This window comes from Saccostrea cucullata, unplaced genomic scaffold (genome assembly GCF_032062105.1).
Source record: "Saccostrea cucullata isolate Sc308-1 unplaced genomic scaffold, CSIRO_AGI_Scuc_v1 ctg4318, whole genome shotgun sequence".
Taxonomy (NCBI): Eukaryota; Metazoa; Mollusca; class Bivalvia; order Ostreida; family Ostreidae; genus Saccostrea; species Saccostrea cuccullata.
Window position 1 is genome coordinate 29,314 of NW_026940138.1, and position 70,471 is coordinate 99,784.

The 70,471-nt window shown below is 31.8% G+C and overlaps 1 protein-coding gene, 1 long non-coding RNA gene and 1 pseudogene across 2 annotated transcripts; 1 reads left to right on the forward strand and 2 right to left on the reverse strand.

The window, feature by feature from the left end:
• Positions 1–3,303: 3,303 nt before the first annotated feature.
• LOC134254863 (leucine-rich repeat-containing protein 4C-like) lies at positions 3,304–49,618 on the forward strand. The gene is made up of 4 exons (XM_062737401.1): positions 3,304–3,601; positions 29,145–29,216; positions 38,491–38,562; positions 49,543–49,618. The coding sequence occupies exons 1-4, from the start codon at positions 3,423–3,425 to the stop codon at positions 49,616–49,618; spliced, it is 399 nt and encodes a 132-aa protein (XP_062593385.1). The 5' UTR covers positions 3,304–3,422.
• LOC134254862 (uncharacterized) lies at positions 14,930–16,305 on the reverse strand. Its single transcript, XR_009989393.1, has 3 exons — positions 16,237–16,305; positions 15,723–15,779; positions 14,930–15,115 (listed from the first exon to the last, which is right to left on the reverse strand). It is a non-coding gene; the product is annotated as an uncharacterized LOC134254862 (long non-coding RNA).
• On the reverse strand, positions 45,379–47,792 carry LOC134254864 (uncharacterized; annotated as a pseudogene).
• Positions 49,619–70,471: the final 20,853 nt, after the last annotated feature.

Consider the following 70,471-nt stretch of genomic DNA (forward strand, 5'->3'; position numbering starts at 1 on the left):
ATGCTGTTTTGTATATTTTTATTTTATAGACGCAGACTCGGGTAATGTTGATTCAAATGGATCAAACCATAATCCTTTGGGGGAGTGTCACAGTGGACGATTTAAGCTTGACATCAGAATAGAATTCTTTTTAATGTTCTTCTGAATAAAAGACAACTCATGTTTAGTCTTATTTTTTTGGAAGTTTCTTCCAGTTGAGTGGATTCAACTTTCTTCAAATCATGACCTCCAAGGGACAGGTAGATTCCATTGGGCAATGAGCCTTTTACATTGAAATTAATAAGGAAAACATTTTTCTTTTTCTTGATTTGCTATATTGATATTGATAAATCATTACGTACTGGTTGTGTAAATTGCAATTTGTTCAAATTATCTTTACCGCAGAGTATGAAGGTTTAACCATCAATACTAAACTGAATGATTTCTGCTGCACAACTGCTTTGGTACATATAAAAGCCATGGGCGTTTTTTGTTCTATCTTTGTTAAATAAATTTCTGAAGATACCAGAGAAATTGTAAGATTTCTATATAAGTGCCATTTAAGATTCTACTTTTGTTTTGATTTCAAGACTATGAAAATGATTATAATGTTTTGGGGTACGTCGGTGATATTTTGCAGGAATATTTAAAATCTACATGTACGAGGGTTGTCCAAAAAGTTCGTGGACAATGACGTTTTCGTGAAAATAAAGCATTCTATATAAATCTGTTGTATATCAAAAGATTTCTTATGAAAAAACAAATCAGAATGATGAATTTTTATTGATGGAAGGCAATATTTCTGAAAAATCGGGGTCTTTAAAGGTCGCAAAAAGTGCGCACGGACCAAGGTTTAAATGATATAAACTCTTATATAAAGTGTTCGAAATAAAATGATTCTCTTCTATATGAAACTTGTAAAAAATCAATAAATAAATTATGTTACACAAATAAAGAGGCAATAATCAGTTTTTGATATCTTAATAAGTATCGCTTACTATAAAGACAACGAAAATATTAAAAGAAAACACTAACAAATTTGTGTCAAAACTTAACAGAAAAAGCGACGTCTGCCGTCCGCACGGGGCAGCGTCCGATCAAAAAAATTAAGTTTTATAACGGTTGAAACGACGTAAGAGACAAAATATTTGTTAAAACAACTCAAACTTATTGACATATATTTAGTGTATCGATTTGGGATTGGTATATGCGATATTTCAACGGTGTGTACAACTTCAAAGACTCTGCAAGAATTTAAAAGCACATGTAATTTACTGAAAATGGAGATTTTTATTCATGCCATTGTTATAAATCTAGCGCAGCGTCGGTCTGGACTGTGCAGTTTAAGTATACAAACTGTTTATTTAGATGACGCTTGTAAATGTTAGTAGATTGTTTTGAATTTTAAAAATGAAATAAATTAAGATTATTGCTGTCACTTCGAAGTGCGTTACACCTTAAGAAAGAAATATAGTGTGTGTCCATGAACAAATGTTAAGTCAAAATCCAAATGTTTGACGTTATAATGAAATTAGCCTAACGCCAGACTGGTCCGTGCGCACAAAATGCGCTCTTTAAAGATCCCGATTTTTACAAACATATTAAGTTTCACTAATAAAAATTAAATCATTCTGACTTAGTTTTTCATGATAAATATTTTGATATACATATACAATAGATGAATATAGAACCATTTATTTTAACAAAAACGTCATTGTCCACGAACTTTTTGGACAACCCTCGTAAATGGTTAAAGGAATTTTTATTTTGCTAAAATAAAATGATTTTTTATCTTATTTTTTTAAAGAAATTATGTTTAAAATTACATGCCGTCATTCTTTATACTAACAAATCACACAAACAAAGAATACACGGTGAGTATATTCATTTTCAGCGACACATAACACCATTCTTTAAATATTTCTTGTCATTTCCTTGAATTTTCTGGAAAAAAAGAAAGGAAACTATGTAAGTTTTAATAAGAATGTTCACAACATTTACAGTTTGATTCAGAATTATATAATTGAGTGTTTAAAATTTAATGCAATGCTTATTTATATTGTAAACAGTTATCAAATTTAATTGAATTCATTTTTTCCAATTCGTTGGAATTCCAAATTTCTGGTGTTTTTTTTTTCTTTATTTCAAAGAAAATCAATTTTTTTTTTAAATGAATTTTCCAAAATGCAAGTATTTGAATTAAAAGATTGCAGTTATTTAACAAAACAATCTTTTCGCTTTGTCATAAAACTTTTTCGCATTTTGAAACAATTCTATCAGGTTTTGCGTTTATCCTATTGTGTAGCCACATGTCCATGAATAATTTATCCTATCTCGCTGTAGTCTCGCTAATTCTCGCCAGAGCCACTGCTAGAGCTACTCTAAACTCATCAGGTTTTATAATTTGCAGAATACCAAAAAATAAAAAGTTCCGAACACATTAGTAGGGGTAATCTATAGCCTAGCCCCCTGTCTCATCCTTGCCAAGGCAGGAGAGCCAAGTGGATTACATTCCATGTTTTTCTCTGATTGGTCAGAACAATGCGCGGTTAATCATTGGTTTTTGAACCGCTGCCGTTAAATTTCGACGTAAAATGACACATTAAATCGACGGCGTAGAAAAATACGACGTCACAATGAACGTCTTCAACGGAAGCGTAGCTAAATTCGACGTCACAATGGGCTTAGATTCAGGGCAGTTTCGTCCTTAATTCATTGTACTCTACCTGGTCCAAGTGACCCTGAGTATACGAAGCATAACAGGGACAGTGAATCAGGCTAGGGTGATCTAGATTGTACATAAGATTTAGCTGATGTTACTGTTAGTTTCGCATTGCTTTAATTCCAAATAATAAAACAGTCGTCAATTTATTTTTTCCAGTTGTTCTTTATATTTGTTAAGTCCGTTGTTGTTCACCAGTTTATCAAATATTTAGTTGTTTTCCATGCATCTTCTCCTCTAGATATAATATTGTAATGGTGTCATAAGTAGGGACCATCTTTGTACATAATGTCCGTCGTTGTCGTTTCTTTCGTGCAATATTCTTGTCATTAAAAGAATGTTTTATTTTCCAAAAAAAAAAAATCACTGGAAAATGTTATTTTTTATCAACAGCATTTAACGGTTTCCCCTAATATCCTGATAATATTCCAATAAAATCATGCCGTTTTATCTTTTGAAAAAATAAGATTTACAGTTTATTTTTTGCATTTGTTTCATTGAATGCTTTATACATGTTGTAACATGGCATTGTCTATATGCGTAGTGTTATCTAAAATGAAACTAACAAATGTTTAATGATAGCGTCACTGTATGGTAAACAAACACCATCATAGAAATATTTCCGCATTAAAGTAACACAGAGAAGTTTATTCTCCTTCTGAAGTAAACGTTTGCTAAGTGATAAAGGATTCATGGGGAAGAGATCGTCTTGATTCCAAAAATGAGTCTTATTGTGTGGACGTTATTTCTCTGTGATCTGATGTACGGACCTGTGACTGAGGCCTGTCCTAGTGTCTGTTTCTGTTGGAGGACTACCGACTGTAATGGGACATATGTAAGCTGTGGTGGTAAAGGGTTAACTGAAGTACCTACCAACATCCCAACAGATACATGTGAATTGTAAGTAACTGTTTCAAAGCATTCTTAAGTAGAACAAAAGATGTAGATGAATTCTTGCGCATAACTTTTCATTTATTTTTGATGTTCAAAGTTCAAAGTTATGTTTATCTATGATAGCCATCAGTTTAATTTAACATAATATTGATATTGTGATTTACAAAATTACGAAAATATGAGCTCCTAGTAAGTGAAAGTATAATAAACATCACATTAGTTTGTATTAATTTTGTTAAGGTCTATATTAAGCAATAAAACTAATTTCAAAATATTTTTATTGGATATTAAGAGAAATAAAAAAAAAGAGATTATAAAAAATGATTAATGATTAGAATTTGTCAACGGTATATATGGTCGCGTTCAATATTTTTCCTGATACACTGATACTGCTAGTCATTTCTGGCTATGAAATTTGAGAATATAATCTAAAAGCTTGTTTATAAAATTCTGTATTAATGTTACTGGGTACTGAATGGACTAACTCTTAGAAGGGTTATACGATTGGTAATGTTACAATGGAATAGAAAACATATAAAAATATCTCAGCTTGCTATTTTTGTAAATGCTTCTCGTTATTATGAAACTCGTGTCACATAGAAAGTAAATAAAATTTTATTTTATTTCATTTTTCATGGAGATTAGTTTAACAATTGTGGAGAATGGTACAATTTCCTGAAAGCCCATATAACTTTATTTTTAACAAAAAAATCCAAATTTGCAAAATCTCTTGATTGCATCAGATAATCCCCCAACAAAATCCGGTGCTGTTACTACTTCAATCAAGTATGTATCTATGAGAGTCGGCATTGTCACATTCAATACCGATTTACTTTTAAGAATGCTGACGTTATTTTCTATATTTAAAGTGTTATAGTGATTTTAACTGAATTGAATTAACTAGACTGGCATTGCCTGTCTTTACCGTACGCAGGAATATAGGTATATCGGATATCAGACAGGCAGGCCAGTCTATTGAATTAACTTAACTTAATTTAAATAACTTAAATATTTTTCAAAGTGATGATTCATGCAGATTTATAGTAAACACCTTAGCAACTTTTCAAAGCATTGTATTTTTAAAAGGCCGTTTTTAATTTTTTTTTTACTGTTTTTGGTACAATCCATAAAAAATTCGTTTATTTAGAATCTTTGTAACCATAATAATTTAGTAATAATTGAGTAAACAAACGTCTAGAGAACGAAACAAATTGTGTAAAAAAAAATCAACATAAAGCTGCACTCTGCAAATATTGCAGGTAGAATTACGTACCTAAGAGCAGTAAGCATCTCGTCTTCACTGCTCAGGACCGTTGTCAGTCATATTTATTGATCAGTAATGACTGGTGTGAGCATTACTTACTTTTCTGTATGATTAAGGTGATATTTGAAAAGAAAATGTTAAATATCGTTGATGGCAATTTTAATTCACTGAACATTTCCCTGGAATCTTAGAGGAAATAAAATCACCACGTTGGAAAATAATCTTTTAAACATTTTTATTTGTACTTTACAGATACTGAAAATTAATTTAGAGTAATAAATATGTCAGCAATAAGTATTCATTACCCAAGGATATATCTTTAATTTTATTCCACATAATGTATTAAATAAAACAACACATAACTACAACATAATTTTCTAATTGTTGTCCCAGTGAAGCAGTGTTAACAATGTCTGTTAAAAAGTAGCAATGTAAGGAGTCGATACTTTAGTCGCTGAGGAACATAAAGATTCGTTCTTCAGATGAAACCGTAAAAACCAAGGTTTCTTGTTGGAGAAGGTGCTAGCAGGTAAAAATCTCTGCCTGCTCAATGGTTGTAACTGCTGAGTATAGGTCAAAATCTGCAGCTCTCTATATAAGTGATGGCGTCTCTATATAAGTGAAAAATTCTCGCGTAGGATGTTAAACAACATAAAGACAATTACTTTTCTCATTAACTTTTTTATTTGTTTGAACGGTTTTATAAACACACAGAATTCACAAAACGATGACCTTAAACGAGAACGCCAAAACTCTCAACCCGTCAACCCATTTATCAACAATTCACCTCATTCCAGAATCTGCACACACGCAGAGCAAATCGAGACACAAACTCCGCATGCAGGCGACGAGTACACTTTGCTGCACAAGACTAATTCATCATTATGTTTTCTGAATACTTTCAAGTTATGAAAAAATAGTCAAATTACGACACATAACAATATTTTTTTCTTAAGTTTCTTCTCTGGTTTCTGAATAGATGAAAGAGGTAAAGCCACGAACCATCATACTTGGCCCTGTGTTTTTCACAAAAATCGAGTTTCTATTCACGGCCGGTATTATACGTTAATTATTATAGGACAACATACTTCTTATCCTTACGTAACTCATTTTATTGAATAATGCGCTGTTAGGCACGTGCGATGGTTTCAAGATGCGACGGTTTCATAAAAACGCTCAAAAAAGCCAATTTATCGACAGATTTTTCCGAAATTACTGTAAATGTATTATATTTGGCGTGTACGATATTTGGCGGAAATTGAATTTTCAAGAAGTTGGCGTAGATTTGATTTAGCGCTTTTCGAATGTGCTCTACATAAACCTTTATGCACAAAGCATTTAGCGATGTACTTGATTTAGCGGAGGCTGCTTTCCGCTTTACAGTAAGTGTGGCGAGAGTCAAGAACAACTTTCACACTTACCATATATATAAATATTGCTGATATGAACCTACACGCTTAATATTACCGTTGTTCATACCTATGGCCAATATGAAATATGCCTTTACATTTAAATTTTGATGTTGCAAAGATTCACCAGTTTTGTTAAACACTCGGTAATATCTGGTTTATATAACAATAGTTGTATAAAAAATTACGCACAATAAATTAAAAAAAATAGTCAGGAGTTTGTTTGAAACGAAATTTCAGAAGAGGCATGATCTTCGATTTATATTATCTGAATTCAAAGCTCAAAAAACATACAAAATACATTTCTCTTCGTCAGTCTTTGAACATGACGTTAAAAGTAATACATATACGTCAATTGTGACGTCATAAAGACTGTAATTATTTTAGATAGTAATTGATTTTTTTCAAGATCAATCACTTAAACTTTATTCGATATCATTAAATTTCATGCATTAACAGAGGTCTATATCTATTATCTCCAATTTCACCCCCTTTCAATCGCTTGTTTTCGTTTTAAAGCTGTACATTATCTTCGTTTTAATTAACAAACTGAAAGAATGGACCCCACCCTTCTTTTCGGGATCCACATCACTGTGAAAACATGGAATATCATAATCACGTCTGCCCTTCGTAATACAAGCAAAATAATTTTGTGCTAGCTTGCTGCTAAACTATTAATAATAAAAAAGAATAATGTACAAATTGAAGGATTTGTCAGTAATTCCACGAAACAAAATCTTGAACTTTGATGAGTATATGTCAATTTCAATTTCCTTGTAATAATATTACGAGAGGTAGAGTCAGCACTGTTATACATATTATAGCCGAAATTTACATACAGCCGTCGATCTAATTCCCTAAATAATATAAAGATATCTGAAATACAGAGGGCGGGCTTTTTCTGATAAATACGTTTTAAGGTCCACCCCGTCTCTTTCTCTTTTTTTACCTACAAAAATAAACCCTGTCCAAAAATTTCCCTAAATAACATAAAGATATCTGAAATACAGAGGGCGGACCTTTTCTGATAACTGCGGTCTAAGGTCCGCCCTGTCTCTTTCTCTAGTTTTTAAGCTACATGATAAGATGATTAAGATACATGAATGTTGTACAAAAAATTAAATACAACAGGGAGATTCCTTCGTATCAAACAGTATAAACTAACTCGCTTTAATTTCATATGTTAAAGTCAAGATTAAATCATTTTGCACCACCCGGACCTTAAAACGTGGGGGGGACCTTTTCTTATAAAAGGCGAACCTACTATGTTATCATATTAGGTCCGACCGAACCTTTAACGAGGCGGATCAAATATTATGCGACACCGGACAATGAGAATTGAGAACACTTTGTGGCATAATAGATGTTTTTCAACTATATTATTTGGTCTATGAATTTTTTTTTTAACTCCGGGGTCCTGTTATTCTAGAAGATAATTTTAATAAGGAGCATTTTGCTATCAATAAAAGTTACTTGATAACGTTGTGGTGGTGCACGTCTTTGCCTTACACACCTTTTTAATCTTCTTCCAATAGTTACGGTTTATCAGCGACTTTGGTTAATAAATAAACATTTTTTTTTTAATTCTGAATTTTTCGAAAAATAATTTGAATGCTTTATTAACTTACATAACATGCACAGACGCTCGACTGTCTCCAGTGGGCCCCTTTACATCAAGTGCAGTCATAGGTAGTCAAGATGCCTCGTGCGACTTTTACATGACAGGGAAGACTTGCATAGTTGCTTATAGAAACAGATGTAGTGTAAAAATGGGATTCACTCCTATACTACCTCGAGCAGCCCATACCCTTTGCCAAAATCCTTTCTATTATTAAATTTTTGTCCCCATAAAAATATTAATCAATAGTAGACAGTAAAATTTTTCAGTTTTTCTGAGATGTCGCGAATTTTTGCATTTTTAAAAAAATAATAAATACAATAGGCTTTATCTTTTTTCTTTCAAAATTTTTTCTTACACTGTCAAGAGACGTATTGTTGTGAAAAATTGCATAAACGTTTGACAAACAATTCTAATTCATAAAAGCAAGAAATATTTAATAAATTTCAAATTTCTTCTCCTCAATGGTATATAGATTTGTCAATGATAGGGATACCCGGCGCAGTCAGGAAATCGGATATTGAAAATATGGAACACCATCATTGAAGTCTCGGTGAACCAATAGTAAAAGCGAAACAAATTCACCGTACATGTGTTTGTGTATGATTTTTTTTTTCAATTTAATTTTGACTTCATGCTGTGCAAGTTTCTTAAAATTTTGATTAGAAGTACAGAGATCATTTAAAAAATTAGATAAGGTAAAAAATCTGATAACAGCGACAAAATTTCTACGTCAAGGCAGAGCAGCAAACATACCTTAAAGTTTGTCTAGCGCTATATAGAACCCTTTTCCAGAATAACCAACTTGCTAAACAATAACAACGAGAAAAAGTGTCTAAGGGTTAGTTATTTTATATTTTTCTAATCAATAAATCAACCACAGTGAATTCAAATGCTTTTGAGGACCATTAATTATACGGTATGAATGATGTTGACCTGCGTTGCGTCGTTAATTTAGTACAGCAAATCCCGATCTGAAACGATATCATTATGAAAAATAATCCCATAATTCCGTCAAAAATACATTAAGCTGAACGAAATTCAAACTGCATTTGTAACCATTCAAGGTACCAGTTTTGAATATATTTAATATCCAAAAGAATCAAAATTAATTTGAATTACTGTATTATAAACACATGTATATTGGATTTCGAAACGTCAATAGAATCCTTACAAATAAAGATACACTGTGGGTTCCAGTAAACGTTCAACCTAGCCTCTTTCTTACTTCATCACTAAGATGTTGACAGTTGTGAAGGAAAACCGTCAAGAGTACTGTTCACCAATATATACAAGAAGTAGTGTGAATCAGATGTTGATGCCCAAAAATTCCAAAAAACATTTTGAAAAATAAAAATCCCAGATTCACTAAAATCAACGGCTTCCAAATTCACGACTTTTCAAATTTGTACACAACCCTTCCCCACGATAAATTAAAATCTAGGCTTTTTGATTTTTGACAGCTGCTTTATCAATGTCAATAAAGAAATGGAACTATTAAATTTACTTACCTGATAATTTGATACAAGATATTTGCTTAATTGGTTTGTTAAAACCTATTCTAATTGCATACATAAGTACTCTGAAGTTGACATAAAAAGAATATACTTGAGTATCTGATTTACAATATCTGTGTGTTTTTTGGAGACCCATCTTCCCGAGTTCAATTCCAATCTGGTCTACCTTTTTAACCGTGTTCGCTTTTTAATTCGCTTACTTTGATTGGTAAAAAGCAGAGATCAGTAGAGTTCAAATGTGTAATCTTGCTAAATGACGCGATATTAAACCCCGTCAAATTTAGTCTATTCGGTCAGAGGTTTATGTGGAGCAGAGCGGATCAGAAACTCTGGGCTTAAGAAGATGTTGGTAACCATGTCTTCCACCAATCTATCGGAATTTCCATGAGTACCAATGACGCTTCGTTATAAGCAGTCTTATTTTTGTATTTATATCAAGCAGAATTTGTGCAAAATCTTATATGTGAAGAAGAAAACGCCTGATATGGCGTCTAACTCAACATGTAGATATATTGATGACGTATTGTCAATTAAAAATGTTAATTTCCATTCCTACATGTATGTAGAAACGATATATCCTGGTGTGTTTGATATAAAGGATACCACAAAGTCTGACACATCTGTTTCATACTTGGATATTTTCCTGGAAAAAAAACGTAAATGGTAATCTTACAACAAGGCTCTAAAGCGATAAACGTGATGACATTAACTTTTCTATAGTCAACTTCCATCAATTATTTAGCAATATACCTTTATCACCTGCATTCGGTGTTTATATATCTTATTTGATTCGATATCCAAGAGCACGTTCCACGTATGAACAATTTCTAATATAAGGTAACTTATCGACTAAAAATTGATGAAAGAAGAATATCAGCAGTCTCGTTTAAAGTCATCATTTCGTAAGTTCTATGGTCGATACAATGACCTTATCAGCAAATACAAATTATTAGACCATTATTCATACACTGAATTGACGACGGACTTTTCGTTATTTCTGATCATGACCGGTCAGCAGGAGATGCTCTCTCCTCCATATCACCTGATTCCACCTTTAAAATTTTGGAGGTCCGTGTTTGCTCTACTTCAATTTTGTATTATTCTATGGACTTAGACTTGGATTTGTGTTCTTTATCTCCATATCCTTCATACCCTCACATACGCGTGGCGTGAGAGAACCCTCATCTGCTGTTTGTTTAGAGTGTGTATTTCGTTTTTGACAGCAACATGCTTGCCGATAAGCATTGTAGGAGAGTAATTGGCCTCCATGGTATAGAAATTCCGTGATGCAGGGCTCCTTACCCTTCGAATTTTTAAATGGTAGGTTTAATCTGACAGTACAGAATCTAATGGGCTGTGACAGAAGTCTGAGAGTGATTTTGTAAATGGTAGAATTGAAATACATTTCACATTCAACCTTGTTTACCAGATAGTTATTTCTTGTGTTCCGTCCTTGTAAATTGTGGCATAATGAATACCTTGATTTAATTGACTAATTATAAGTCCCTCAGCAGGTAATTGGCGCGATCCTGAACTGCAACAGTAAAAGTTTTGACTTCCTTTTTAAATGATGTTAGGCTCATGGCGGAGGCTGATCAGGGCATTTCGTTCGGTCACAGTCAAATTGTCTCTAAATTATTGAAATAGATTTTACATAACCCCATTTTGATTGCATAGAGATAATTGTTTTAAGCAGTGTACAGTGTGTTGCCAGTGTTGTAATTGATATTGGTGATACATGTATAAGAGGGATGTGAAAAAAGTGATTGCCACCCGGTACCACGTGTGTCAACGAAAGAGGACCTGACACCTGAATCGGAGTTTTGGGCACATTTTGAGAATACATGTATTACAGAGTCTGCCACTCGTGAGAGGTCCAACCAAAATTAAGTTCTAATATTATAACTGTATAGAAATATGGACATGGCGTTGTATGTAATTTATGATAATGATTGACTAAGCTTGCCATTTGGTGGTAGTTGTGGTAGACATGCGTTATTTCTGTTCCACGAATAAAGTGCTTATTCGAAGTTGTATGTTTTTGCATATCAGTCAATAGTTACAAAAATGTATTTTGTCAAGTGTCTTCTGAACTTTAGGGGAATACGAACACAAGTTCGATGCATACGGAGTGTTAGAAAGTGTTTGTGCTCAAAAAGATCATATAAGGACTATTAATATACTATATAATAAACGAATTTAATTTCTCCATCTTGATTAAAAATAGATCAGGAATTTCCAAATTGACCCATTATGTTTAGAAATACTGTATACAGGGAAATGTTCGCCCTCTCCTGAGAGTCTGTACTAAGCGGATAACATAACATATTAATGAAAGTATTGGGAAAAAATGGAATGCTCTAACCAAAAAAATATACAATTTAAAAAAAATATATAAATATCTAAATTGATTTTCAGTAAAATTGAGAACATATATCTTTCTTCTATAATATCTTGAAATATCAGATAATAGAACATTCAACTTCAAATCCTTTGCACAATTTCATGTAAAATATACCTAAACCGAAAAACAATAGAACGCTTACACATTTACAGATATAATTTGTCTACATTTTACAGGATCATTACAGTTAAAAGTGACAAAAATATCAAAACAGTAGCGTATTTCTTACAACATTGAAAGAACAAATCTAGAAATACGTTTTATTTCGATTGGCCCTTAATTACAAGAAAAATCAAGGCAGATAAGTTATTCGAAGTTGAAGTAAAAAAACAAATATAGGCTAGCCACGGCATTTTGTGAACTGGAGGCTCAAGATCGCCACTTAGAACATAAGACGTAAAATCTAGTAGTGGCTGTTTATTCGTCAAGCGATCTGTATTAAAAATGAAAGTAAAAAGACATTTAGATGACATTTCAAAAACCAACCCCCCTACTAATCCTTTTCAGGATTTTGTTAAAAAATCTGTGTCCGAGTTTAACAGAAATGTTCTCCATTGGGAACTCGAACATCGTTTAAATATCAACTTCTCAGAGTTGAACATATGCTCTTTTACAAATCTAAAAATGCCCCTATAACCTTATTCATAACATCACAGCACTTACATTCCTGCATGCATGTTGGTTTTGTTTTAAGGCATTATTATATTCTATTGAAAGTCTTGACATTGTCAACATTAATACAAACTTAAGAGATGGAAGAAAATGTAGTTATATTTATATGATTTTCTTTCAAGGTCTACGAAGGTAAAGAGGACATTTCCCTCTGTTATAACCCCGAGATAATAAAATTTTTACATCTCTCACTATTTCCTAGATACTAGTAATTCGTTGCAACTTTACTTTGCTCCGAATTCTAATTTAGAATAAGACAGGACAAATATATGTGAGAATGAAAATGTCATTTATTCAATACAGTAAATAGAGAAAAAAACAAGTTTTACAAACAAGGGGGGGGGGTCAGCAAAAACAAAACAAACGTTTTGCACGCACAATAAGATATATACATTTTACATGATATGAACACAAACGTTCTGATCCCCCCCCCGCTTTAGATACAGTGCTGCTATCCTATAAGTTGACAATTCTATCCTATCCTATCGTGAATCCTGCATCCACAATCCTATCCTGTGATTTCAGTCTAATCCTATCCTATCCTATCCTGCAACTCTCAGTTTTTTAATATTTAGGAATTAATTTGACAAAACGAGAAAAAAAAGGAATTATCAGGAAAAAAAATCAGACATAGATATGGTATTCATTTAAATGTTATAAATTTTAATGGATAAAAAATAATCGAGATCGGCATTCCATAATTCCCGACTCGCCGCACAAATTAAATTTACGATTATCATTGCCATGTTAAAAATAAATGTTAACAAACAGGTCGTAATTACACGTGGACAAGTACAGATTTTGCGAACATATATAAAGAAACTGGCTACCAGAAGAATTAAAGAAAAAAAATTTACTTAGTGTTTTAATTTTCCTACTAACAATGATCGGGAGACCCGGGATCGCGATTTGCGTCCGGCGTATTATCATTAATTAATTTTAAAAATCATAGGCCTATACGGAAAAAATGTTTAAGTATATGTTTCATGTAAAATTTTATTTTTTTTCTAAACTGAGCACCATGAAAATAACATGCATGTACATGTATCTATAGTCTAACTGTTCCTGCATAACAGTTTTTTTCTGTATGCGATTCTCAAAAAGAAGATCTGACTAGACATTAAACCAAACAGACAAAGTCAAAATGTAGATCTAGAATATTTTGACTTTCACATATCAAACATTTTAAATGTGAAATTGTCTTATAATATCAAATATTAAATGTATGATTTTTTTTTATTTAAATTCATAATTTATTCTTTTTTAAAATTTCAGTTCATCATCTGTCGTATGTGATATTTTTCAAACATGCAAAATATATAGTTGCTAAATAAAATTCCAGATAATCGAAATGTTTTTTTTTTTCATTTAACTTCAGTTTCTTCTCAGTTTATGGTCAGCTTAGTGCCGTACAAATGTATTTCAATTTCCTATTTTGTTTTATGTGTGAAAATTTAATAATTTATGTTTAATAGAATATATTTTATAAATTTGATATTGGTTGACAGATTGACAGTTTATAAATATTGCATGTAGTTGAGTGTAACATTGTCAACCGAGGCGCAGCCGAGGTTGACAATGGTTTTCGAGGGGTGAACATTTTAAATGTTACACTCGACTACATGCAATATTTATTATATTATACTGAATGTTTTTTTACAAATACATATTACAGTGAACCGTGCGCGCATAAATTCCGCGCAGTCACTGTATTTTGTAATACCACCCGTCGTCAAGCAATGTTGACTGTTGCTACGCAGGAGGGCATGGCTTCATTATCAGCGGATAGAAGTGTTTTTTATCAAATGTTTCGACGAATCAGATTCAAGTAATTTACATGAAAGTATAATATTAATAAATATTGTAGTGAGGTCACACATGTTCCTAAGATCTTAGAAAACATGCTAGAGAAATTCAGAATTCACAGTATTTACAGTATTTATAACTCATTCTTGAGTAAAGCAAGTTTGTATTTGACCTTGGCATTGTATCTTGAATCTTAATCAGTGTCTGATTGAAAAATATTAAAATGCTCCACACATGTTCCTTAGGTCTTATAAACATGCATAAGAATTCACAGTATGTATAACACATTCTTGAGTTAACCTTAAGTTTTATTTGGCCTTTACATTTGATCTTAAAATTATCAGTGTTTAAATGAGAAAAAAAACTTTATCAAGTACACAATATTTTTATTCAAGGTGGTTCCTCAACAGTGTAAAACAATTGAATATTCCATTACCATGAGACAAAGTCATTAAAAGTATCCATGTACAGCATTTATGAATTTTAATTCAAAGATAACAGATACATGTACATGAACTTTGTTTAAATTTAAGTTTATCAATGTTTTTATTACCGTGGTATAATGTTTTACATGCATTTAATTTGACTTTCTTATTCGATTCTCAAAATTGAAATTCAAATGTCAGAGTTATTTTCAGAGAGATGGTCATAAACTGAACAGTTCCACAAATGTCAACAATGCACAGAAAACATACACTGATCTCCTTAATTAAAGCACCATGATTTCAGACTTAGGACTCTTTGACACTGGTTTGAACATCTTTCATCATTTACTCTAACAGCATATGGCATGAACTGCATTCTGCACAGCTGCAAATCTGCAGGGTTTCCTGAAAAAAAATCATATAATTTATTATTATAGGCATGTAGATTGTAAATTTTGTCATACACATTTCATACACATTTAAAATGTTTTTGATTGTGATTATCTTTCACATTTCATGTACAATTGGCTTTAATTTCACCTTTTTCTCTCAAAAAAAAATAATGCATTTAGAAATCATGAAAAATAAAATCTTATACTGCAACCTCAGTCATATAAAATTAAGAAAAAAATCTTATTTAAGATAATTTACTTGTACATCATAATTCATTTTATCTTGTCAACTTGCTAACAAGTATGAATACATTTGTTTTAGTGACTTTTCTCTATTTTCTCTTTGTATTTATCTATTTAATTTTTTTTTCTTGGTTTTCTTTTTTTTTTTTTTGGTCTTGAAATTTGAATATGTAAAAGAAGAAGAAAATATCTATGTAACAGCAAACATGATGACCAGAAAAATTCAACATTTCTTTCAGTTTAACTCTCAAGATTTTTGAAAGAAGAAAATCACTTGTTCCGAGAAACTGCAGACATGTCACCTCAAAGCAGATAATGATGTTTATATAGTTGAATGACCATATAAAAATACATGATAAAAATAAAATCATACATACTTTTTAGATTAAAATCCTTTATACTGTGATGACGCATGAGTGCAGGCCAATCCATCACTGTAATGATGAATATTAAAAGATTAACTTATGTTTCATAACTCACAATACATCATACATACATGTACAATATGTAAGTGCACTGCTGAGTGAGCTTATTTAACATTTCAGCAGTAGCATAAGAAATGGTCATGATGATTCTACATTAATTTATTATATGTTACACTGAAATGAAAGAATTAAGGAAATAATGAGATTAATAAACTGATTAAGGCATACTACATATATTTGTTTTAGTCTTAGAGCTCATTGATAACTAATTGAATCATATGACAGAGTAACGGGGGTATTTGTATATATTTTATCCCCCCTTCTGTCTACACTACTTCTTTTTTCCGCACCTAATTTTTGTTTATATTAAATAGAATAAAATGTTTATATCTTAAGACACGAGAACATTGTTTTGAGGGATAAATAAGTAAAAAATGCAAACATGTACAGTGTGTAGTATACTTACATGAACTCGCACATCATCTATTCAAGTCCGCTGTTGACGATTCCTGTGGAATTATCCAAACAAACAGAGCATATTTAACAGAAAACATGTTAGAACACTTTTACACAAGCAAGAATCGGTTAAATTATCCAAACATGCTGAAGAAATACGGTCTTTCGATGTCTGGACTCTTCGTTGTTTACATTCCAAAATCTTCCGGTGATCGTTCACGGTTAGATCGTACGCCGTGTTACTCGAAGTTTATAATGTAAATCTGTGTTTTGAGAAAAAAATGTTTTATTTTCTATTGAAAATTTATAAATATTTCTTTTGTAAACATTTTATATTGTATTTCATTTTTGTAATTTATTCTGAAATATGAATGAACCTTTGCTCGAATCTGATTGGCTGTAGGATACAGGATAGGATAGGATAGGATAGGATTGGATTAACTTCTATATGTTTCTATCGTGAATCCTCAATCCTGAATCCTATCCGATCCCATCCCATGTCAACTTGTGGGATAGCAGCACTGTAATAGCACAATAGCAAAGGTATAGTAAACATCTAATTTCCAAAAATACCATTTTGGTTATCCCTTTTATTTTTCGGTTAAAAATGAAAAATTTTTTGTAAATTTTTTGTAGTAATTGTAGGTTTGTAGGTTTGTGGAACGACTATTTCCATTATCTAAATATTTTTTCATTATTCTCCACATAGAAAGCACATAAAACTTTGTATTCTTGATTTACTTATATAAAAAGGTGTTTTTTTTTTATATTACAATGAAACATAAGGAGAAAACGATCGGTATTTAAGAACAAAAGTCCATAAAACAATAATAAATAAGAGCAGAGGAAAAAAATAGACCTAAAAATTCTTTCTGGACTCTCATGAATGATAGATTTAAACATATAATATGTAATTTTGCTGTTTTTTGAGTTTAACAGTGATTCATAAAGCTACTGGAGAAGCATTTTCAAAAATTCCCCAAACTTAATAACGCTTAGAGCTTTGTGGTCCCATCCATCAATATCATTTTGATGGAATAAATTAAATGTCTGTAGAAATGATACTTGTATGAATTATGTTAAGTGAAATAGATGCACTTTGTTTATTTTAAAAATCTGTTTAAGGTGGTTATATAAGAACAAGATAACAATTATTCAGACCAATGCCGTCGATGGTTTGTCAAATTTACAGAAACTGTAAGTATATACATGTAATCATCATCTGCAAGTATCCTTTCTAGGTACCTTAATCAATTATATCTTGATTTTATAGGTTCGTGTCTAATTTACTCATAATTATTTTTTTTATTCAACATTTGAGCATGATAACAATTCATTTTTTAGATTTCATTTTTAGGTCACCTGAGTAGACTCAGGTGACATATTGCTATCTTTTTTTTCCGTTGTTGTGCATCTGTACGCCGTCCGCCTTGCGCAAATATTTGAACATTCTCGGCTTTTTCTCTTCAACCGCTCAAATTATTTAAACCGATTTTGGCACAACGCAGGGGGAATAAGGATGCATACAACATATTCTACCTTGGCTAAATCAGTGCTGCCTTACGACGTCATAGTAGGCAAGATGACGTCAATTTTAGAAATCAGGTTTTCGTAAAATTGGTATTTAGCAATGTAATGTAACTTTAGAAAATGATTAGAAAAGTGTAAACATCAACAAAAATAAAATGTTATTATTTTGTTATGCTGTAACAGTCGTTATGATTGAAATCTACCACCGATGACGTCATATGTGTACATCAAATAACTAGGAAATTGATCATGTCGTGTAACCAAAATTTGGCTAAGAGACATGTTCAAAGATACGTAAAATGGAGTTTGAAAGGAAATATCGGAAATATTGCGTTAAATTCATATGGAGTTTAATTAATTAAACAAGATTGCTAATTTATTTTCATCGATTATTTTTCTCTTTCGAAGACACTCAACTATATTACGTATCCCGGTCGGCCTATCGTCCGTCATTCTTGACCAAAAATGCAACAGAACAACAATAAGCTGGATATTTCAATACATACGATTTGTACAGATTGAAAGCTTGCGTTTTGACAAACTTGGAAAGTGCTGCTAGAATCCGGAGTTAAGCGTGGTTGTACGAAAAATTTCGATTCATATGTATAAAATTTAAAACAATTGGTAAGGTTTCGTGCGAATGTGTGGAATTACTATTTTACGGACAAGATAGTGGGATTCTAGCAGCACTTTTTAGACAAAATAGACGTTTTCAGCTATATTGCATACCCAAAGAAATTATCAAACTCCAGGGTATTCCTGTTCTGTAAGCCTTTTTATTAAGGAAACTTTTGCTATTAATAGAGGTCACGTGATGCTGTGGTGGTGATGCACGTCTTTGTGTTAGACACGCTTTTATCTGCAATAGTAAATAACAGTTTACGTTTAGCTGTGGTTTTGGTAATTTATTAAACTAAATTTTCTTCAAAAAGTCTAAATTTTCCTAGAAATTACTTATATGCTTCCTTAACATACCCAAAAAACATTTATGGGTGAACAGAAATTATTAACGTCATGGTCCCTGCCTCTCTCGGGCCTGAGAGGTGAGCCAAAACCGTAAAAAATTAATGCATTCTTAAAAAATCCTCTTCTATACTTCTGGACATCAAGAAATTAAACTGTGGCTTGATTGTAATAAGCATTAAATTCTCTACCAAAATTTTTAAATTTGTGTCCTAGGGCCAGGATTTTTTGCGCTATGACAGGGCTTTAATGATTATATACTGAAAATGCATGAAATCGTTAATAAATTCTTCACTGCTGTAACGCATTTACCTGATGAACTAAGTAAAAAGTTCTGATGAGGGAGGCTGCCTCTTCCAAAATGGTTAGTTTCAGGGCCCCTGGGTCAGGGTTCTGTTGTTAGGGTGGATCTTTCATTATTATATAATAAAATACATTAAATCTTTCAAAAACTTCTCCTCTGCTTCTGTCAATTAAGCTGACGAATAAAGTAGACAACTATGATGAGGAAGAGAGTCTTTTCCAAAATTTTGAATTTCATGACCCCTTGGTCACTGTTTCCATTTTGATGTGGTATTAGAGGGGGCTTATTTCTTTTATACTGAATGTAAATTAATACTTTGAAAATCTTCTTATCTGCCAATCAACTGGTGCTCTTTTCTTCATGTCACCTGATCCCATCTTTCATGTTTTGAAGGTCCGTGTCTGCTTTGCTCTTACGTTGCATTTTGTGTTATTTTATGAACTCTTAATCACTGTTCGTTATCCCCATATGTTTCTTTTTACAAATTTAAGTATGAAAAATCAATGATGTTTTTCAATGCAAAAAAAGACCTTACCTATTAACGGATGTCTTCAACCAAATGCAAGCTGAACCTGTGGATAATGTCTGATTGTTTAATGCGTCATTGAATGTTGACGACTCTTTAAAATACGAGTGATAACTTATTGTCTGTACATCGGAAAATAGAACTTCCTGACCTAGCCCAATTAAATTTTCTTACCATAGGAATTTCTACTGCAATAGTTACATGCAACCATTAAACATATTTTCCTTATATCAGAAATACGTACATGTACATATAGATGCATGTAATATTAATGTCATTGTTATAATGTAGAGTTCATGAATACAAAATGTTGTCACAAACAAATAAAGTTGACCTGGGTATTTACAGAATATTGCTTCATTATGCCCTCGTATACTCTATTGAGAAATATATCAAAACATATGTAAAAATAAAAATCAAGTTCGCAGCATTGTAAAGTCTACAATTAATGAGAAAGGTCCTAAATTTTAATATTTAACAGAAACAACCCCTCAATTAGCCAAATATCTTCTAAAATTATTAATATGCATGCATTTGTAATTGTTTTTATCCTAAAATAAATTTTCGAATATTGTCAGAGACATTTATTGCGAAATATTATTTATTAATGCAGAATCATTTGGATTCAACACAAAAGTATGCTGAAGTTGATAGTTAGAGATGTTTCGTCATTACAACATATTTACATCCACTGAATATTTCTTTCCTTTATTTCTTATGAAAACCATTGTCATATATCAGTGCATGATTTAATTTAACATAGGTACATCTTAACGATGAGCCCACTCGAGTTAAAATGTAATTTTGTTTTTTGGATCTCTCTATATGTTTTTCTTTCTATACTTTTTGGAATCAATCGAAGAATTACCAGCATGCTCATAAAAGAAAACATGGAATATAATCTCTCAAGGAATCCGTTCTCAAGGGTAAAATCAGCTGTAATAGTTTTATTGTTGCTTTTGTTTAGACAATAATTTTAATTTGTTTAATTCGGTTTTCACGTAGATTTTTGTATACCACTTCATTATTTCAATTTGTAAATAATATACGAACCAGGAATACGAAAAAAGAAATACCCTTGATTTACGACATGTGACAGTATATTTTTGTATCCCAAACTAACCTTCACTTCAAATAATTGAACTGTTTTTTTAAAGGAAATAGTAAAATTAATAATTTTAAGCAAAAGACGGCAATGGAAGTAAGTGTTTGTCACTGTATGATTCGTCGCCCTAAAAAAAAAAATATTACTTGAAACTCTTGTTGCTACGGCAACAAAAACGGTCTTCCGTTCTCCTCTATCTATCTGTATGAATGAGCTTTTATCTATGTAAAAAAGGCAAATAATATTTAAATTGATGACAGGAAAACAAACGGCCTGGGGTGTAACTTACCAAGATTCTTGACGTAACTTTAGACAATTATAGTCTGTGACGACCGGAAGTGATGGCAGACACATTTTATCCTACACCTGTTACCCAATTTTCATGGTTAATCATTTATATAAGTTTAGTGACTTGATCTGTTACAGTGTAGGATATCTCGTAATGTTAACTTCTCATTTTGAAGAGAAGAAATCACATGACCGGATGTAAATTTTTAAAATAAATATATTTGAGGTTACTCTAGGCATTTCAGTCTGAATAACAGAATTACAGTGGGACTGATATATTTCGAAACTACGAATAAGATGCTATAATGTGATGCCAAAAAAATTCATAAAAGAAAAGTTAAAATTTTCGATTTCTTAAATCACTTCCTGTGACCACCGGAAGTGACGGCAGAGAATCTTAACCCAAATGCTTTTGCCTACTCATCAAGATCTACCACTCCTATAAGTTTGATGTCTTCATCTCTTATTGTTTAGGAGATCTCTCTATGATAACTTCTCATTTTGAGGACAGGAAATCACGTGACCGGAAGTGAATTTTACAAATATATTTGACGTTACTGTAGACATTTGCAGTTTGAATATCATATCCAAAAATGATTACAAATACTTCATGTATAAAAAAATATTTAGGGGAAAGAAAAATACTCAAAATATGTTTTTTTTTTCTCTTACAACCGGAAGTTGTCGTCTTTGTTTCCGGTGGGACTGACATATTTAAACACAACAAGTAAGATGCTATAATGTGATGCAAAAAAAGTGTCCAAAAAGAAAGTTGAAATTTTCGATATTTTGAACACTTCCTGTGACCACCGGAAGTGACGGCGGACGACCTTATCCCAAATGGATTTGCCTACTTATAAAGATCTATCGTCCCTGTAAGTTTGATGCCTTAATCTCTTACCGTTTCTGAGATCTCACTCGGATTAGATATTTTTTTAGAAAAGAGGAAATCGGACAAATCTGACGACCGGAAGTGAATTTTGAAAAAATGAAAAAAAAAAAAACATCTCGGGGTATTTTCATTCTCTATCATCCCTGAAAATTTCAGAAAAATCTGTCCAGCCATCTATTAGAAATCCTGTTGACAAGATTTAGGGAAAAAAATAATACACTGTAATTAGAAAAACAGTGGAATCACTATAAGGACTTCAGTCTGAAACGGAAGACCTTAATGATTTAAAGTAAAGCTATAAATATATTTCTCAGTACGTACATGTATATGTTGTACCATTCTTATAGGAATGACATTTTATTGTAGGTACAAAAATAATAAAAATAATAATAAACTGCAATGCAGAGTAATTATACTGTAATTATAATTCTATTGTTTTAGAAATTACAAAAATAAAACTCATTTATTTGAGAAAGTACATTTCATAATCAATGCAAGTGACATTTGTAATCTATATTACGTATGAAAGAATTCCGAACCATGCTTGGACCGCTCTGAACAGTGATGGGTTTCATTCTTCGTTTTTGAAAATAGATTTTGATGAAGATCACGATTTTTCAGGGTATATATTGTAGAAGGATTATCTACATCTGATTTCTGTTATTCCTTTCGTAGAATTCTTTACGGAAGCGATATCAGCACGATACAGGACAATGCGTTCGCCAGCTTATACAGTTTACATAAACTGTAAGCGTGTCTAGAATTTATTGTAACAGAAACCGTTTTATATGTTCAATACACGTCTACCATATTCTCTGCTATTGAATCATTTTCTGCAAATATTTAACTTTTGGTTTCAAACATGTTTGGTTGAAATTAGAGTTGGTTTCATTTTAAGTTAAAAAATTTGAAAAGAGAATATTTCAAATAATATTCAAACAAATAATATTTCATTCAACAACACAAAATATGCACACGCTTTAGACAAATACATATGGCGCTTAATACTTTTTAATTTAACATAGCTTCCGGTACATCTTTATGAACCAATTCGAGTTTAAATGTGCTTGTGATTGTTCATTCCCTCTATGTTTTTAGCTCACCTGAGCCGAACGCTCAAGAGAGCTTTTCTGATCACATTTTTGTCCGTCGTCCGTCCGTCATTCCGTCCGTCTGTCTGTCCGTCCGTCTTTAAATTTTTCACATTATTTTTGACTTCTTCTTAAGAACAACTGGGCCAATTTTGACCAAATTTGACCAAACTTGGTACAAACATTTTTGTGTGAAGGGAAGTTTAAGGGGATATAATCAAGAAAAGACAAAAATAGGGTAAGGTCTTTAAAAAAATTTCTTCTAAAGAACCACTGGGCCAATAAGGCTGAAACTGATGTGGAAGCACCTTGGGATAGTGTAGACTCTAAATTGTTCAAATGATGACCCCCGCTGGTTGGGCGGGGCCACAATGGTGAATCAAAGTTTCACATAGAAATATATAGAAAAAAAATTTTGAAAATCTTCTTCTCAAGAACCACTGGGCCAGAAAAGCCGAAACTTATGTGGAAGCATCCTGGTGAAGTGCAGATGCTAAATTGATCAAATCATGACCCCCGAGGGTAGGGCAGGGCCACAATGGGGAATCAAAGTTTTACATAAAAAAAATAGGAAAAATCTTTGAAAATTTTCCCAAGAACCACTAGACCAGAGAAGCTGAAACTCATGTGGAAGAACCCTTGGGAAGGGAGATTCTAAATTGTTCAAATCATGACCCCCAGGGGTAGGGCGAGGCCACAATGGGGTATCAAAATTTTACATAGAAATATATAGGAAAAATCTTTGAAAATCTTCTTCTCAAGAATCATTGGACCAGAAAAGCTGAAACTTATGTGGAAGCATCCTGGTATTGTAGATTTCAAATTGTGTAAATTATGATCATTCGGGTAGGGTAGGGTCACAATATGTATTACAAGGGGGGAATCTGGTAAAGAACAATATGACAAAAGGTGAGCGATGTGGCGGATGGGCCTCTCGTTTTACTATAATGTTTGAAACTGATTGAAGATTTACCAGTAGGTTCATGAACTAATACCTAAAATTTAATCTCTCCTGAAATCTGTTGTCAGAAGTAACATCAGGGGTAATACTTTTAATCATGTTTTTGTTCGTTTTTATTATTTGTTTAATTTGTTTTTAACATAGATTTTTGTGACCTACCATTTCCCATTTGTAAATAATATATGAACCACAAATATGAAACGCATGCCATTGATTTACAACATGTGACGATATATACATTTATTGTACGGTAACCTCTACTTCAAATGATTGAACTGAAAATATTTTTTGAAAATAAATTAGTAAAATTCACAAATCTGAGCATAAGACGGTAATGGAGGTAACTGTTTTGAAAAGTCGTCCCTTAATTATATAATAAAAAAAAATAACTTTTTTTTATTTTACAGTTTAGATATGCATGTGTTTTTAGTATACACTTGTGCATGTTGTCAAATGTTAATATTAATCACATATTTTTGCATGCACAAAAAGTTATCAAGAATCAAGTATTTCATATTACAATGAAACATGAGTAAACATTGGTATTTAAGAACAAATATCCATAAAACAAAACAAATAGGAGCAGAGGAAAAAACTAGACTGACAAATTCTTTCTGGTCTCTTTTGAATGATAGATTTAAATACAGTCAAACTTGTCTTAGCAGCCACCCGAAATCAACGGCCACCCGCGGTCAGCGGCCACTTTCAGTTCCCCCCGATGATTTTTCCTATATATTTTAACTGGAGTAAACGGCCACCTGTATAACGCGGCCAGCGGCCACTCAAATCCTCCCCCAACAATCTTATTGAAACTGTAATAAGCGGTCATTTCGTCACTTGTCGCGATTTCATCACATCTTTTAAACATGTTGGCTTGGGTAATTATATCCTAGATAGTCAATTAAACCTATAAATGCTATTAAACAAACTGGTTTAAGATAAGCTGAACTCTATTTTGTGTTTATGAAAAAAAATATTTGTCATGTTAGATCAATTTGTTGTTATATTTCAAGATCGCCGATTGAAAAATTAAAAGAATTTAATTACAATTGATACTTTCTCTAGCTAAAGAAATTCACACCTTTTAGATTTTGATTCCATGTTGAAGCCCTAATTGCTACTCTTGTAAAAACAGAGTGCTTCATATGGCATGATTATCTCGTGAATTTCACTGTCAAGAGAGGATCGATAGGGATTAGTCACGCTCTACTGATTTGACACCTGTTTATGGAATGATTTTCAACTGCGTAAATACTAGTACATCTCTCTGGTCAACTGGTTAATATTATTTGCGTGTCTGTGTATGTTAAACAGAAATTCTGACAGCTTTGTAAACAATGAAATAAATCAGACTTTATAAACTTCAGCAAGTAAGTTAATTACCGATTACCCCGGTAATTAAGTTGGGGGGGGGGGGGGTACACTGCTGACTATCTTTTTAACATATGCAAGTGAAATTTTTATTGACATATTTTTACTGAATTCCTATGCTTTATTTTATTTACCATAAATCTGTATTTTTGTGTATTTTTTTCTTTATACAGAAGGTTAATAGTTAGGCACTGTACATGCTGTATGTATTTCAAAAGAATTTATTTAATAATTCAATGTAACAAAAACACATTTATGAATGCAAGATGTTTACATTGTAACTAATATGTAGGAACAGAAACATGCACAAAACCTTAAACATTTCGAATTCTTTAATATTCTTTTTAAATGAGCTCGAATTATTATATATACACATAAAAAGATTTTGTGAAATTGAAGATTAATTATGATTAATTAATTTAACTGTAGTGTTTAATGCTGTTTATTTATTGACCAAATGTCCTTTTCGAGGGCAAACTGGAATAAGAGGCCACCTGTCTTATGCGGCCCGTTTCAAGACTTCCCAAAGGTGGCCTCTTAAAACAAGTTTGACTGTATATAATATGTAAATTTTGCTGTTTTTGAGTTTAACAGTGATTCATAAAGCGACTAGAGTAGCATTTTCAAAAATTTCCCCAATCTTAATAACGCTTAGAGCTTTGCAGTCCAATCCACCAATATCATTTTGATGGAATAAATTAAATGTCTGTAGAACTAATACTTGTCTGAATTATGTTAAGTGAAACAAATTCACTTTGTTTATTTCAAAAATATGTTTTAGGTGGTTAAATTCCAACAATATAACCAGTATTCAGACCAATGCCTTCAACGGTTTGTCAAATTTACAGGAACTGTAAGTATATAATCATCATCTGCAAGTCTCCTTTCTAGGTACCTTAACCAATTATGTCTTGATTTTATAGGTTCGTGTCTAATTAACTCATAATTATGTCTTTTATTTAACATTTGAGCATGATTACAAATCATTTTTTAGGTTTCATTTTTTTTAGGTCACCTGAGTAAACTTAGGTAAAATTTTGCTATCTGTTTTTTCGATTGTCGTGCGCCTGTACGTCAATCGCCCTCGTAAATATTTGTACATTCTCGGCTTCTTCTCTTCAAGAGCTCAACTTATTTAAACCAATTTTGGTACAAAGCATTTATGGAGAACAGAAATTGTGAATGTCATGGTCCCTGCCTCTCTCGGGCCTGTCTGGCGGGTCAAAACCATAAAAACTAATGCAATCTTTAAAAATCCTCTTATATACTTATGGACATCAAGGAATCAAACTGTGGCTTGATTGTAATAAGCATTAAATCCTCTACCAAAATTTTGAAATTCGTGCCCTAGGGCCAGGATTTTTGGCGCTATGACGGGGCTTTAATGATTGTATACTGAAATTGCATTAAATTGTTAAAAAAAATTCTTCTCTGCTGTTAAGAATTTAGCTGATGAACTAGGTAACAAATTTTGACTAGGGAGGCTGCCTCTTCCAAAATTGTGAATTTAATGGCCCTTTGTTCAAGGGTTCTGGTTTTAAGGCGGGGCTCTAATGATTGTATAGTGAACATGCATTAACTCTTTGAAAATCGTCTCCTCTGCTTCTGGAAATTAAGCTGACGAACTAAGTACATCGTTATGATAACAAAGAGTACCTCTTCCAAAATTGCGAATTTCAGGGCCCCTGGGTCAGGGTGGAACGCTAATTATTATATAATAAAATACATTATTTTTTTTTTAAATCTTCTGCTCTGCTTCTATCAATTAAGCTGACCAATAAAGTACACGGATATGATGAGGAAGAGTGTCTTTTCCAAAACTGTGAATTTCATGGCCCCTTGGTCAGTGGTTCCATTTTGGGGTGGTATTAGAGGGGGCTTATCTTTTATATACTGAAAGTAAATCAATACTTTGAAAATCTTCTCATCTGTTAATAAACTGGTGCTCACTCCTCCATGTCACCTGAACCCATTTCTGATGTTTTGAAGGTCCGTGTCTGCTTTGCTCCTACATTGTATTTTGTATTATTTCATGAGCTTTTGATCTTGATCCCTGTTCGTTATCCCCATATGTTTCTTTTTACAAATTTAAGTATGGAAAATCAATGATTTTTTTAATGCAAAAACTGTAACCTTTCCGATTAACTGAGGTCTTCCAACCGAATACAAACAGAACCTGTGGATAATGTCTGATTGTTTAATGCGTCATTGAATGTTGACGACTCTTTAAAATCCAGCTGATAACGTATTGTCTGTACATCAGCAAATAGACCTGCCTGACCTATGCCCAATAAAACCTACCGAATATGCACGTATACAGACGGGGGATAAACATTGCGATATTTATTCAATAACTTTTTATCATTTATTTTGATAGTATTTTTCCGGTTTACATTAACAGAATTTCTCTTATTTTCTCACCATAAGCATTTCTACTACATTAGTTACATGTAACAATTAAACGAATTTTCCTTACATCAGATATACATGTAGATGCATGTGATGTCATTGTTATAATGTAGAGTCCATAAAAACAAAATGTTGTCAAAAAAAAAAAAAACAAAGTTGACCTGGGTATTTACAGAATATTGCTTCATTATGCCCTCTTACATGTATACTCTTTTGAGAAATATATCAAAATACATGTAAAAATCAAGTTTGCAGCATTGTAAAATCTACAATTAATGAGAAAGGTCCTAAATTTTAATATTTAACAGAAACAACCCCTCAGTAAGCCAGATATCTTCTAAAATTATTAATATGTATGCTTTTGTAATCTTTTCTATCCTAAAATAAATTTTCGAATATTGTCAGTGGCATTTTTTGCGACAGACAATGTATTATTTATGATGCAGAATCATTTGAATTCAACACAAAAGTATGCTGAAGTTGATAGTTAGAGATGTTTCGTCATCACAACATATTTACATCCACTGAATATTTCTTTCCTTTATTTCTTATGAATACCATTGTCATATATCAGTGCATGATTTAATTCAACATAGCTACATCTTCACGGTGAACCCACTCGAGTTCAAATGTAATTTTTTATTTTGGATCTTTCTCTCTATATATTTCTTTTTATACTTTTTGGAATCAATCGAAGAATTACCAGCATGCTCATAGAAGAAAACATGAAATATAATCTCTCAAGGAAACCGTTGTCACGGGTAAAATGAGCTGTAATACTTTCATTATTGTTTTTGTCATAGACGATTTTTTAATTTGTTTAATTCGGTATTTACGTAGATTGTTGTATTCCACTTAAATATTTCATTTTGTAAATAATGTACGAACCACGAATATGAAAAAAACATACCCTTGATTTACGACATGTGACGGTATATACTTGTATCCCAAATCAACCTTCATTACAAATAATTGAACTGTTTTTTTACAGGAAATAGTAAAATTAATAATTTCAAGCAAAAGACGGCAATGGAAGTAAATGTATGTCATTGTATGATTCGTCACCCCTAAAATAATAATAATAAAATAATTCTCAATTAAGCTATAAATATATTTCAGTACGTACATGTATATGTTGTACCATTCTAATAGGAATGACATTTTATTGTATGCACAAAAAATAATAAAGAGTAATAAACTGCAATGCAGAGTAATTATTCTGTTATTATAATTCTATCATTTTATAAATTACAAAAATAAAACTCATTTATTTGAGAAATTACATTTCAAAATCAATGTAAGTGACATTTGTAATCTGTATTACGTATGAAAGAATTCCGAACCATGCTTGACCGCTCTGAACAATGATGGGTTTCATTCATCGTTTTTAAAAAAAGATTTTGATAAAGATCACGATTCTACAGGGTATATATTGTAAAAGGACTATCTACATTTGATTTCTGTTATTCCTTTCGTAGAATTCTTTACGAAAACAAAATCACCACGATACAGGACAATGCCTTCGCCGGCTTATACAATTTACGTAAACTGTAAGCGTGTCTAAAAAATTATTGTAACAGAAACCGTTTTATATGTTCACTACACGTCTATCATATTCTTTGCTATTGAATCATTTTCTACAAATATTTAACTTTTGGTTTCATACATGTTTGGTGGAAATTAGAGTTGGTTTCAATTTTAGTTAAAAAAATCTTTGAAAAAGAGAATATTTCAAATAACATTCAAACAAATAATATTTTATTCAACAACACAAAATATGCACACGCTATAGACAAATACGAGGGTTGTCCCGTAAAATCGTGGACAAAACATTATTTGTTTATTTATGCATATATCAATCTGAAATTTGTTGTGTATATTATTATAATATGTACTAAAAAATAGTGAAAATTTCAGAACGCAGTGATGTTTATTTTTCACACTGGACAACTTGTCCACGATTTAACGGGACAACCCTCGTACATAGCTTAGGGTGCTAAATACTTTTTAATTTAATATAGCTGCCGAATCTTTATGTACCCATTCGAGTTTAAATGTACTTGACTTGTGATTATTCAATCCCTCTACGTTTTTTTTACTATAATGTTTGAAACTGATTGAAGAATTACCAGTAGGTTCATTAGCTAATATCTGAAATTTAATCTTTCCTGAAATCTGTTGTCAGAAGTAACATCAGCTGTGATACCTAAAATCATGTTTTTGTTCAAGATTTTTTTCATTTGTTTAATTTGTTTTTCTTATAGATTTTTGTATAGACCTATCATTTCTCCTTTGTAAAAAATTTATGAACCACAAATATGAAATGCATGTCATTGATTTACAACCCTTGATATGTCGTCCCTTAATAATATTTTTAAAAATAACGTTTTTTTTAATTTGAAGTATAGATATGCATCTGGGTTTTTTTTTCAGTATATACTTGTGCATGTTGTTAAATGTTAAAATGAGTCACATATTTTTGCATGCACAAAAAGTTATCAAGAATAATGAACTGTAATGCAGGGTATTTACGAGTATACTGTATTTATATTTCTAACATTGAAGCAATTACATAAAAAATAGAAGTCGTTTATTTGAGAAATAACGTTTCAAAATCAATGCAAGTGACATAAGTAATCGATATAACGTATAAAGAGAATTCCAATCGATGCTTGCACAGCTCTGAACAATTGAGGTTTTTATTAATCACATTTTTAAATATAGATTTTGATTAATATCAAGATTCTTAAAGGGTATATGTTGCAAAAGGACTATCTACACTTTATTTCTGTTATTCTTTTCGTAGATATCTTTTCGACAACAATATCACCACATTAGAGGACAATGTTTTCGCCAGCTTACACAATTTACGTGAATTGTAAGTATGTTTTGTACTTATTGTAACAGAAACTGTTATATACGTTATAGAAATGTCTACCACAGTCTCTGCTGGTGAATAACTTCCTTCTGATTTTTTTACTTTGGCTTCCAAACATTTTTTTTGTTTTCAATTTGAGTTTATTTTAATTTATTACACACTTAGTAATAAATACAGGTTTTCTGCATATGCGATATGGCTGACGTCACAGTAGCCGTATCAGCCCTGCAGGGCTGATATGGATTTGCAGGGCTGATAACTTATATCAGCCCTGCAGGGCTAATACGGCTATTGTGACGTCAATATCACACCCTTAGTAAATTAAACCACAAAAACAGTACTTGTGATCATACACAATTTTTGGTGGGTTCATATTCTCTTATTTTTAACTTTAAAAAAAATAAGGTTAATCTTAATTTTCGAATACATATAATAGATTATTTTCAAATTACGGATCAAGTGCATTGAAATAGAAGTAGAAACAAACCCAAATCGTATGAGACAATAGATTATGTATATGTATGTAAGAAGTCCATGCATGATTATTTATTTATTTTCTCCTCAACTTAATGCATGCTGTATATTATTACTAAATATGTAATAAATATAATAAAACATACCCTTTTCCACATCACATCCTGTATCAGCCCTCGACCAATAACAGCCCTCGGGCCTTCGGCCCTCTGGCTGATATTGGTGTCTCGGGCTGATACAGGATGTTATATGGAAAAGGGTATGTATTATTCTCTATATTAGTTCAAATATATTGGAAAAAAGCAACGATTTTCAAATGATATTCAACCAACCAATATTTTACTCAACAACAAAAATATTCACAGGTTTTTGAAAAATACATACATGTATGATGCTTAATACTTTTTAATTTAACAGAGTAGTCGGTACATCTTTATGATGAACCCATTCGAGTTGAAATGTGCTTGTGATTGTTGAATCCCTCTATGTTTTTTACAAGTAGGTTTATGAACTAATATCTTAAATTTAATCTTTCCAGAAATCTGTTGTCAGAAGTAACATCAGCTGTAATACTTTAAATCGTGTTTTTGTTCAAGTTGTTTTTATTTGTTTAATTTGTTTTTCACATAGATTTTTGTATAGACCTACCATTTTTCCTTTGTAAATAATGTATGAACTACAAATTTGAAACTTGGCCATTGATTTACAACCTGTCCCTACTTCCCTCACTTATGCAGCAATATACCATTATTACCTGTATTCGGTGTTTATATATTTCAGTTGATTCGATATCTAAGAGCATGTTCCACGCATGAGCAATTTCTAATATAAGGTAACTTATCGACTAAAAATTGATGAAAGAAGAATATCAGCAGTCTCGTTTAAAGTCATCATTTCGTAGGTTCTATGGTCGATACAATGACCTTATCAGATAATTCAATTTTTCATTAGTCAAATGTTGACTGACGTTTTTCATACTAATTGTAGTCCATTATTCATACACTGAATTGACGACGGACTTTTTGTTATTCCTGATTATGACCGGTCAGCAGGAGATGCTCTCTCCTCCATATCACCTGATTCCATCTCTAAAATTTTGGAGGTCTGTGTTTACTCTACTTCTTTTTTGTATTGTTCTATGGACTTAGACTTGGAATACTGTTCTTTATCTCCATATCCTTCATACCCTCAGATACGCGTGGCGTCAGAGAACCCTCATTTAGTGTTTGTTAAGAGTGTGTATTTTGTTTTTGACAGCAACATGCTTGCCGATTAGTTTTGTAGGAGAGGAGCGTTAAAAGATCATTGGCCTCCATGGTATAATCATTTCGTGATGCCGGGCTCCTTACCCTTCGAATTTTTAAATAGTAGGTTTGACAGGACAGAATCTAATGGGCTGTGACAGAAGTCTGTAGGTGATTTTTTAAATGGTAGGATTGATATGCATTTCACAGTTAACTACCGGATAGATATTATTTGTGTTCCGTCCTTCTAAATTATTGCATAATGAATACGTTCAGTTAATCATGGTTAATTGACTAATTATAAGTCCCTCAGCACGTAATTGGCGCGGTCCTGAACTGCAACAGTAGTAGATTTGACTTCCTTTTTAAATGATGTTAAGCTCATGGCGGAGGCTGGTCAGGGCATTTCGTTCGGTTACAGTCAAATTGTCTCTAAATTATTGAAATAGATTTTACATAACCCCATTTTGATTGCATAGAGATAATTGTCTAAAGCAGTGTACAGTGTGTTGCCAGGGTTGTAATTGATATTGGTCATACATGTATAGGAGGGATGTAAAAAAAGTGATTGCCACCCGGCACCACGTGTGTCAACAAAAGAGGACCTGACACCTGAATCGGAGTTTTGGGCACAATTTGAGAATACATGTATTACAGGGTCTGCCACTCGTGAGAGGTCCAAACAGAATTAAGTTCTAATTATATATGTATTATAACTGTATAGAAATATGGACATGGCGTTGCAGCAATTTCTGATAATGATTGACTTTGCTTGCCATTTGGTGATAGTTGTGGTGGATATGCATTATTTCTGTTCCACGGATAAAGTGTTCATCCGAAGTTGTCTGTTTTTGGATATCAGTCAATAGTTACGAAAATGTATTTTGTCAAGTGTCTTCTGATCTTTCGGGGAATGTGAACACAAATTCGGTGCATTAGGAGTGTTAGAAACACAGGTAGGTTAAGGTTACAACCAAATATTCTACTTGCCTATATGCTATGACGTCATAATAAGCTATATGACGTGATATTTAGAGATAAAAATTTCTTAAAACCGATATTTAAGATTGATTTGAGGTCGTAAAAATGAACCAAAATATGCAGAGGATTAATATTAACGGAATTTTGTCGTTCCTGGGCCTCTGTAGTTATCACAGGGGTTACATGCCCAACCCGTGACGTCATAACTGTTGATCATGCAGTAGCAGAGTGAAAGTGAAAAGTAACGAATATTGACGTAAACAAACACAAGAAATCGGAGTTTAAAAGCATTTAGAATGAATATCATGTGTGATTCTTGTGGGAATAAAGCATATGAATAAGGTATGGTTATATAATTCTGCAATGTCTTCTTAAAATTAAAGCAGGGAGGGTGTTTACTTGCCAATCAGCATTTCCTCTGTCGTTCGTAACAAAAAAGATGCAAAAGTTCAACACTACGCCGCATACCTTGAAATTTAATTTTTGTTTCTATCTAAAGTTCTTATTCTTTTGTTTTTGAAAAGTGCTGCTAGAATCGTATTGGTTACGGGAATTGATGCATTTTTTTCGATGTTATGAACAAAATGTAAAAATTTTGGGAAGGTTTCGTCCGAAATTGTTGAATAATTATTTCTATAAGAGGACAGTAGGATTCTAGCAGCACTTTTCATGGTACAGAGATGTTTTAACATAACTATCAATATAAATAGGAACTAATTATCCCCGGGGTAGTGTTAAACTTTTCACTTTTTTATTAAGGCATATTTTCTAATTATAGACGTCACGTGGTGACGTCGTGGTGAAGTGCCTCCTGTAGTATAAGTTCCATTGAAGACTATAGAATACATAATTATAGTAAAAGTTTTATCCTTGACTTTTCCGATTTATAAGTGTTGCATATTAATTATAAAAAAAGTGTTAATTCGCCGAATTCCGATCCATGTGCTCCCTTAACACACCCGCGAAGTGTTTGTGCTCAAAAAGATCATATAAGGACTATTAATATACTATATAATAAACGAATTAAATTTCTCCATCTTGATTAAAATTAGATCCGGAAATTCCAAATTGACCCACATACATGTAGTTTAGAAATATTTAACGAAGATATAATGATCAGTTTTTCCATTTTGAAGTATAACAGTACTGTTAATTTTGGATTCCTATTTTTCCTTCCTGGTTGCACAAAATGCCGTTTTTGCAGTTAAATGTGTTATCCTGGTTCTGAAATATCCTTCAAAATATTTCTTATGAATTAAATCAACAAAGTGTGACAAATATAGTAAATATATTCTGAAAATGCAGGAAAAATTGAGCCAATTTCAATGTAAAATTGAAATTGTTTATTAGTATCTGAAAATATAGATCATATATACACTGTAATACCTCTGCTTTTGATGATCTTTTCTAAATATTCAAGATAAATTTGGCCTACATGTATTTGCTTAAAATCAGAAAAGTTTAAGTCTTTAAAATAATTTTCTTGCTTATTAAAGTTTCAATACTTTAAAAATCGCTTTTTATTAGTGCAGAAAGGTCAAAGTATTGATTTTGCGAAGCAATTTAAAACTTTTTGTAAGTCACAATTTTTAAGTGTCTTTTTTTTAAAGTTCAATTTGCTTCATGCTTCCATTGGATAAAAATATTGGAGGGAAAACGTCAAAAATATAATTTTAATGTAAGACACAAATTTCAGTGCAAAAGGTCATATTAAATGTACTGTAGCGCCAAAAGAAGCGTATTGATCCCCTTTTTTATTTGAATTTTAATTAAGGAATCTCTCTACACAAGTACAAAATTTTTTTTGGACATTGAGAAAAATATATCGTATAAAGGAGTAAATAAAAAGCTTACGTATTTATGTAATTTTCACTGTATGGTGCGTGGCATGTACCCCCGGGAAAAATCAAAGACAACACAGTATCAGTGAAAAGAAATCACTGTTTAGCATTTCAATAGAGAAAATACATGTAAATAACACATACAGTTAAATTATCTTGGCCTTTTGAAATGTTCAGAATACTTTAATTAATTGCAAATTCAGTAAGAATTGTAAATTTCTATTTTTTAGAATTTAGATTAAGGGTCAGATCACTCTTACTGCAGAAAAATACCTTAGAATCAGAACTCTTTAGTGTGCAGTGTAGAGAGGGTTCTAAGCTATGTATGTAGAAACTAAAAATATACTTGGCAAAAAAAGTTTAAGACTTTGAATATTAGAACCCAACGTCGTTAAATACGGGAAAAAGTAACATTGAATTAATTATGACGTCATAATGCATCTAACACAGGGTAAACACATTTATATCCACAACTTTTTCACAAATATAGGCAAATCTCATAATATGAAAAGCCTTTCCGTAGCTTGTTCTTGTTGCTTGAAACACTAAAGAAGACATGAGAACTTGAGTTGAGTGAAGATGTCATTTATTGACCAGATAAATGTCAAAAGTGAACAAAAGCACATAAAATATACAATATAACATACAATTATGTAAATTTTAGTTGGGATTATGCCAAATAATGAATAGTTTCAACTTAGACATAATATATTGCGACTTAGTGCTTATCCCAGCTATATAATGATTACCAAGTTTGTTTAACAAAAAGTTGGAGTAAACAAATGGGCCACATGGCATGCTAAATGCTAAGTGCTTGATCGTATACAATGAGGGAAAATGTATACAACAAAAATTCAACAATTAAGAATTTCCATTTCAAATATTGGTATTAAATGGGAGGAGGATCGGAGGTGGCGGTAAATTGACTTCAAACTCGTGTTTCCGCAAAATTAAATTAATTGAGCACTCGATCCCGATCAAGCCGAAACCGATCCAAACATGAGTTCAATCCCGATGCGATACAGATATAATTTGTCTACATTTTACAGGATCATTACAATTGAAAGTGACAAAAAAGGCAAAACAGTAGCGTTTTTTCTTACAATTTTGAAAGAACAAATCTAGAAATAAGTTTTATTGCGATTAGCCCTTAATTACAAGAACAATCAAGGTAGATGAATTATTCAAAGTTGAAGTAAAAAAAAAAAAAACAAATAAAGACCAGTCACGGCATTTAGTGAACTGGAGGCTCAAGATCGCCACATCGAACATAAGATGTAAAATTTGGTAGTGGTTGTTTCTTCGTCAAGCGAACTGTATTAAAAATTAAAGTAAAAAGACATTTAGATGAGATTTCAAAAACGAACCTCCCTATCAATCCTTTTCATGGAAATTCCAGCATTTTGTTGAAAGATCTGTGCCCGAATTCAACATAAATGTTCTCCTTTGGGAACTCCTGTATCGTTTGAATATCAACTTCTCAGAGCCGAACGTATGCTCTTTTACAAATCTAGAAATGACGTTGGTTTTTGTTTTAAGGCATTATTATACTCTAAGGAAGGTCTTGACATTGTCAACATTAATACAAACTTAAGAGATGAAAGAAAATTAAACATTATTTATATGATTTTCTTTCAAGGTTTACGAAGGTAAAGAGTACATTTCCTTCTGTTATAACCCCGAGATAATAACATTTTTAATATCACTCACTAATTCCCAGCTTTACTTTTCTCCGAATTTTTATTTCGATCTAGATCTAAAACGACAGGACAAATATCTGTGAGAATGAAAATCTCATTTATCCAATAAGTAAATCACAAAAAAATAAGTTTTACAAACAAGGGGGGGGGGTGAGCAAAAACAAAACAAACGTTTTGCACGCACATATAGATATACACATTTCACAAGGTATGAACACATACGTTCTGATCCCCCCCCCCCTAGAAATTATCTCACAAAGAAAACTTTAGTTCTGACTAAATACAACATAAACTTGCCAAAAAAAATATGTACGGCGTACAAAAAGCAAAAGATGGCGACAAATATGCCTCACAAAGACAAAGGATGTTATAAAAGTGTGACTTCAACAAAAAGTCGTAAAAAGAATTTTAAAAAAAATGGGTTTTTTTTACATCATGGAGAGACTTCAAAATGTAAGGGATGTTACACTGTACTACTAACATGTGAAAAGCTTCAATTCTAAGTGCAAATGAAAAATAATAGGTGGGAATGATAATGGGGACTTGGTGGGGAATTAAACTCCAAAGGGCTAAAAACGTGTTCCTCGCATCAATGATTGGCAATAATAACAAAACCACGTGACTCTTAATTAAATTCTCATTGAATAATGCGCCATCAACTTGGCTTATATTTCTTGGGGTTGAACACGGTTAAAACAATAGAGGTTTCAAAAGGAGGGCAACAACTTTAACAGGAAACGTATCGCCAAAATGCTATATCTACATACATGTAATAGGTGTTATATATTTCTCACTATTTCCAAGATACAAGCAGCTCAACGCAGCTTTGTTTTGCTCCGAATTTCTTTTTTAAATACGACAGGACAAATATCTGTGAGAATGAAAATGCCATTTATTCAATACAACGAAAAAATAAGTTTTACAAACAAGGGGGGGGGGGGGGAATCAGCAAAAACAAAACAAACATTTTGCACGCACATATAAAAAGGACATTTCCCTCTGTTATTACCACGAGATTTTAAAACTTTCAAAAATGAAATGTGAAGTAAAGAAACAGTAATCGTACCTAAAATCAAAAGAGATACGTACGAACACAGACAAACTATGTCGAACAGATGTGGGATTAAGTGCAAAGGTAGAGTAAGCATCTAATTTCCAAAAATACCATTTTGGTTATCCGTTTTTATTTTTCGGTTAAAAATGATTATTTTTCTCTAAATGTTTTGTAGTAATTGTAGGATTGTGGAACGACTATTTCCATTATCTAAATATTTTTTATTATTCTCTACGCAGAAAACACATAAAACATTGTATTCTTGATTTACTTTTATAAAAAGATGTTTTTTCATATTACAATGAAACATAAGGAGACAACGATCAGTATGTAAGAACAAAAGTCCATAAAACAATACAAAATAAAAGCAGTGGAAAAATTAGACTGAAAAATTCTTTCTGGTCTCTCATAAATGATAGATTTAAACATATAATATGTAAATTTTGCTGTTTTTGAGTTTAACAGTGATTCATCAAGCGACTTGAGAAACATTTTTCAAAAATTCACCAAACTTAATAACGCTTAGGGCTTTGCAGTCCCATCCACCAATATCATTTTGATGGAATAAATTAAATGTCTGTAGAAATGATACTTGTATGAATCATGTTAAGGGAAACAGATGCACTTTGTTTATTCTAAAAATCTTTTTTAGGTGGTTATATAACAACAAGATAACCATTATTCAGACCAATGCCTTCAATGGTTTGTCAAATTTACAGGAACTGTAAGTATATAATCATCATCTGCAAGTATCCTTTCTACGTACCTTGATCAATTATCTCTTGATTTTCTAGGTTCGTGTCTAATCTACTCATAATTATTTCTTTTATTTAACATTTGAACATGATTACAATTCATTTTTAGGTTTCATTTTTTAGGCTACCTGAGTAAACTCAGGTGACATATTGCTATCTTTTTTTCCGTTGTCGTGCGTCTGTACGTCGTCCGCCTTGCGCAAATATTTGAACATTCTCGGCTTGTACTCTGCAACCGCTCAACTTATTTAAACCAATTTTGGCACTAAGCTTTTATCGGTGAACAGAAATTATGAATGTCATGGTCCTGCCTCTCTCGGGCCTGAGAGGTGGGCCAAAACCATAAAAAATAATGCAATCTTTAAAAATCCTTTTCTATATTTCTGGACATCAAGGAGTCAAACTGTGGCTTGATTGTAATAAGCATTAAATCCTCTACCAAAATTTTGAAATTCGTGCCCTAGGGCCAGGATTTTTGGCGCTATGGCAGGGCTTTAATGATCATATACTGAAAATGCATTAAATCGTTAAAAAATTCTTCTCTGCTGTAACGCATCTAGCTGATGAACTAGAGTAAAAAGTTTTGTTGAGGGAGGCTCCCTCATCCAAAATTGTGAATTTAATGGCCCTTTGATCAAGGGTTCTGGTGGTATGGCGGGGCTCTAATGATTTTATAGTGAACATGCATTAAATCTTTGAAAATCGTCTTCTCTGCTCCTAGGAATGAAGCTGACGAACTAAGTAGTTAGTTATGATGATTAAGAGTGCCTCGTCCAAAATGGTGAATTTCAGGGCCCCTGGGTCAGGGTTCTGTTGTTAGGTATAGGGAGGAACTCTAATTATTCTATAATAAAATACATTAAATATTTCCAAATCTTCTCCTCTGCTTCTGTCAATTCAGCTGATGAATAAAGTACACAGTTATGATGAGGAAGAGTGTCTATTCCAAAATTGTGAATTTCATGGCCCCTTGGTCAGTGGTTCTATTTTGGGGTGGTATTATATGGGTCTTATTAATTATATACTGAAAGTAAATTGATACTTTGAAAATCTTCGCATCTGCCAGTTAACAGGTGCTCACTCCTCCATGCCACCTGATCCCATCTATGATGTTTTGAAGGTCCTTGTCTGCTTTGCTCCTACATTGCATTTTGTATTATTTTATGAACTTTTGATCTTAATCACTGTTCGTTATCCCAATATGTTTCTTTTTACAAATTTAAGTATGGAAAATCAATGATTTTTTTCAGTGCAAAAACAGGAAGCTTACCTATTAACGGATGTCTTCAACCAAATACAATCTGAACCTGTGGATAATGTCTGATTGTTTAATGCGTCATTGAATGTTGACGACTCTTTAAAATCCGACTGATAACTTATCGTCTGTTCATCGGGAAATAGACCTGCCTGACCTATGCCCAATAGAACTAACCGAATATGCACGTATACCGACGGGGGATAAACATCCCGATATTTATTCAATAACTTTTTATCATTTATTTGATAGTAATTTTCTGGTTTACATTAACAGAATTTCTCTTATTTTCTCACCATAAGCATTTCTACTACATTAGTTACATGCAACAATTAAACGAATTTTCCTTATATCAGATATACATTTCGATGCATGTGATGTCATTGTTATAATTTAGAGACGATAAATACAAAATGTTGTCACAAACAAATAAAGTTGACTTGGGTATTTACAGAATATTGCTGCATTATCCCCTCGAATACCCTATTGAGAAATATATCAAAACATATGTAAAAAAAAAATTCGCAGCATTGTTAAGTCTAAAATTAATGAGAAAGGTCCTAAATTTGCATATGCATTTTTAATTGTTTTTATCCTAAAATAAATTTTCGTATATCGTCATAGGCATTTTTTGCGGAATATTATTTATTTATGCAAAATCATTTGGATTCAACACCAAAGTATGCTGAAGTTGATAATTAGAGATGTTTACATCCACTGAATATTTCTTTCCTTTTTTTCTTTTGAAAACCATTGTCATATATCAGTGCATGATTTAGTGTAACATAGCTACATCTTCACGATGAACCCATTCGAGTTAAAATATACTTCTAATTTTGTTTATTTCTCTCTATATATTTTTCTTTCTATACTTTTTGGAATTAAACGAAGAATTACCAGCATGCTCATAAAAGAAAATATGAAATATAATCTCTCAAGGAAACCGTTGTCAGGGGTAAAATCAGCTGTAATACTTTTATTATTGTTTTTGTTATAGACGATTATTTTATTTTGTTTAATTCGGTTTTCACGTAGATATAGAATCTCCCATATTTTGTTGTTTGATATGATTTTTATCCAACGAGTTGTGTGTTTTCTATCCCCGAGCCTTGGCGAGGGGATAGAAAACACACAACGAGTTGGATAAAAATCATATCAAATCACAAACCATGGGAGATTCTTTTTATCACATATTTTTGTTCACTATAAATGTGTATTTTGTTGTTATTTCTAATTCAAAGTTCCTTTTTGGTTGCCTTGGACCAAATAACGTAATAAATAAAGTTACGCTGTATGAAATAGTTCGTACAAATATAAAAGAAAGAAAATATTTTAGCACTTTTTTTTTAATATATGAATTAAATCTTGTAAAAATACATCAAATAAAGTAAAATTTGACAACTTAAGTCATTATCCCCATCATACACATGTATTTGTTTATTTACATTACGTCACGTGGCGTAGGAATACATAGTGTTGATACGAAAACGATATCACATGAGCTATATCAACGGGATAAAGGGGACAATATGTGATAAATTGTTGTATACCACTTCATTATTTCCTTTTTTTAAATAATGTATGACCCACGAATATGAAAAAAAAAACATGCCCTCGATTTACGACATATGACGGTATATATTTGTATCCCAAATCAACCTTCACTTCAAATAATTGAACTGTTTTTAAAGGAAATGGTAAAATTCATAATTTAAGCACAAGACGGCAATGGAAGTATGTGTATGTCACTGTATGATTCGTCGCCCCTAAAAAATTTTTATAAAATAATTTTTTTTAATTCCCAGTTAAGCTATATATATATTTTCAGTACGTATATGTTGTGCAATTTTCATAGGAATAACACTTTATTGTATGCACAAAAATTATCAAGAATAATAAACTGCAATGCAAAGTAATTACGAGGGTTGATCCAAAAGTAATGTCACAACTTTGATAAAATTGCTATTAATCGACGTAAAGCAAAAAAATAGTACATGATGGAAGCTTTATTTATTTCAAACCAAACCTGAAAAATTCAACGGAATATGATGTATAATTTTCAAAATATCGGATTTTAAACAATGCGCGTTTATGGTAGTCGCCGCACCAACGGATACACAACGTAATACTTTTAAGCATTCACCCTTCGTTTCATTAAAAAATATTTGTAATTCGCAAACACTTTCACCTATTTTAGTTTCTTTAAGAATTCTTGGTACTATTATACACTCACTCATTTCATAATTAATCCCTCTGTCAAAATTTTTTGAACAGTAGCATAAGACAAACTTAAAAATTCACAAGTCACTCTTTACGTCTGTCTTTTTTGACAACGTCAGGCATCATTGAACGTTTCCGTCCGATCTCCTATCTTTAGGTCTTCTTGTCCTCTGCTAATCATTCAGTGACCAATCACCCGCCCAAAATTGCTAAAACCATCTATTAAGATGTCTCTTATTTACGTTCTTTATTCTCTAAGTCTGATTGATTAACGAAAATGTCTCTAGTGATCATTCCCATATTTTGAAGCAAAAATGCATTACAACTCGTCGAGCCTTTTTTCCCAATATCGACAATCCCATTGTTCAATTCAACAGAGTAAAACACAATGTTTATGATCACAAATACCAATTCAGTCATTTAATTTTCAATTAAAGACTAGAAAATGACAAGAATTTTGTCCTTAAAAAACTTGGGAGATTATGTGCTTTTTTAGAATCTTTTTAATGTGTTTTTCTTTTTAATTCTAAGAAAATATACACTTGAAAACGTGACGTTCCGTTGTGACGCGGCGACACCCCCTATGCTCTCTGTTTTAAACATTTATAAAATAAATTCAAATAAACATTAATAAATTAAAATTTCAATGTTAATTAGATTTATATTTGTGCAACTTTTGGTGTATTGTATTTGATAATTTGACGCCATATATAAAAGATATGGACACTGTGACATTACTTTTCGATCAACCCTCGTATAATATAATTATAATTCTATTATTTTATAAATTACAAAAATAAAACTCATTTATTTGAGAAGTTACATTTCAAAATTAATGCAAGTGGCATTTGTAATCTATATTACATATGAAAGAATTCTACAAATATTTAACTTTTGGTTTCATACATATTTGGTTGAAATTAGAGTTGGTTTCAATTTTAGTTAAAAAAAATTCTTTGAAAAAGAGAAGATTTCAAAAAACATTAAAACAAATAATATTTTATTCAACAACACAAAATATGCACACGCTATGGACAAATAAATATGTTGCTTAAGGTAGGTACCTAGTACTGGACCTACTTGTGATATTTCAAAAAATTGTTCTCAAATGTTTAGATTGTTCATACTAAAGTATGATGAATTGGAAAAAAGAAGGGGTTGTCAATATTATTACTGAGAGAGAGTTTCTAAAACATAGGTACCCCCATTTGTCAATTGACGATATTAGATTCCAATAAAGGTTTCACATAATTTGTACATAAAAACACTAATTTTGATGCAAATGAATGATTTTTCCTATTAAAATCAAAGAAATATATCCAATTAAACAAATTACGGTGAAATTTTATTCTTATTATATTTTCCTTGGTTTTTGGGGACTAAATTGAATAAAATACAACCCTCGACCAGCCCAAAAACTTGGAAGTACAACACTATTAAAATTATTGTAAGAATAAATGACTTGTGATTTTTCAGTCAAATTCTCAAATTATGTTCATCTATGACTATTTGTTAAAATTAAATTAAAAAAACAGCACATTGCCAGCATATATTTTTTCTCAGCACCACCATTTATTTACACGTTTTTTGTCCAAATTGAGAATTTTGACAAGGAATTTCAAATGAGGGAAGATAAAAAATCCAGAGCTATTGATGACTTTTATTTCATTTCATAGATGCATAACTGCAAAAGAATAACAACATTTTTTAGAATATAATATAATTTTACAACCTATAAAACTTTCTGTGTGCCATTAATTACAGATATATTTCACATATTATACATGTATCTGTTTTTCAAGTAAATGAAATGAAAATCCACAGTCTAATCAGTCATCAATTTTGAAGCATTACTCTTTCCACTACATTGAGTCAAAATACATCCAATTATGTGTTCAACAGTATACACAAAAAATTAGTATACAACAGAATATTAACAGTCAGCATAAAAAACAAATACAGTCTAACGTTAGGTTGAGTGTTGACTGAAATCTCCCATACAAGTTTTTAGACCTTTATTTTACACACTGTATTGTCTAAATTAAAATACTTACAAACAGTAATCATTCACAGCTATTCAAGTATTCAACCAATTTGTTGATTACATTAGATGACTTGGATATTCTAGGCTGCTTTGAACCCGATAATGGTTCACTAAAAACATTTCGTAACCCATTATGTGGATCCCTCTTGTGGATTAGCACCAACTTAGACAAACTATTTGCAATCAACTTCTTTGAAATCATGGAAGATACAATCTTTGCCTTAACAAGGGGCTCTAAAGACTTCTTTGTGGTATAATAATTCTAACTGAACACATCATTAGCTAAACACAGAGCCAACAACTTCATTTCAAAAAGTTCCCTCAATGCCTTCACATCAGCAATAGCATTATGAGCTTCATAATTTTTTCCAATGAAAGTATTTACAAGAGTGACTTGTTTAAAATCTTTAACATCATCTTTGCTGAAAGACTTCCTAGACACTTGTAAGGTATCTATAAAACCAGTGACAGTGCTAGCAAAACTGTCAAGTAATGTACATTTGACTAGCTGATTCATTAACACTGGTAGGTCAAAACATTGTATATTGTGCCCAATCAAAATAGGTTTACAATCAACAGTATTCAAAAATTCAACAAACTGCTGAAGTCCTTCAAAGGGCTCTTTATGGTCCACCTTCTTGCCATTATGCTTCAGCACACCACCAACAAAAGTAAGCCCAGTTGCTGCAGATGCATCAAGACTAATTGGGGACTGCGGTGTCAAGTACATGTTGAACTCTCTCTCTCCACATACAGCTGCAATCTGAACAATGTCTGATGTCCTGGCTGAAGTAAATAAAAATAAATATTGAAACTCCCATAGTGTATACTTCTAAGTCAAGTGCAACACAATTCTCTTAACCTTATATAATATATTCCTTAGATATTTCTACAAAGAAAACAATAGTTCACAAACCTAAACCAGTAGTCTCTAGGTCAAATACTGTACCATGTAGGATTTGTTAGTACTCGGTAGTTGATCTAATTTATTCAGAAAAATGTCTTCTAAATCAACGCTCAAACCAATTTTGCTGCTGTATGTATCCGCTGCAATAGAAATGTTTGGAAAAATGATAGGTAAAAAGAAACATCTAAATTAAGTTTCAGATAAATTGTATTTATCTGACTTACCTTGAAGAACAGATTGTGATGCATCTTTTGCAGACCGCTCTGACTTCAGCTCTAAACGCCTCCGCTTTGTGCCCCGCTTTGCTTGTTGTAATCGCTTCAGCTTCAGTCTGCTTTGTGGGATCCTTGAATGCTCGAGGGTGTATCTTCCAGGAGACATTGTCAGCCTTTTATTCACCTGAGAAAAATAACAAATATGAAATTGAAAACTTTTTCTGGAAAAGAAAAAGAAGAATCAACAGATCCGTATCGATATGTAAAACATGTAATTTTTTTTTTCAAGTAAAGAGATTATATATTTTATGGAGTAAAATATCAAATGTGCCTGCATTAAAATGTATTACAGCAAAACTCGGTTATAACGAAGTCACTGAGACCTATAAAATTACTTCATATATATGTAATTCTCTATATCCATATAAGAAGTTCATTAAATTTATATAGATGGGGATCCAAGATGACTTCGCTATATTTGTGAATTCGCAATATCTGTGTTCGTACTAAACGAGTTTTACTGTTACAATAAATTCACACATTTTATAGATATATAAATCTCTAAAAACTTTCAAAACCCTTGAAAATCAGTCATGCATTAAAAATGAAACTGGGTCAAGTAAATAAAAAAATAAAAATGTAAACAAGACAAGAACAAAAACTACACAGACAAGTTTAGGCTACATATGGGTATTTTTGATGTTTCCTTTTAAATACTTTACTTTATAGACATTGCCTAAACTGCCATGTGTGAACATCAAAAGAACATCAAAGAACATTTTTTTTTTCATCTGTATACCTCAGTTATATAATTATACCCCTCATTTTTCTGACAGACAGTTGCAGATACTCTACTATGCAGACTGTCTGAACCTCCATAAAACCTATGAACAGTTTAGGTGACATGGTCTAATTAATAAAAGGTATATGTTTTATCTATGTGCATCGTTTTTATCATTTCATAAATTTGAAAATTAAAAATTCTTACATTCTTTTAGGCGCTTTGCTAGAGACCATGTGGTTAAAATTTTCATTCACTTGAGTGGATCCCATCGACACCAACTCAGTTGCCCGGTCTGCATACTTCTCGAACAGTTTTTCTAGAGCTGATCTCAGAGGCTCACTTGTTAGAGGTTTCCCATATGGCAAGTTTTTTGGTTTGTAACCAGTTTGTTCACTCCTGCACCATGTGCCACACATGGAATGGTCCCCTATTTAGATTAAATACACTAATACAAATACAGCATTCATACATTATCATGAACTCAGACCAATTTCTAGATATTTCTAAAAATAATTAGAAAACAAAATTAATTTTCTTGCAAGTGTCAAACATTAAATATGTGTTCATTCTTTTTGCAAGTAGTATTCTTACCATATAAATGAGGAACAATTTTCCCCAGATCATTGGCTAACTTTTCTGGATCTTCAGATGCCTGATAAACACAATATGTAAAGCATCTCTCAATGTGAGTTCTAACTTTAACATTTTTCAATACTTTATGGTTATTGCTGATTTCCACAAGACTTCCAGTAAACCCTTTTTTCATGTGATTGCTGTCCACCTCTTTCTTTATATCTGGTTCAACAGTTGCTCTCAATCTGGCTATTGTTGTAGAATCGTTGTCCATTACTAACGTAGTAACCTAACAACATTTTATAATTATAAGAAAAATAAAAAACAGTAATGCATTAGCACTTTCATTTACAATCTTCAGATATATATAAATATGTAATAAAGATTTCATGGAAGGTGGCATTTTTTATCCATAGCACTTTCACCTCTTAGCTCTTCATGGATTTTGAATATTGAATGTACACAGATATATATATATAAAATCGAACATATCTATACAATTCATACCTTTTCACCTTGATCTTTTATGCTCTGCACCATCTCGCAAGCCATAGCAGGTTCCATAGATTTGGCTGACCTTGACCAGTTTCGACTGCATTTGTGCTTCCTCACAGGAACATCCTTCCGTTTTGCCAAGTCACATATTCTGCATTTTTTAGATTTTACAGCATAACCAACACATTTCTTGGTTTTTTCCCCCAATCAAACTTGCAGGTCCTTCAAACATAAAAGAAAATTGTTCAATAGCAGTAAATACTTTGCATTATTTTAGTCATCAGTTTAAAGTCAAAGCATCCAATTCAAATTACTAATTACTAATAAGGATAATTGATGCCTTTTTTTAAACATCAAAAAATACCTGTAAGGCTATTGTAGGCACGCCCAGTACCCCCTTTTTGCCAGGCACCATCGAAGCTGACAGTGAGATTACCATCACTCCTGAAGAAAAATCCAATAATTATCATGCATGAAATTTCTATTTTTTTTTTCAATAATTCAAATTATTTTGACAAATACTAATAAACATACTTTTCAACTTCCTCTAATAGACTGGTACGACAAATTTCTTCTGCCATTTTACTCAGTGTACTGCCAACTTCCCTTTCCCTTTCCTTTAGACCTCCCTTCGAAATTCCTGGAATGTTTAGTGCTGCTAAAAAGGCATTTAAATGAGACTCTCCGAAGCCACCATTGATCATTCCTAAAATATTACAAACACAATTATTTAAAACAATAATCAAAGATAAAAACAGGGGTGTGCAATTACCATCTCCCAACGCCCGGGCTACCAATTTTAGAGGTCGGGCTATATTAAATCTATACTGCGTTAGCCCGCCGCGCTAGTAAATCTAAAACGAAAGTAAACATATATTTACCTTGACTGAATTTAGTTCGAATTAACTTTTCTGTAAAATCAAAATCTTAAATTCGTTTTAACCTATATGCATTGTGTGTTCCTATTCGCCAGTCATCTCACTGACAATTATAGTCGATATAAATAGGGGGAAGTACCTGATAATTACAAAGTGCAAACCTTTATTTGTTTTATTTATTTCAACAGTGAACTTCAATGTTTTTTTTTAATCTTTATGTTATACTTATACATGTATTGTTGTCAGTAGTTAATGGGCGTGACTGGCAACCTCGGGATAGTAACTTTGTTAGCCAAACGGGCTAATCATTTATTTTTGTAATATCTATTGCACACCCCTGATTAAAAACACCAATGAATACAAGTTTATCCAAATTCCAAGTTTATTTCAGAACTATAATACACTTACCTACTGCTACTTTCGTAATTATATCCCATGCTTTTCCTCCCTTTTCTGTTAGATGTTTTTTGCCTGTTAACATCATTAAGTAGCCTACACTCCTGGTATTTACACTGTACTTGGAGAATTTGTGCGAGTCCGAATCTAGTCTCTCCAACACAATCGGATAATTGCAAAGGTTGTCCACATCTCTTGCACTCCTTCAAATTATTTGCAAGGATACCAAGTTCGATTATACGTCTACTTTCGCTCCAATCATTTTTACCCGTTGGCTCAACAATTTCTTCTCTAGCAACACGGACATCGCTAGCAAGGGGGTCAACACAGTGATACACATGGTCTTCGTTCGTAACTGGAGTGATAACAGGTGTTTCAACATTTACTTTAGAAGTATTAAAATCACTGCGGTCCCAATATTTTACACACTCTCTCCTCAGGACTTCATTTTGCTCTATACGAGAGGATTTCGCGAATTTCCCCTTCTTATTTCTTGCCGCCATTACTGCGGGATGTTATCGACAAATAATAGTGTTAAAAACCTATCCGGGAGTCCGATCCGGTTATGATGTCACACGACTAGACCCCTACTTTAATACTTTTTCATATAACATAGCTGCCGGTACATCGTTATGAACCCATTCGAGTTTAAATGTGCGAGTGATTGTTCAATCCCTCTGTGTTATTTTACTATAATGTTTGAAACTGATTAAAGAATTACCAGTAGGTTCATAAACTAATATCTGAAATTTAATCTCTCCAGAAATCTGTTGTCAGAAGTAACATCAGCTGTAATACTTTAAATCATGTTTTTGTTCAAGTTTTTTTATTTGTAATTTGTTTTTCACATAGATTTTTGTACAGACCTACCATTTTTCCTTTGTAAATAATGTTTGAACCACAAATATGAAACGCATGCCATTGATCTACAACCCTTGATATGTCGTCCCTTAATAATATTATAAAAAATTACTTTTTTTTAATTTGCAGTTTAAATATGCATCTGTTTTTTTTTTTTCGGTATATACTTGTGCATGTTGTTTAATGTTTGCAGCGCTCTGAACAACTGAGGGTTTTATTTATCACATTTTGTAATATAAATTTTGATAAAGATCAAGATTCTTATAGGCTGTATGTTGTAAAAGGACTATTTATACTTTATTTCTGTTCTTCTCTTCGTAGATATCTTTTCGACAACAATATCACAACATTACAGGACAATGCCTTCGCCAGCTTACACAATTTACGTAAACTGTAAGTATGTCTAGTATGTTATAATGTGTATGTTTTAAAGGAATATTAACACAGTATTTCTTTATTCTCGTCTTAGAACTCTTTCCAGCAGCGATATCACTACGATACAGGACAATGCCTTCGCCAGCTTATACAATTTACGTAAACTGTTAGTATGTCTAGTACTTATTGTAACAGAATAAGTGTAATTATGCATATATTTCCTTTAGTATATACTTGTGCATTTTGTTAACAGTTAATATGAGTCACATTTTTGCATGCACAAAAAGTTACTCAAGTTTTTTTTTTGTTTTATTTGATTTTCCACATAGATTTTTTGTATAGACCTACCATTTTTCCTTTGTAATAATGTAAGAACCACAAATATAAAACGCATGTCATTGATTTACAAACTGTGACGATATATACATATTTTGTACGGAAACTTTTAGTTAAAATAATTGAACTAAAATTGTTTTTTTTTAAATAAATAGTAAAATTCACAAATTTCTGCATAGGACGGTAATGGAGGTAACTGTATGCCTTTTATGATAAGTCGTCCCTTAATTATATATAATAAATGTAACGGTTTTTTAAATTTGCAGTTTAGATACATTGTATGCATATGTTTTTCAGTATATACTTGTGAATGTTGTTAAATGTTAATATGAGTCAAATATTTTTGCATGCACAAAAAATTATCAAGAATATTGAACTGCAATACAGAGTTTTTCTCCTGTATTTATATTTCCCATCTTTTAGCAATTACATAAAAGAAAGAACTCCTTTATTTGAGAAATTACATTTCGAAATCAATGCAAGTACAAAAAGGTAACCGGTATAACGTATAAAAATTATTCCAGTTGATGCTTGCAGGGCTCTTAACAATAGAGGGTTTAATTGATCACATATTTTTAATAAAAATTTAAATAAAGATCAAGATTCTTTGTCACGACACCATCAGCTTGATCAGTGATAACAAGATTGTTGTTGTATTTACAATTTTATATAAAAACAAATATGTACAAATATATAAAATGAAAATTAAAGAACAATTTCAAAATGTCTATTCGCGTTCATCTACGACCACGCTCATAAGTCGTCCACGTCCTGTCCTTGCCAATGTCATACGGGTACCACGCCCTTGCACTGAATGTCACAACGTCCTCGACGTCCCGCTTATCCCAAGCGTCCCAAGCGTCCACAGTGCTGACAAATCCAAGAAACCACGTTTCCCCACACACGACCTCGGCCTAGCGTACCACGCTTTCGTGTAGCCCAGGTTGCCACCACCGACAGCATTAAATCATCGTGTAACCACACGCATGCATATATTCGTACAGGAACCTTCAGCAAATATGCGGAGACAAATATAACAGCTTGACCCCCAACGGGCTGCCTTACAACACATCATAAATGTTTACACATATAGAGTTTTACCTAATATGTATCACACCGTTTCGTACGGCAAAGCAAAATAATGTACAATGTAACGTTACACTCGAAGTAATAAACTAATATCATTACTTTACGCTTAAACTCACGGCATGTGCACTTGGTAACATCCCCGTATACAATTCAAACACTTTCTCTCGTGGATAAATATAGAATAATCTCAATTAATATAACATTGAATTACTTATATAAAAATAATGTAAGTAAATTGCACTTACCCTGATTGGAAATTCAGTTACCACGAATGAAACTAACTAACCCTCCATGAACACGAGAAACTACTTTCACTGGTCAAGGAAAACGTGCGCTTCCCAAGACAAAACTGACAGCACCTTGTATAGCGACTGGCGAAATACTTAAATTACCTGAGCATCACAATGGGGCTCCTTGCAGATTAAACACTAATAAAAAATAAATAAATGTACGTATAACAAAATCGGCATTGATTGTGACATCGCCTCCCCAATTTAAGAAAGTTCGCAGAACTTGTGCAAAACTCAAAATCAACAAAGAAAAAAAAACATGTACAAAACTACAATATTCATAATGTCTCACTCAAATCCTACAACCTACTAAGACAATCAGCACCAACGTTCTTTGATCCTTTAATCGCCACAATACGGAACTTATAAAGTAGCAAAAGTAAGAACCGTCTTTCTCTTTCACAATCACAATGGGTGAACAATATGGACTGTTCGAATTCTCAATCACTCCCGACTTTATCATGTACCTAACTTTCTCACACACTTCATCACGAGTTGTAAAAGGTTAAGGGTGTGGTTTGGATCGCACAGGTTCGTCACTTGTAAACTTCATATGATGCTCATCCAGCGTAATACATCCTAGAATATATATACTCTCCATATAACGATTTCACTTGTTCACGTTCACTTATTGTCAATTCATCACTTACTTTGACATCACTGGGTTTCTCCTTCGAAGTAGGTAGTGTTGAATCTATCAGATCACTGTCGCCAACTGAATCGTCTCCTTCAACATCCACCATTGCTGCACTAGGGACACCTAAGACACCAGCATCAACACAACATTCTTTCCTGTCAAAATATAACTTGAGCATATTTGCATGGAATGTCTTAATTTTGCCGTTCATGTCTATTCTATAATCAACTTTTCCAATTTCTTCACTATCTCAAAAGGACCTTTGATTATTGCAGAAGCGAAAGTGACGCAATATTCTCGTGAATTTTTAATAGTCAGTGCCATTTAAAGACTATTAAATTTTAGCAAAATGTGTAAGTACCGGTACCCTTTTCATAATTCATTACATTGGAAAAAAACAGATTAGTATACCTGACTTAATATTTTTTTCACATGACCCCACCCCCCACCCCCATCAAAAGCGAATCGGGGATTGTTTACGTTTTACTCATAAAAATAATTACGTTCATTAAACCATCCCTTGACTCCCATATGTTTAATTAAACCAATTATTCGACAGCTCATTTTAACAAAAATCTGGGGCCAAATACAAAGTAAACTTACACCATCAGCACGTCTTTTTTGGCTTGAAATTACGAACCTTAATAGTTACCCTTGAAATCAAACATACATGTAAATCATTTCAAAAGTTGAACCATTGCAACAATTCAACTTCATAAAATTTTTCATGACCTTACCGTTTGATCGATTCATCGAGAAAGGAAGAGGCCTAGGAGAAAGAGGAGAAAACCACTAAATATTAGACTATATGCAAATGGAACTAAATTATCCGGAATGATGGGTTGTGTCTAAGGGTGAATATAATTATATATCTGAAAAGACTACAAATATCCGGAATTGAGGGACATACGGTTATTGAAATAAACTCAATAAAACAATGACAATTAAAAGCTAAAATAAAAGTGAGTAAAATGTGGTGCAAAGATAATTATAATAGCAACATTTTAATGGCCCTCCTCCTTTCTGAATGGTCATTTTGCCAACGTCTTGTGTTTTTTTTAGTGAAATTAGTTTTTAATATTTGATAATGATAACAAAAAGATAATAATGGCACCAAACCCGCACCGAAAAGCTAAGATTTATTGTTTTTAAATTTTGTTGAGGAACATTAGTGTCCATCAGTGATAATTGATTTTTATTCAATGGTTTTTAAGAACATTCATTTATAAATATACCATTCTATAAAGTAGTTTTCAAATAAATATAATTATTAGAGTGAACACTTTTCTTAAGTGTATTTTTTATACATACATGTATATTACTAAATGTTTTTAAAATTTTTATAGGAGTTTTATTGTATGCACAAAAAATTATCAGGAATAATAATTAGAATGCAGAGTAATTTTTTATTATAATCAATTGTCACATTATACAATATTTACAATATCTTATTAATATCAATGCATCATTTAAACATATAATATAGAAATACAACACCAAAACAAATAGTAACAACTGAGAGGGTGGTGGAAAAAGAAAGACAGAGAGAGGGGGGTGAGTGATGATGAAAGAGCAGAGGAGCATGTTCATAGGAATAAAGTAGTGGAATATGTATGTCCAAGCATTGCAGAAGGTCTTAAGTTGTCTGCTTTAAGGGTCTTACATGAGTGAAGACCATTCTTTCTATTTACTATTAAATTCGCTAATTTGATTGCTTACACAATTTACGTAAACTGTAAGTATGTCTGGTATGTTAAAGGGTGTATGTTCTAAAGGAATAATAACACGGTATTTCTTTATTTTCTTCTCAGAACTCTTTCCAGCAACGATATCACTACGATACAGGGCAATGCCTTCGCCAGCTTATACAATTTACGTGAACTGTAAGTATGTCTAGTACTTATTGTAAGAGAATAAGTGTAATTATACATATGTTTCTTTAAGTATATACTTGTGCGTGTAGTAAAAAATTAATATGAGTCACATATTTTTGCATGCACAAAAAGTTATGAAGAATAATTAACTGCAATGCAGAGTATTTATACTGTATTTATATTTCCAACATTTCAGCAATTACGTAAAAAATAGAACCCGTATATTTGAGAAAGTACATCTAAAAATCAATGCGAGTGACATAAGTAATCGATATAACGTATAAAAAGTATTCCAATCGATGCTTGCAGCGCTCTGAATAATTGATGGCTTAATTTATCACATTTTTTCTTTAAATTTTGATAAAGATCAAGATTCTAAAAAGGTGTATCACTACTGGCTTTTAAAACCCCTGTCCGTATGAAAATCCACTGTCTTTCTCTGTATCCTACAGTATTTTCACAGTAATCTACGGTATATCTACAGTATGCTACGGTATGCTAGCTCTGTATATACAGTAAATCTCTGTATGCCACTGTATGTATCCCCAGCATGCCACAGTTACATATAGTAGGCCCCGATACGCCTACAGTATGCCACTGTATGGCTACTGTTTCCTACAGACAACTACGGTAAACCACAGTATATGCCCCAGTACGCCCCTGTATATGTTCATTGAAGCAAAAAGAAGAAGTTTAAACACTCCCAGAGCACTGTACGGTTACCTAAGATGTGGGATTGTCAATTTAGTACACAGAGTTACTTACCTAAGAAATTTTTGAACATTTTTTTAAACACATGGTAGTACTTTTTTTTAAAGTATTAAGAGACTAATTGTGATCTTTTATAACTCTGAAATAACTATGAAATATTAATAAATTGTTGCTTCAAAGAATATTTATCTATAAATTTTTAAAATTAATTATTTAATTATTCTTTGGTTTGATTTATTACTTAATTTATTTGTTTTGCAAACACCTATTTAATCCATAAAATACTTGGAGTGACTTTGAACTTTAAAAAAAAACACGGCCAGGGTAATGCTGAATTTTGGAAAATTGTAGTTTTTAAAAATTGATATAGGTTCCTTGAAAAAATAAATAAAATTAATTAAATGAAATTAATCATTTTAAAAACAAATCAATCTATTTCTTGACAAATACAGAGCTGCATAGTAAACTCGGCACAAAATAAATAAGGTGAGGTGGTAATTGAAAATTAAATAAAATAAATGACTTTAAAAATACAAAATTAATAAATGAACTAATTATTTATCTTATTTATTTATTTGTTTATCAATTTATCTACAAATACATAGATAAACAAAATAAATAAAAATTCATTTATCTATTTTGTAACTGACAAAACAACAAAGTGATTAAATATACCCCCCCCCCCCCCAATTGATTTTTTTTACTTTTATTTTATGTGAAAATCATTTCTCCTAAAATATGCTACAAAGTCTTTTTCAAGCATATGAAAACAGATTCCAATAATTTTACGTTCATGATGGATATCAAAATAATCGTCAGATTATGCACAATATTAATTTGTCAATTGCAATTTCATATTTTTATTTTGTTTTGATTTAAAAAAACTCGGTATTCAAAACCCTAACACGATTATGAAAGAACTTCAAAGCCATTGATTGTTTACAAGGGACATGGGGTACACAGTAATGACACCTATTGTCTTTTTCACTGACCACTATACCTTGTTTAATTTGTGACAGAGAGCGACCGTGTCCACTCTGCTGCTGTATGAATAAACATTTTCTCTTTGTGAGAAAACCGTTTTTTGTCAAACAAAAACAAAATAAAAGTATCAAAAAAGCTATTGGCGGATTAAGATTGTGCATTATGAGACGATTATTTTGATATCCAACACGGAAGTAAAATAATTAAAAGTAGTTTAAAAATGCTTCAAAAAGACTTTGAGGGACATTTTAGCGGACACTTGTTTACATTAAATAAGCCAAATAAATCCAACTTTCGGGATTATAATTAATTAATTTGCTTGTATCGTCAATTTAAAAAATAAATAGATAAATATATGATTGCGCCCATGACAAAAGGGTCCTTATGGCATTTTTGCTAAAACAGAGAAATAACGTCATAAAGATCTGACGTTGCAGACTGACGGTGAACTTCGACGCAGATTTTTTTTAACCACGTGTTTTGACGTTTGACGCATCCAGAGTTTTTATCGCTGTTTCCAACATGTGGAATTTAGTTTTATGTATAAATTAATTTAATCAATATCTGAATCTCCTAATCCACTGATTTTAATAGATATGAATAAAAACATTTAGAACTGGTTTCTTAACAAACATTATTAATTAAATACGTCTCTATAATACCAATTAATAGTTTTCCTACATGCGTAATATTAAAATATATAGAAGCTGTAGACAAGGTGTTTTCTGATAGCATATTGAACTTTTATACTCTAGATGAATTTAATTTACATATTTATAGCATTTTTTGAATACATCTTAGACAGGGTATATCGTAAAAAAATATTGCAAAGGAAAATTGTCTTCATGCTTCTTTGAGATCCGCTCCACGACTCTCAAATACACATCGCGATCGCGTCGATCACATGTAAACATTGATTCATCGGTGCACACTGCTTAAACTGTTGAAATTGTTTGTACAAATGTTGAAATTAAACATACATCTTCCACATTTTTTTTTTTTTACAAATCTAGCAAGAATGTGTAAGAACGATAGGCCTAGTAAAGATTATTTGTATTTTTTATAAATAAAAATAGGAAAGATAACTCTGATGTCAACAATCGATGTAATAGGGGTACCAGACAGGGACATTCATTATTTTAATTTGCGTACTTTTTCACATTTCAGCAGCATGTTCGCATGAATTTTCTCCCGGATTATATAAGAGATATTATATGACCAAATTAAAAAAAAACTTTTAATCGTCATCATAATTAGGAATTTTTAAATAAAAAATATTGTTGTACTTTTGGAATAAGGTTAATGTAGAAAAAGGAAAAACAAAGAAGAAAAAAAAAGAAAACTGCAAAATTGAACAGACATTATTATGTTTTTTTTTCAAATCTCTTATCTATAGCTTTTTTTTTTTGTTTTAAGCATTATCTGCAAAATTAATTCTTTAAGCCATGCCGAACTTTGTTTTTCATAAAAGCTCGATCAACATTGAATGTCTCTTAACAGATCAATTATCATGCTAAAAACTCAATCATCACTGAACTTAAAATTACATTGCAGTTATCAGTGTGGAATAATATATTGTTTAACCTGCCATCAAATCATGGATAAATATTATTGAATATGCTCAAAAATTATTTATTTGTTTTGGTTGATAAAAAAAAATCTTTATAAGTTCAGGGTCGGGATTTATTTCTACATGTAAATGCTAACAGAAAGAAAATAAAATTCAATGCTGAAAATACATGACATAAAACCGCAACAATATGCTTGCATTTTGTTTTATTTTGGCTGCAGTGCAGGGGATGGGGGTGGGGGTGTCCTTATATATTTCCGTAACATGTAGGCTTTACAAGGCTTAGCATATCCAAGCTTCTGGCACCAGGCACGTAGCATCGTTTTTGAAAGTGTGGTGGGGGGGGGGGGGGGGCAGCAAGAGATTTTTTTCCTTTCCTGAAAAAGTTGACAAGCAAAAAAAAAAAAAGGTTAATGTTGCACAAAGTCGAAAATCCTAGTTAGAGGCCAACTTTTTTCAGTACCAATTTTTATACTACGTTTTCCGTACATAACTAATAGTAGGTGGGGGGGACCAGACTCAATTATCAATTCCTATAGCATAAGTAAGGTTGGGAAAAAAAGTGACCCCCCCCCCGGTTCCTACGTCCCTGGGCACGGGACCAGAATGGAATTCATACTCAGTACTCTTTTAAACTCACTTTATAGAATAAAATTAGAAAACAACATTGGAATGAAGGGGATATTTTTAATTAGGTCATAATTAAAATAATATGATGATTTTCTAAGATGTTTACATTCCTACAGAAATCTGACATTTCAAAACTTAGCCAGTTCACAGACAATTGTCAGAAAATATATACAAAACAGTCATATTCAACTGACTGTATATTTAGGCATTAACAATTACATGTTATTAATCTTTAACCCACCCCTGCCCCAACAAAAGCTCTACATATAAACTTTAAATGACATCTTTAATTTAATTCTATGGGTGTGCTTCTAAAACCATCCATTTCATAAAATATAACCAGATTTTTTATTTTAGGGTATAATTATATACATGATTAACAATACTGAATTCATAGCAATTCAGTTCCAGGCTCATAGTGTTTATAATAGCTCTGCGATTTTGAAAATGGCAATGCTCAGAATTAAAGGTACAAATATAAAATGAAGAATAATAGGCAGCATTATTTCAAACCTAAATAAAAAAGTGAATCTGCAAGTTGTAGGGTTAATGGTACTGGGTGCAAGGAACACTTTTGAAGTAAAAAAAATAATTTTTTTATTTATTTTAACTCGTGTCCACAAGAATTGTAAGTTTCTGCCATTTAGATTTTTTGACCCCTCCCCCCTTCACCAACATACACATAATCCTACAAATGTTAATCCTGAGTTTATCTATTGTGTAAATGATTGCGGATTAAAACTCATTCATTTGTTTGTAAAATTTCCACCGTTTGATTGGTTAATATTTAAATATTTTTACTGCTAGACTGAAAAATATTTTGTGTATCCTTTATATTTAAAAAAAAAAAAAGCAGTGTCATTATTGACCCAATGCAGACAGACAACCTTATAGATGCAGTGAATCAATCGAATTTCCTTTTTACTGTCTATTGTGTATCGTAATTACATGTCACATGTACCACACTTCACAATTTTTCTGTCTTTTTATAAAATTTAGAAAGAAAGAACAAACATATAAATTTTCACTTCGCAGTAGCATTTAGGTAGCGTAATGTAATTTTAAAAAAAAATAAATTTTCACATATATCGTAACTAAAGATATATCGTTTATGCTGAAATCTTGAGCTATCGATAGCAATGTTTAAATTTAAATAATTTTAAAATGAATTCTACAGGCTTATCAAATGACTCTTGCATGGATTACCAGTAAATATTTTGTTTGAGAAAATAATTGTTTAAAAAAAATGAATAGATGTTGCCCGCTGTTCAGGTTTCCCCCTGGTGTCATAGAAAAGTGAAATGTAAAACAAACACTCACTCATAATACTATACACCACTGATGAATCCATAATATATATATAACTATTAAATAATTATTAATAATTAAAAGAGACAATGAGATAAGCATAATGTGCATGGAAAAATATCAAATATTATACAACTATTAATCACCGTAGTAAAATTACAGAAGACAATCATTTAATGTTCACTCTGAAAACGTTTGACGTTGTTGAAAAACGTGACTTCATTATTAACCTGTTAAAGTATATTTGATAAAAAGGAAGAAAAAAACCTATTTAGAGTTGACGAAGGACCATAAAAATTCATATTTGACAACTTCTAACCTTACTCTATCAGAATCCAAGAAAAACTCAATATGCATAAAAATTGCCATAAGGACCCTTTTCACATGGGCGCAATCATATTGTTCCTTTTACAATGATAGAATACGTCCTTAAAATCAGTTTTATTTATTTAATTTCTAACCATTTAAAAATCAATTATTGAATTTATTTTAGAATCTAAAATTTTCTAAAATGCAGCATTACTCTTGTTGTAAAGGTGTATGTTTTTGTGTATTTTTTTTTCTTAAAGGTACAAAAAAGCCATTCCAAGTAATTTACGGATTAAATAGGTGTTAGAGAAATAAATAAATGGTAAATAAATGAAATAAATAATTAATTCATCACCATAAAAATCAATTTTTTAAATTATATTTTTTAAATTGACAATACAACAAAATAATTAATTATTTATATCCCTCAAAAAAAAAAATTATTAGGGCTTTTTGTATAATTATTTTTATCCTAAACTATGTTACAAAGTATTTTTTTTTTTGCGTATAAAAGCGAATAGCAGTAATTTTACGTCCATGATGGATATCAAAATAATAGTCAGATGATGCACAATTTTAATTTGTCAATTGCAATTTCATATTTTTACTTTGTTTTGATTTAAAAAATCGGTATTCAAAATCCTAACACGATTATGAAAGAACTTGAAAGCCATTGATTGTTTACAAGGGACATGGCCGGGGTACACAGTAATGACACCTATTGTCTTTTTCACTGACCACTATACTTGTTTATTTTGTGACAGAGAGCGACCGTGTCCTATCTGAGGCTGTTTGAAATAACATTTTCGGTTTTTTTTTCAATCAAAACAAAATAAAAGTATCAGAAAAGCTATTGACGGATTAAGATTGTGCATTATGAGACGATTATTTTGATATCCAACACGGAAGTAAAATAATTAAAAGGAGTATAAATATGCTTCAAAAAGACTTTGAGGGACATTTAAGCGGAAACTTGTTTACATTAAATAAGCCAAATAAATCCAACTTTCGGGATTATAATTAATTTATTTGTTGGTATCGTCAATTTTATAATTAAATAGAAAAATATTTTGTTTCTTTTACAATGATTAAATACGTGCTATAAATTTGTTTTATCTATTTATTCACTAAACATTTAAAATCAATTATTGAATTGATTTTAAAAACTATTTTTTTTAAATAAGCAGCATTATTCTTGTTGTGAAGGTGTGTGTGTGTGTGTGTAATTTTTTTCCAACAGGTACAAAAAGCTATTTTATGGATTAAATACGTGTTAAAGAAATAAATAAAATTGTAAATAAATAAAATAAATAACTTATTTATCATCATAAAAATGTCAAACTTTTTTATCATATTTTTTAAATTGACAATACAACAAAATAATTAATTATTTATATCCCCCGAAAAGAGATATTGTAGGGTTTTTTAGCTCACCTGAGCCGAAGGCTCAAGTGAGCTTTTCTGATCAAAATTTGTCCGTCGTCTGTCGTTGTCGTTGTCGTTGGCGTCGTCGTTGTTGTTGTTGTCGTCGTTGTAAACTTTTCACATTTTCATCTTCTCCTCAAGAACCACTGGGCCAATTTCAACCAAACTTGGCACAGAGTATCCTTGGGTGAAGGGAATTCAAGTTTGTTCAAATGAAGGGCCGCCCCCTTTTCCAAGGGGAGATAATCATGAATTTGTTAAAAATTAATGGCATTTTTAAAAAATCTTCTTCTCCAGAACCGCTGGGCCAGGAAAGATGAAACTCATGTGGAAGCATCCTCAGGTAGTGTAGATTTAAGTTTGTTTATATCATGACCCCCGGGGCTAGGGTGGGGCCAAAATGGCCGACCCAAGTTTTACATAGGAATATATAGGAAAAATCTTTAAAAATCTTCTTCTCCAGAACCACTGGGCCAGGAAAGATGAAACTCATGTGGAATCATCCTCAGGTCGTGTAGATTCAAGTTTGTTCAAATCATGACCCCCGGGGCAAGGATGGGGCCAAAATCGCCGACCCTTGTTTTACATAGGAATATATAGGAAAAATCTTTAGAAATCTTCTCAAGTTTTACATAGGGATATATAGGGAAACCTTTTAAAATACTTTAAAGCTATGATTAGTGATATTTATATGGAATCATCCTCAGGTATTGTAGATTCTAGTTTGTATAAATGATGATTGCCTGGAGGGGGGGGGGGAGTAAATTCTAGCCTGATGTGCTCAGGTGAGCGCTGTGGCCCCTGGGCCTCTTGTTGTATTAAGATTCTTATTCTAAACTATGTTTCAAAGTATTTTTTAGCATATTAAGACGAATTTTAGTTATTTTACTTAGCTTTTTTTTTTAACCTTTTAGAAAAAATAAATTACACAAAACACACACCTTCACAACAAAAGTAATGCTGCATTTTAGAAAATTTTAGATTCTAAAATAAATTCAAAAATTGATTTTTAAATGGTTTAGACATTAAATGAATTAAACTGATTTTAAGCACGTATTTTATCATTGCAAAAAGAACAATATATTTATCTATTTATTTTTTAAATTGACGATACAAGCAAGTTAATTAATTATAATCCCGAAAGTTGGATTTATTTGGCTTATTTAATGTAAACAAGTTTCCGCTTAAATGTCTCTCAAAGTCTTTTTGAAGCATTTTTAAACTACTTTTAATTATTTTACTTCCGTGTTGGATATCAAAATAATCGTCTCATAATGCACAATCTTAATCCGCCAATAGCTTTTTGATACATTTATTTTGTTTTTGTTTGTCAAAAAACGGTTTTCTCACAAAGAGAAAATGTTTATTCAAACAGCAGCAGAGTGGACACGGTTGCTCTCTGTCACAAAATAATCAAGGTATAGTGGTCAGTGAAAAAGACAATAGGTGTCATTACTGTGTACCCCATGTCCCTTGTAAACAATCAATGGCTTTGAAGTTCTTTCATAATCGTGTTAGGGTTTTGAATACCGAGTTTTTTTTTAAATCAAAACAAAGTAAAAATATGAAATTGCAATTGACAAATTAATATTGTGCATAATCTGACGATTATTTTGATATCCATCATGAACGTAAAATTATTGGAATCTGTTTTCGTATGCTTGAAAAAGACTTTGTAGCATATTTTAGGAGAAATGATTTTCACATAAAAATAAAACTAAAAAAATCAATTGGGGGGGGGGGGTATATTCAATCACTTTGTTGTCTTGTCAGTTACAAAATAGATAAATTAATTTTTATTTATTTTGTTTATCTATGTATTTGTAGATAAATTGATAAACAAATAAATAAATAAGATAAATAATTAGTTCATTTATTAATTTTGTATTTTTAAAGTCATTTATTTAATTTAATTTTCACTTACCACCTCACCTTATTTATTTTGTGCCAAGTTTTCTATGCAGCTCTGTATTTGTCAAGACATAGATTGATTTGTTTTTAAAATGATTAATTTCATTTAACTAATTTTATTTATTTTTTCAAGGAACCTATATCAATTTTTAAAAACTACAATTTTCCAAAATTCAGCATTACCCCGGCCGTGTTTTTTTTTTTAAAGTTCAAAGTCACTCCAAGTATTTTATGGATTAAATAGGTGTTTGCAAAATAAATGAATTAAGTAATAAATCAAACCAAAGAATAATTAAATAATTAATTTTAGAAATTGATTGATAAATATTCTTTGAAGCAACAATTTATTAATATTTCATAGTTATTTCAGAGTTATAAAAGGACACAATTAGTCCCTTAATACTTAAAAAAAATACTACCATGTGTTTAAAATAATGTTCAAAAATTTCTTAGGTAAGTAACTCTGTGTACTAAATTGACAATCCCACATCTTAGGTAACCGTACAGTGTTCTGGGAGTGTTTAAACTTCTTCTTTTTGCTTCAATGAACATATACAGGGGCGTACTGGGGCATATACTGTGGTTTACCGTAGTTGTCTGTAGGAAACAGTAGCCATACAGTGGCATACTGTAGGCGTATCGGGGCCTACTATATGTAACTGTGGCATGCTGGGGATACATACAGTGGCATACAGAGATTTACTGTATATACAGAGCTAGCATACCGTAGCATACTGTAGATATACCGTAGATTACAGTGAAAATGCTGTAGGATACAGAGTAAGACAGTGGATTTTCATACGGACAGGGGTTTTAAAAGCCAGTAGTGTATGTTGTAAAAGGACTATGTGCACTGAATTTCTTTATTCTTTTCTTAGATCTCTTTTTGGCAACAATATCACCAAATTACAGGACAAAGTCTTCGCCAGCCTATACAATTTACGTGAACTGTAAGTATGTCTAATACTTATTGTAACAGAAACTGATATATTATACTGTATGTTCTTTAAATGTTTACCACAGTCTCTGCTGGTGAACCATTTCCTTCCGATTTTTTACTTTGGCTTCCAAACATTTTTTTTGTTCTCAGTTGGAGTTTATTTTAATTCTAGTATAAAAATATTGGAAAGAAATCAACGATTTTCAAATATGAAACGCATGCCAATGATTTAATACGATATATACATTTATAGTACTGCAACCGTTATTTCAAATGATTGAACTGAAATTATTTTTTAAAAAAAATAGTAAAATTCACAAATTTGAGCATAAGACGGTAATGGAGGTTACTGTATGCCTTTTGAGATAAGTCTTCCCTTAATTATATAATAAGAAATAACTTCTTTTCTAAATTTGCAGTTTAGATATGCATCGGTTTTTTCAGTATATTCTTGTGCATGTTGTTAAATGTTAATATGAGTCACAAAATTTTGCGTGCACAAAAAGCAATGCAGAGTATTTATACTGTATTTATATTTCCAACATTTTAGCATAAAAAATAGAACTAGTTTATTTGAGAAATTACATTTCAAAATCAATGCTAGTGACATAAGTAATCGATGTAACGTACAGTGGATAAAGAGTATTCCAATCGATGCTTGTAGCGCTCTCAACAACTGAGTGTTTTATTTATCACATTTTTAATACAAATTTTGATGAAGATCAAGTTTCTTAAAGGGTGTATATTTTAAAGGACTATCTACACTGTATTTCTTTATTCTCTTCGTAGAGATCTCTCCATCAACAAAATCACTGCAATATCGGACAATGCCTTCCCCAGCTTATACAATTTACGTGAATTGTAAATAATCTAGTACGTAACTGTAACAGAAACTCATATACATATTCAATAAAAGTCTACCACAGTGTCTGCTAGTGAATCATATCCTACCTTTTTTCTACTTTTGCGTTCACACAATTTTGTTTGCAATTAAAGCTTCTTTCAATTTTAGCTAAAATTTAAAAAAAAAAAAAAAAAAAAAAAAACCAATGAATTTAAAATGACATTCAACCAACCAATATTTTATTCAACACCAAAAATTATGCACATGGTTAATACAAATACATTTAGTGCTTTATACTTGTTAATTCAACATAGCTACATCTTTACGATGAACCCATTCGAGTTTAAACGTACTTTATGTACAATTATCAATGCAAATTCATTTTGACATAACTAATTTATGGAATTCTCCTTCATTAACATTTTCTAGTTCTGTCGTGAACCGAACTCACAGTTATTGTACTATCGCATAATTTCAAGAAACTACCTTCATTCTCCATTCTCATAAACAACAAGACATTTAGGTATGTTGCACTTTGCCACTAATGTTACTTTAATTATAGAAAATACTCGTAATTATTCTGTAATAATTGATCATAAAATCCATCAAATTATTAATAAAACAACTTATTATCTGTATTAAAAATTCACAACGGAATGAAACCGAATTATGAATATGATTAATATGTAAACCATGATTACATCATATATGGCGTAATTGATTTCATAATATATCAAACATTCTTGTGGTCTGAAACCGCCATGTACTTGATAAAATTTATACTTTAAATTAAATTTAATCAAGTTCAGACCCCAAGAAAATAGAAGCAAAACAAAGGGGCAAAGTGCAGTTATACCTGTGATATTAAAAATTGTACATTTAGGTCAGGAGAGATAAACATATGCCCTGCTTGTCCTTTTGAATGTTTGTATAAAAGTTCTACACATGTGGACAGAAAGGAATAATTATATGCCCTACCATGTACAAAATTAAACCAAGAGTAATAAATAAACAACTAGATGAAAAACTCCAAGTCAGAGATAAACATATGCCCTGGTTGTCTTTCACAAAAGTTAATAAGTCTACTCGAGTCAGTTTAATAGTAGAACTACTGCTACAGAGTGAATAAATATGCCACAAGTGTACTGTTTATTTAATCCAAACCAGGGATAAACATATACCCTGAACTGAATATGCCAGGAAAGGTTTATTCACCGACAATGATATTAACTTTGGTTAATCATCTCCGACGACATCATGTAAACACGTATTTGTCTGGATGGAACTTTTGTCATACTCCTGTGTACGCATGATGAAGGGTTCTCAATTAACATCTTTTTTTTACATTACTGTTAAAACCTGTCACCAAATATTGTATTAATCAGAAATGAAAAGTTGATCGCCAATGAAATGTCCAGGGTTGGTAATTTCCTTTTAACGCCGATCAAGATGGATTAGGCGGAAGAAGAGGTAACTCTACTGGATGTCTGTCTGCCCAAGTAGCCAGTTCCAGAAATTGCTGTACCTTGGAACGAGAAAGATACATGTAGTCATATAGCAAATTTTCTTTGCTTGACAAATGTCTTGCTCTAAAATAAATATTAAATTCTAGAAGGTTAACACCAGTTTTCTCAATAAAAACATGACGTGTTTATCCTTAACTGTTTGCTTATTGATCACATGAATTAGTGCCTGATTGTCAGTGTTAAACAAAATACATTTATTAGCAAGATATTTTGACCACGTTTGCACAACAAGTACTACAGGATAAAATCCCAAAATAGCAATATTCTGTTGTCTCCAATAAAATTCCAATTTACCTGAAACCACTGACTACCAAGCACTGCAGAATATCAGATAGAACCTGATGCATCAGTATACAACTTTATTTCAGTAGAATTTAACCGACTGTCAGGCAGAAACATGGTAGATCCATTGTAATTCAAAAGAAAACTCAGCCAAACATTAAAATCATCTAACTTCTTCTGTCAACATAATCTTATTGTATTGTTTTTTTTTTAATTCCAATTGTCAAGTATATAAGAAAAGACCTACCAGGCAATACTATATTACATGGAAAATTCAATAAACCTATGAGTGACTGCGATTCCTTAAGTGTCGATTTTGGTTGTTGTAAACTTGATTCAATTTTCGTAACACACTTAAGGATCTAATCATCTGGAAGCCTAAATTCCACTTTAACCGAATCCAATTCGTATCTCAAGTACCTTTTAATCTCGCTGGGGCCACATGTTTTCTCAAATGATATTGGGACCCCTTTATCTAACAGCATATCGAGGAATGCCTTCAACTGTTTAACACATTCTGTAGGTGACTCATAAATTATAACAAAATCTTCTAAAACATAGGATATGCAAGATATTTCTAGTTTATTCTGAGTTATCCATTGTAATGCTGTTGAAAATCTTTCAAAAATTCTACAAGAAGAAGTAAGACCAAATTGCAAGCAGGAGTCCACATAATATTTGTTATTCAACTTGAAACCTAAATACTGAAATGGTAATTGATGCTTGTTGATAATTATAAAAGCCGATTTTACAGCAGTATGCACCTTTTCCACATTTTTTTAAATGAACCGCTCGTGCCCTGCTTGACTTTCTCTTTGGAGGCGTTTTATATACATGTATACTGAAAATATATACTTTTAATTCTAAAGTGATGCAGTAAAAACAAATACTTCTTGTCAATAATAATTAATAGATATGGTGAGATTTATATTTTCTAGATTTGTCATGAAAACAACGACAAAAGATAAATACGTGTATCTAAAATCCACCTTTTTATTTCTATTTTTATTATTATTAATTTTTTTTTTTCATGGGCATATACAAGCCTTTTCCGAATAAGACACTTAAACCTCTTAATTAATGCTGATTTCAAAAACTAAAATCTCACCATAGAATGTTTCATAAAAAAATTTGTCCTCAGAAAACGCAATTAACTTGTGTTGATCCTAATGAGCAAAACCTCAATAGAGGAGTGTGTAATATTGTCCTTGGAAAACACAAACAACTTGTGTTGATCCCAATGAGGAAAAACCTCAGTAGAGGAGTTTGTTATATTGTCCTCAGGCAACACAATCAACTTGTGTAGATCCTAATGATGAGAACCTCAATAGTGGAGGTGTTATAAATACTGTCCTTGGGAACCAGAAACAACTTGTGTTGATCTCAATGAGGAAAATCTCAGTAGAGGAGTTAGTAATATTTTTCTCAGGAAAAACAAACAACTTGTTTTGAACCTCAAAAGAGGAGTTTTAATCAAAATTGTCCTCAGGAAACATGAGGAAAACCTCAATAGAGGAGTTTGTAATATTATCCCTAGGAACCACAAACATTTTGTTTGAACCGAATAAGGAAAACCTCGATAGAAGAGTTTTAATACATTAATTTCCACAAGAAGGTCAAACAACTTGTGTTGATCTAAATGAGTTAAAATACTAGAAAATAAAATAAATAAATAAATAAATATCAATTAAAAAAGATCGATCAATAGTTTAAGAAATAAATAAACAAATTAATTGATTAATTAATTGAGTAAGTACCTGTAAATTGAATAAAAACATATTATTACCTCAACAAAGAAATGAGCGTTTCTTGCTTGAAACATTTTTAGCGAAGTTTATAATCAATTTCAGAATTCTGTCCTCGTACGCGGGTATGTTAAGGAAGCGTATAAGTCATTTTTCGTGAAATTTAAACTTTTTGATATAAAAATTAAGTTTCGTTATTTGCCAAAACCGCTGATAAACGTAACTTTTTATTATCTATTGCACAAAGATAAAAAAAGTGTCTAACGCAACGACGTTCAGCACCACCATCACGTGACTTCTATCAATAGCAATTTCTAAATAAAAAAGCTAACAGAACAACTATATCCCGGTGTTTAATAATTTCTTTGAGTTAATAAATGAATGTTGTTGAAAAACATCTTTTTTGCCTAAAAAGTGCTGCAAGAATCCAGCTGTTCCGTCAGTAAAATAATTTTTCCAATAATTGTTTTGAATTTATTACATATTAACCGAGATTTTTCGTAAAACCATGCTTAACTCGGGATTCTAGCAGCACTTTCCAAGTATTTCAGGAGGCAAACTTTTCATTTGTGCAAATCTTATGTTTTGAATTATACAGCTTTTTGTTGTTCTGTTGCATTATTTTTGTCACAAATGACAGAGAAAAGGCCGACCGAGATACGTATATAGCTGACTGTCTTCGAAAGAGAATATAATCGATGAGAAAAATTAGCATACCTTTTTTTATTAACTGAACTCCATATGAATTTCACACGATATTCACTATATTTGCTTTTAAACTCCATAGTACGTATCCTTGTATATGCCGTCTTAGCCAAATTCTCTTTACACGACATGTTCAATTCCAAATTTACTTGATATACATATATGACATCATCGGTGTTAGGTTTTAATCAAATTGACAGAATACAGCATAACAAAATAAGTAAATTTTATTAGCTCACCTGAGCCGAAGGCTCAAGTGAGCTTTTCTGATTACATTTTGTCCGTCGTCCGTCCGTGTAGCTGTCTGTTTGTCCGTCTGTAAACTTTTCACATTTTCAACTTCTTCTCAAGAACCACTGGGTCAATTTTGACCAAACTTGGTACAAAGCATCCTTGGGTAAAGGGAAATTTAAATTGCTAAAATAAAGGCCAAGTCTCCTCACAAGGGGAGATAATCAAGAAAAGGCAAAAATAGGGTGGGGTCATTAAAAAATCTTCTACTCAAGAACCACTGGGCTAGAAAAGCTGAATCTTATGTGGAAGCATCCTGGAGTAGTGTAGATTCTAAGCTTTTCAAATCATGACCCCCGGGGATAGGGCAGGACCACAATGAGAAATCAAAGTTGTACATTGAAATATATAGGGAAAGTATTTGAAAATGTTCTTCTCAAGAACCACTGGGCCAGAAAAGCTGAAACTTATGTGGAAGAATCCTGGGATAGTTTAGATTCCAAATTATTCAAATCATGACCCCTGGGGAATGGGCGGGGCCACAATGGGAAATCAAAGTTTTACATAGAAATATATAGGGAAAATCTTTGAAAATCTTCTTCTCAAGAACCACTGGGCCAGAAAAGCTGAAACTTGTGTGGAAGCATCTTGGGGTAGTGTAAAATCTATATTGTTCCGGCACAAAAGGCTTCAACTTAGATAATCGAAACCGGACGCCCTCTAATAGAAATTCTTGCCAAATTAAATTTAATTTAGTCGATTTTTATGAAAGCACAATAAATAATCAATATTGTTATAAATATGTAAGAATGAAAACATAATATTTCCGTTTCCTACAGTCAGGCTTACTATCGATATTATGATAGCGATAACCGGTCATTTTTTTTTATATATATCTTATTATTTTTTCAGCACCAAGTTATCCACATATATACTGAATACAAAATAACAAAAGCAATGAATAGCAATTATTAATATCGATAACATTGCACTTCATCTTTGAAAGATTGTTAGATAAATTAAACAATTAAATTGTATGAGGAAAATACAAATGCGTTTCATTACCGCTTAAAATAATTTAAAGCTATCCAACACTCATGTACTTTTCACGGCGTCGAAAAAGAAACTGAAAAGTGACGGTATCAGGACGACCGGGTCCAGATTTTTACCGCGCACGATTTTCATTGGGCTTTTACTATATGTTCCAATTTCCAAGAATCGCTTGCAGCTGCCTCTCCTTATTTGGACATGCCAAAAACTTTCTAAGGATTATGCAAGCGCGATAACTTGACGCAGGGCATTCCAATGTACATAAAATATTTTAAGTAAAACGTGAAATTCATTTGTTTTTATCCCTGTATATATATTTTCCTTACCATACTGTTTGAAACTAATCGAAGAATTACCAGCATGCTAAAAAAAATGAAAAATATTCTTTCAAGGAAACCGTTGTCAGGGGGTCAAATCAGCTGTCATTCTTTCATAATTGTTTTTGTTATAGACGATTATTATGTTCGCCAAACGAAGT

Excerpts from the sequence above, each read along its gene's own strand:
- LOC134254863 (XM_062737401.1), top strand. The coding sequence starts at position 3,423 with ATGAGTCTTATTGTGTGGACGTTATTTCTCTGTGATCTGATGTACGGA. Across the intron at positions 29,217-38,490 it reads TTATACAATTTACGTAAACT|GTGGTTATATAACAACAAGA; the intron begins GTAAGCGTGTCT and ends AATCTTTTTTAG. Across the intron at positions 38,563-49,542 it reads TTGTCAAATTTACAGGAACT|ATATCTTTTCGACAACAATA; the intron begins GTAAGTATATAA and ends TTCTCTTCGTAG.